We start from the raw sequence: 72,089 nt of genomic DNA on the forward strand, positions 1-72,089 counted from the left end.
ATCTTTATTTGTTAGCCGCACCATAACAAATTGTTCTCTTACCTAACAGAACTTTGGCCAAAGATCTTTAGTTTAGCATTTAACTGCATGTCAGCAACATAGAAAAATTTTACATTATGCCATACTTTTCTCCCAGGAAATATTCATTTCACTTGAACTTCTCACAAATTTTATTTAATGCCATGAACTTTTTTTAAACAGACCAAAACAAATACAAGCATATATTGTTTGTCATCCTTTGTTTTTTCCGTAGCCACAGTGACAAATGTTACGTATGCATTAACCTTTTAGCAAAGAGCACAAGGTATGCTAGTTAATATTTGGCAGCTTTACAGGGTTTATTGACTTGTAATGAAAAATTCAGCAGCAACCTCTTTTTTGTATACCTGTCCATTTCCCAGCGTTAATTACAGGTTCAGTTATAATAAAGCCTATGTTAGGAAAAGGCACATTGTCGTTGCCTTTTCCTAACAAAATCATCATTAAGATTTGCTCACAACATGAATTTTAAAAAAGGCTTATTCAGTAGCCTCTCATTTAAGGATGAACTGGACTGTTTATTAATTAGATAACACCATGCAGACAGCATTATCTTCCCTTGCAAGTAACTTTAAAAAGAAAATAGTCATGACTACCTGTCCTAACTTTACTCTAAAGCATTCATAAGAACAAGCCAAAGGGTTAATAATGGGTTAATACGGACATAAATATGTCCTTCTCTCACTTTAGAAGTCATCCAGGAATATTCCAAAATTGGCAGCATCACACAAGGCCCACATTTGGAAGGACCAAAATGCAAATGTCATCCCGAAAGCTCTGTGATTAAGTTCCAGGAACTGAAAAGGTGGAATTAACTCAACCCTTATACACAGTAATAAATCTTAGTGCATTTTTCTGAGCTTTATTTAATAAACCAGGGCATGAACAATAATTATCTTTAAGATAAGCTTTGCCTGTAGTCTGAAGCTTGTTCACCAATCAGCGTCTGCATTAGTAGTCCCTCCTACTCAAAATCCATGCCAGTTCTTCAGTAATCTTGGGGTTTTTAATTAATCTGTCAGAGATATATCATCTTGAAGCTGTAGTTAAAATATATGTAACTAGCCGACCCCGCACAGAGCACTTTGGGGACAGCTGTTTCCCTCTTCCTCCTGCCCCATCTCTCCTCTCTTCCTCTTCGCTCCAGCCCCGTGGTCTCCAGCCCTCCACCCCTCTAGTTCCTCCCCCCACCAGTGCTGTGGCGGGCTGCCAAGAAGGGCCCCGCCACCGCCATCTTTTCTCCTTCCCGTCTGCCTGCTGCAGCTTTTCTCTCCCCCCACTCCGCCCACCGCTTTTCTCTCGTCCGCCGCCACTGCCTTTCTCTCCCCCCACCCCCCCGCCCGCTGTCGCTTTTCTCTCCCCCATTCTCTGGCCACCGGCTGGCCGGCTGGCCAATGGCCACTGCCGGCACTTTCTTCTGCCTCTCCTCCTCACTCCGCTGGAACTCTCGGCACATGTCGCAAGAGTTCCGCCGCCAAATCCTGGACACGCACCGGCTAAGATAATTAATTACATATTATTTATTTATTATTTATTTATTCAATTTCTATACTCCCCTTCCAAAAATGGCTCAGGGCGATTTACACAGAGAAATAAACAAATAAGATGGAACCCTGTCCCCAAAGGGCTCACATTCTAAAAAGAAACATAAGAAAGACACCAGCAACAGTCACTGGAAGTACTGTGCTGGTGGTGGATAGGGCCAGTTACTCTCCCCCTGCTAAATAAAGAGAATCACCACATCAAAAGGTGCCTCTTTGCCAAGTTAGCAGGGGTTTGCCAAGTTTTGCCAAGTTAGCATATAGATTTTAGTGTGACAATAATAGGTATTAATTGCAAAAATTTCTATTGAAATCAGTAGAATGTCAGTTGATTTCAAAGAAACACCACACCGTAGTCTCATGCAGAGGTGTGTGGGAAATGTTTGCTCCACCCAGGTTTGAGGAAGGCATGGGGCAGTGGGTTGGGCTGTGTCTGAAGCCTAGTGGGAAGCTGTGATTTTGCACCTTCCCACTCTGCATTTGTCAGTGTCCCTCCCTCCCTTCCAGGGGTCAGAATGGGCATTGTTGGTCACTCTACTGGGGCTGAGCAGAAATTTTTTTTTTTTTGCCTTCCAACAGTTATGAGTTGGAAGTTTCTTCACTTGTTCTGCTCTGTCCTCTCTAGTCAGTTGGTCACAGTTAACAAGTTCAATGCAGGCAACAAGGAACAGTTGTTCCATATGGTTATTGCCTTGTGTCTTCTTTGGCATGGAGGCAATGGAAATGTCTGCAGTGTGTTTTGATCACACATGCACACACTCACACTCACATATCCACCAGCTCAATGTTGATCATTGAAGGGGCTTTGAGCAAATTTTGGCAAGTGTGCCAATACTTTGACAGCTGCTTAGAGCCCCCAAATGATGGATCTATTTTAAATTTCTCAGGGTGATTTAGTGGTATTTCTAACATTTACATTTTTAATGGACTTTTTAATGCTGAAGCATCATAATTTAAAGTGAGTGATGATGAATACTCCAGCAGATGAAAGAGACAAATGACCCTTGAGGTTGGCGACTTATGGATATTAACTTATCCTTCTGATGTAACACTAGTACATCTGTGGTTCTTTAACCACACATTTAATTAATGTACAAATATCAAATTTCAAAATCTGTTTTGCTCATTCAGTCAGTACGCAGATCCTGCATAAAGAGATTATTATTCACAAGTATCTTTAAAATACATTTTCCTCATCTTACACATGTGCAGACACTTACACACCAGTTGCATGCCAGTGAGCTGAATAAATATGCAAATAAAAACAACAACTTCCAAACACATTGCTGAGTAAAGAAAGTCATTTAATGGAAGACAAGAAAGACCTTTCAGAAATGTCAAGTCAGCCAAAATTTCCACACATTTTATATCTCAGCAATACTAAATGTACCCAGTCAGAAGTGCAAATATGAGGGCTCGTTGATGTGCTGGGAGACAGGGAGGAGTATGTCCTCGCTTGTCTCTGTCACCCAGCCCTCAAGGGCAATGCCGTGAGTGCCGACGACTTGCCCAGGTGGAAGGGCATCCTGGTCAAGAAGGTTAGGGAGGAGGAGGCCGCTAGGGCCCGCAGAGACCAGGGTGTTGGTAGTGGTGCGGGGGCAGCCCTCGCGGCCCAACCCGCACCCAGCAGCAGCATGGGCGGCCAGCCGGCGTCAGCTTCCCCTTCCCCTCCCTCTTCCCAGTCCAGCAGCGCGGCATCCCAGGCGGCGCCATCGCAGCAGCCATTTGCTACCGACTCGAGATCCGCCCAGTGGTTTCAGCGGTTCTGCTATGGCGCCATGCCTGGTATGCGGGAGGCTCGACCTGCCAGGCCCCCCTCCAGTGCTGAGCAATGCGTTGCGCAGTACTTGGAGGAGCCTGTGGAGGGAGACGGCGTGGACTGCGCACAGTTCTGGGCGAGCCGCCGCCAAGTCTGGCCGGACCTGGCGGTGGTGGCTGTGCGCCTCCTCTCCTGCCCCCCAACCAGTGTCCAGAGCGAGCGGGTGTTTTCACGTGCCGGGGACGTGGTGACACCCTCTCGCTCCCGCTTGGACCCTGGTCTGGTGGAGCAGCTGGTCTTCCTTAAGGTGAACCTCCCCCTGTTGGGCTACCCCAAGCTGCAGTTTGAGACGGGCGAGTGATTACCATGGGTTGCCCCATGGTTGGTCACCTGCCTGGCTCGAACTCTGTGCTTATCCCTACCCTCCCCCCTTCCACCTCTAGCTGAGCTGACGTGACAGATGCTGAGCCGTGCCAGCCAGTCGCAGCGTGTAGTGTGCCCACACAGAGATGCAGTTGTAGTAGTAGTTGTAGTGCTGCGACTGGCCAGATGTTTACAATGCCCACGCCCACCTAAAAAGAAACCCAATGCTGACCAGCACAGGCCCTTTATCTATCCACCTGTCAGCATTTGGGGACCTGGCGTGGGCACGGCACACCCCCCCAAAGTAGCACAGCCCACGGAGTACTAGACTTAGCGGCAGCGGCGGGTATACGTTCAAAAATGCAGTGTAGATATGTAAATACTGTATGTAAATAAACATGTAAATAATTTTTTCTTTAAAAACCCCATGTCAAAATCAAGCCTCAAAATTATGCAAAAGAAAGAAAAAAAGGTGACAAAGGGAGAACAAAATGATGAATGCCAAATGAATTGATTTTATTGAAAATGTCACCAGAAATCATGTGTGGGGGGCTTGGTTTACATGGAGAAAATGATTGGGTGATTTTTTGAAATGAAACGAATGAATTATTATCATCTTATGTTCATCTTGATTGTGGTCACTGTTGATGTTGGCTGATGGCAAAAAACCCAAAACCATCAGAATAGCAATGAACTGGCTGCCAACACAACATATTGATTGATAACTGTGCAGGGGGGGAATTGGGTCTGTGTGTGTGTGTGTGGTGCAGGCTCAGTCTGTCTCTTCCTGTTGTGTGTCTGTCTGTCTGTCTGTGTGAATGGATGCCTAGCACTGTCTCTGTGTGTGGATGCTTTCTGTGTGTAGTGTGGTGTGTGTCTGTCTACATGTTTTTTTTCCTCCCCCCCATGCCTCCCTCCATCCTTCCCCTCTCATCCTCTCCCCTTCCTCTTCACCACCTTCCATCCTCCCTCCCTTCCAGCCCACCACCGCCTCACCTGCCCCCAACCCCGGTCTGGCAGATGATGAGAGTCTGGTCTCTCCCACCGAAGCACACACGTGAGCACGTGTGTGCACAAATATGTGGCTGACCAACTCTGAGCCGGACCCTCCCCCCTTCAATCCCCTCTACATCCCTCTCCCCCTCCCCTTTCCTCCCCCCTGCCTCCCAGCCTCCCTCCCTGCCTCCCTCCCCCCTCCTAGCTAGCAGCGCACACATACACACACAAAACACCTGTGGTGGCAAACACCACCAGCACACATGCACTCACACTGGTGCCACCACCTCTGCCTTGGGCCTCTGTGTCCTTGAGCAGATATGTGGTGGTGGACCAGAGAAGCATTTCTTTCCAGCAAGGCAAAAGGCATGCACTCACTGCACACACACACACACACACAAAGAGGTGAAGACGAGAAGAGGCAACTTCTAGAACCAGCAGCAGCAGGTGAGTGTCGTGTAATTGTGTTGCTTCCCAAGGCCACTGCCCATGCTCAATGCTCAGTCTGCTGAAACTAAAGAACTAGCTACAATCACCCTTCCTCACATGCAGCTCAGCTCAGCTCAGCTCAGCTGCAGAGCACACTGACTAACTAGACACTACAGCTGGTGGTAGAAAAAACAGAAGTCTAGATTCTAGAAGATGTCCTGGTGGATTTTAAACTTTCAAATCTGTGCTAGGATTGCCTCGCCCGCCTCCTCCTCCTCCTCCTGCCTGTAATTGTGCCCTCTCCCCTTGCAGTTGCGCCGTCATGATGGGTTGTTGATGTGCGTACGCCGTCTACTTGTTAGCTCTCTCCTCCTCATGTTGGCTGGGCTTGCCAGGCACTGGCTGGCAGCAGCTGTTGGCTGTGTGCTAGGCTCAGGCTGTGGCGCGCGTGACTGGACTGGGAATGTTATTGTAGCGGCAACACTGGTTGTGGTGGTAGCAGTAGTAGCTGTTGTTGTTGCTGGGCTGGTGGCTGCTGGCCTGTGCTGACTCTGCGCACTTGGTCTGGTCTGGTCTGGTCATTGGGATGCAGATGTAGGGTGTGTGTGCATCATCCATGGGGAGCATCAGAGCAGAGCAGAGCAGGTTGGCTGGCTTCTGTCTGTCGGGCCTAGTCAGTGGCAGGCACTGAGTGAGGCGGTGGTTTCTTTGGGCATCACGTCACCCATCATGCAGAGCGGCAGGTCTGCTGCTCTGCTGCTCCGCCTCCTGCTTCTTCTCTGTGTGTGCTGCTCTTGTGCTTAGTGTGCTGCTCCGCTGCTGCTGCTGTGCTGGCAGGCAGCACAGCAGTGGCCTTTTTGTTAGATCAGAGAGTGGGTGTTGTCTCTCTGAGTGTCCTCCTCTTACTTGCTTGGATAGGAGTGGTGGTAGTAGGTAGGCATTAAGATGGACTGACTAGGTGTTACATGTTAGGGCGCCCAGAGAGAGGCGCCAAAAAGATGGGGTGGCAATTGTTGGGTTGCTCCTAGTATTATTGGTGAATTTCTGAAGAAAAATTTTTTTTCCATTGGCTAGAATGGGGGTTTGGGGCTGCCCCAGACCCGCCTCTGTGGGGTGGCAGCACCGCCAAAGTGGGTCCGGGGCCATGGCAAAAATGCCCTCAGTCCCTCCCAGCAATCCCCGTAGAGATAGGAGTGATGGTTCTGTTGTTTTTCTGAGGTGTTCTGAGTGAGTGTGGATTCTGTGATAGCAAATGAGAGTGGATTCATGGTGTCTCATTGGAAATCTCATAAGCTATCATAGAATCTACACTCAGAATACCTCAGAAAAACAACAGAACCATCACTCCTATCTCTACGGGGATTGCTGGGAGGGACTGAGGGCATTTTTGCCATGGCCCCGGACCCACTTTGGGGGTGCTGCCACCCCACAGAGGTGGGTCTGGGGCAGCCCCGAACCCCCATTCTAGCCAATGGGAAAAAAATTTTCTTCAGAAATTCACCAATAATACTAGGAGCCACCAATTGCCTTGGGATTTTTGGGGTGGAGGACACCCATGGGTGGCTACCACCCACCCCAGCTTTTTTGCCCCTAAGGGCTCCACATTGTGAGTTATGGGCAAAAATTTATTTTTTGAAAAAAATTTGTAAAAAATCAGAGGAAGGTCCAATCGACTTGAAATTTGGGTGGCAGGTAGAACACAATGTCCCCTTCAAAACCAGCCACTTTTTGTGATCCGAACCGGTTCGGTTCGGATCCGAACCGGTTTGAAACCGAACCGGACCGGGGGGGTGGTCTGGCAAAACCAAAACCGAACCACCCCGGTCCGGACCCGGTTCGGACCCGAACCGAACCGGGAGAACCAGTTTTATGCACATCCCTACATTGAAACCCCTCAGCTCTGCTTGTCTCACTGTGCCTGCATGGAACAGATAGCATTTCTGAGAATGCTACCATGAGGGTCCTGGACTTCAGTACGCTACCTATCAGCCTAAATTTGGCTTCCAGGACCTGCTGACTACATTTCCCCACATCGTTGGTGCCGACATGCACCACAACAGCTGTCTCCTCCCCAGCACTGTCTAACAGCCTATCTAGACGCTGCATGATGTCTGAAACTTTTGCACCAGGCAGGCAAGTCACTGTGCGGTCAACACACAAGTCACAAACCCATCTCTCTATACCTCTAATGACTGAATCACCTACTACAAGGAGGCCCCCACCCTCCGGAGGAATATCCCCTTTGCGAGAGGATATGGGCTCATCTTCCATTGAAGGGGTCCCTTCTAAAGGAGCATTTCCTTCTTCCTCAGACCAGTGTCCTCCTTGCCCGAGACCTTCATTCTCCCTGACAGCAGAGGAGCTATCAGCTCTGGAGTGTGATGCCTACCATGCCCCTGAAGGTCTCATCCACATACCTTTATGTCTCTCTGAGCTTCTCCAGATCTGCCACCTTGGTATCAAAAGAACTAATTTGTTCCCTGAGAGCCAGAAGCTCATTGCACTGAGCATTCCACATAATCCATCATCCTGTATTTATACTTTTGTTCATGTTTTTATAGATACATGCCCTGATTCAGGTAGGGATATACATGTGTGCATTTTCCAAACTTGATGACAAATTCCACATGCAAATGGGTGCAGTGTTCAGGATTCTTCTTCCTGATCCCACAGCAAGAATCCCAAAGCTGCATCCCATTAATCAGTGGCATGGGTGAAGGCGAGTAGAGTGCTGGATTCAGTCTGCCTCCTCTTGCCCACCAAATGTGCAGCTTCAGCTTCCCTTAAACATCTATGTGCATATAGCTATGGCAGGTGTTTGGGTTCTGTTTGATAGCCATAATGTGCACTTGTAACTAATGTGATTGTAACTGTGTTGATTGAATTGTTCCTTAATAGGAATAGCATCTTGATTCCAATTTTAATGAATAATATTCCATTATTTTTATCAGTGGCTGGCATCCTGAATAACTGTCAGCACTTCTAATGAGGCACTGGCACTTTGCATCAGCTGCTGCTCCCTTCCAGTCTAAGGAAGGACATGAAGTGTGGGTGGTACATTTTCACTAATCTCTCCCCAAGAAGTCTTGGGGAGAGATCAGTGAAAATGTACCCCCAAAACTTCATGTCCTTCCTGTAACCCAGAGGTAGGTACTTGATGGGTCACAGGGAGAGCTTCTGTGGGCAGGGGAGACTGGCAACAATTGTCTCCTCATATGACCAATGGAGAACTGCTAATCTGCAGCTCAGAAATGACAGCAGTCCTCACAGACTAAAGACATCCTTTAGCCAGGATGTCTGCCAGGAAAACAGGATAATAGGTAATATTAAACAATACTGCAATAGCATCCAGACTTCATCATAATAAGTTAATAGGACAAATTAATCATGACTAAGCTGATTTCAATGGTGCTTAGTCATTACTAATTAGTCTGTCCGCTTGCAGTTTGCTGTAGTGTAGCTGTGAAGTGATGGAAGTGAGGGCACTAGCTCTGGTTCCCTGATCAGAGCTGGGCTAGGGTCACCCAAAGGGCAAGACTGGGGACAACTATGGCACAAATGATTATGATACATAAGAACAGCCCTGCTGGATCAGGCCCAAGGCCCATCTAGTCCAGCATCCTTTTTCACACAGTGGCCCATCAGATGCCTCTGAGAAACCCAGAGGCAGGGGGTGAGGGCTTGCCTCCTCTCCTGCCATTGCTCTCCTGCAAGTGGTATTTAGCAGCATCATGCCTTTGAGGCTGAATGTGGCCTATAGCCACCAGACTAGTAGACATTGATAGACCTGTCCTCCGTGAATTTGTCTAAGGCCCTTTTAAAGCCTTCTAAGCTAGTAACCATCACCATATCCTGTGGCAGAGAATTCTATAAGTTAATGATGCGCTGTGTGAAAAAACCACTTCCTTTTGTCAGTCCTAAACCTCCCAACTTTCAATTTAATGGGATGACCCCTGATTCTAGTGTTGTGTGTGAGAGAGAATTTTTTATCATTGTCCACTCTCTTTACTCCATGCATAAGTTTATACACCTCTATCATGTCTCCCCGTAGTCGCCTCTTTTCCAAACTAAAGACCCCCAAGATGCTGTAGCCATGCCTCATAAGGAAGCTGCTCCAGGCCCCTGGCCATCTTTGTTGCCTCATCTGCACCTTTTCCATTTCTACAATGTCCTTCTTAAGATATGGTTACTAGAACTGAACACAGTACTCCAAGTGTGGCTGCTCCAAATTTAATAGTTAGGCACTTTGCTTATTTATTATATCCTTGGTGGAAGGACTGTTTCATGGCCATGGGTGGGGGTTACTTTGGGTCATTTTAAATTATTGTAATGTGTTAAACTTTTTATTTGTTGTTTTTATTGTATTGTTGTAAACCACCTAGGGACTTGCGTTTTGGGCAGTATACAAATATGTTAAATAAATAAAATAAAATAAAATAAAATAATGTATATTTTCCTTCTGTAAATCCCTTGCAAGCCCAGTTCAGCTCCAATACCTCTCTTATATTTTCCCATGAATGAGGAAAGAGGGGAGAAAGGTATCTCTTGCTACATTTTCATTTGCCTTTATTCCAATCAAATCATGCTGGTCACTTCATGAGTTCTAGTACTATGATGATATATAAAGTTTAATTTGTCCAACTACTATTAGAATACAGTCACTGCATTTTTAAAGCATATGAAGTATAGCAAAAATTTAGACAGAAAAATAAATTAAGTACTGTAAGCTAGGCAGTTAAACTTCTCTAATCAAGGTTGATGATAACTAACTTCTGAAGCGTTAGCATTACACATTTCTCACCTAGCAGAAGGCAATGATGGGTTCCTTAAAAAATTGTATTCTTGTTCATAGGGAAACTGAGAAAATTACTTGGCCTCAATTCAAATTGGCTAATGGCCAGCTTAACTGAGATCAAAGCACAGCAGTTTGGCAATTCAGGATGATACACCTTGTTAATGCGCTCAAGCATACTATTTTTTTCCTGTCTAAGCACCATGTAATTGATAGGCGTCAACCTGCAGAGTTTCAATTATCTATCCCCGTTAACACATACTTTACTTCCTACCTATGGCAACATGAGGCCTATCCTAGATATTATTTTTCCTACTGAAAACTACACACACCTGAACATCTCCCTATAATAAATCAGATTACAAGCTAGTTTCTATATACCGGGCATGATCCACTTGTGCCACAGGTGCAGTACCCATATGCAGAGGATTCTGATAGGGCTCCACAGAGTCCTGTTTTTCCTCTTTGCTCTCCACCCATGCATATGTGAATAGCATTACATTTTTCTTGCACAATGCCTAGCATGAGCTTAAAACAGCCCTACAATGAGCAGAAGACACACATACAGAAAGGGATCTTTGGAGCCAACTCAAAAATATCCCTCAGGCTTGGAAACACAATAGGTAAGATCTTAGGTGAACAAAAGGAACCTATTGTGTTTCATGATCATTCAAATTAAATTTGCATGCATATTTGGCAAATTTATTTATTTATTTATTTAATTCATTTATCTGATTTATATTTATTTATTAAATTTAAAGTAAATGCTGTCCCCCACCCCGCATAGAATGTCAAAAAGCACAGATAGATATTTCTTGATTCCCTCTTCTATATATCACAGGAGGTATTTTATCTTAATACCATTAAGATCAATACCCCTTTTGACCAGAAATATAATTCATTATATCATGGGCCAAACGATGAAGGGAAATATAACCTTTGGGATAGGAACAATTTGTCATTCAACACTATATACCTGCACTGATTCGCTTTGAATTTGCTTGTCATTTATTTGGGTTTTTACTGTCCTTGAGTTTTAAATTTTTATACAGGAGTTAATATAATTTTTATTGTGGCAAATGTAGCAAGGAATGTAAGTCATGGAAACTACCAATCATAGAAAATGTTTAACTCTCAGAAAACACTAAGGTCATTCTCACAACTCTTACTGGGGTGAGGATGTCAGGTAGCGAGGAAGGCAGGGATGAATTGACCTTCCCCCACAGACGATCAGTCATCCTCTGGGTGGAGCGCGGCTCACACACCCACACGATCCGGGTTGCTCTGAGCAGTGTGGATCTCTGGAGGCCTGGAAAATGAAGCCCAGCTCCAGGTATCCCTAAATGCACCGCATGAGTAGCACAGTGTATTGAGGGATTTCCCCCCCCCCCCAACAGGGAGGTTGCTCTAGGTCCCTGACTCTGTGTCTATGTGAGCTGCACACAGCCCAAGCATGCGCACAACCTCGTATCTGGGCAAAAGGGCAGGTACAAATCCCAGGCTGCCTGGGGAGGCAGTGCCAGGACTTGCTCTTGATCCCGGTGCTTCACACAAGCAAGGGCTGCCCAAGCTTCAATGTGTGGCATCCATGCACAGTTGAAAGATTAGTTCTATTGTCCTTCATATTAGCACTGCATTCTCCATGTTATGCGAGTGGGCAGATGCTCATAATTCCTTGGGAAAGTGAATACCAAATCATGCTGTGTGAGGAAGTTTCTGAATAAGACATCAAGTTTCTGGCCATCAGAGGATAATTTATTGATACTTGTCAAAAGGAAGTATCAGTCTAACAGAAATCAAGACAAAAGGAATGCCTGATGAATTTCCTTTGAAGTGCCTTTTATAAAAGTCCTTGGTAATACATATTGATGAACTCCAAATTGTCTTGCCTAAAGGGAAAAGAAAGTAGACTGCTTTACACTGTCTTATAAATATTCATCAAAAGAACAAGACTTATGTTTCCAGGCATGAGGTGAATGATTACGGTTGTATGATTGCCTTGGAAGCCAGATAATTAGTAAAACAGCATTTGACAGTTGGAGAATTTTAAACTTGGTGTCTTGCCATCACACCACTTGGATTTAAAGGCGAATTCTGAAAGGAAGCAAATTTAGGGCTTGATGGATTGATACAATTAAGCTCTCCATCAGTTTCATCCACTGTTTTGATGTTTGCTTAGCTAAAAATTAAAAGGAAGGCGGAACTGTGCATTGGTAGCCTGACTCTATAAAAAAGAAATTGCTGCAGCTTAAATAGAAGTGTCTAGGCAAGCCAATGGGATCTCCTCTGTAATTAATGCTGAAATAAAGTCAAAAGAAAACAAAAATACTGATGTGACTTCCATCCCAGTAAATGCCTTGTCTATGAGGCTGGTCAAATGTCAAGTGTCAAAGTCTATGAGGCTGGTGCTTTATTTAGGATGAATTATACTAAGAGTTCTTTTCCAGGACCAGTTGCACCTCTGGCATACACAAACAATAGCTGTTCAGACCAGTGTCCGTTTAGAACTCTTTTAATTTGGTTATGCCTATTTTTGTTGAGTTAATTGCTTGGAAGACAAATAAAGAAACTGAAGGAGTAAGTGGGGGAAACATGCTAGCTTCATTCTAACACAGAGAAAAAACTGATCAATTCCTAGGGCAGGGTGCATTTCATGGTACAGAAGGAATGAAGATTCAGGTATAAGGATGAATTATAATTGGATGTTCCAGCACTGGATCATCTTTGAAGACTACAGCACCTAAAAGTAGGGTCCTCTTTCAGCTCTTGGAATTCTGATATCTGGGGGTAAAGCCAAGCAGTGCCTAGGGTAAAAAGTAAGGTATATAACAACAACAAAAATCCCCAAAAGGAAAGGGATCAAATAAGCTGGCTCTTTTTTCCTTCCTTTTTTCTGTTCAGCTAGCAGTCCTACATAAAGTTGTAGAGCACAGATGCCCTTCTTATTCAAAAGCTTGTCTTGGGGTTTGTGGCAGATTTCAAGAGTCAGTAGAGCTCTCACAGCATGGTTATTTAAGAAAAGTAATAACAATGCCCACTGTATTAAGCAGGCTGTTTGTGTTCAACCGTTTGTGAACTTGTGATCATTTATTCAAATGACTTGTCAATTCCTATTGACCCTTATTTTAGGCAGTGAGTGAACCTCCTCCTAGGTGAACAGACAAGAGAGAAGTCATTCTCAGGAAACATTATCCTTTACAATGTTTAGCCCTCAAATGCAATTAGGCAAATATAATGTCCTCTTTGAAGGCAAAGAGTTGTTCAGTTACTTTAACGGAAACTAATTATCTCTGCCAAATGAAGGACATCTATGAGTACTTCTGTAGTGTGCTATAGCTAAAAAAATAAAATGAAAGAGGTGTCTTTATTATATTACTAGAAGGTGGAATATGTGCTTAGTTAAGTTTATATTAATTTAAATTGGTAGCTTAATAATAGTATTTTATGAAGAGTGTCAAGGAAGGGTGAAAGCAATGTCTAATGTTATGTGAGTGAGAGATACAATCTCTCTATCAAGCCATGCATAATTTTAGAAACTTCTAACATATCCCCAGCTTAGTTGTATTTTTTAGTGAACTAAAAAGGCTCGGCAGCTTTCATTTTTCCTTGTAGGAAGGTACGAACCATTCCACACTTTTGATTGACCTTTTAAAAAAACAAACAAACAAAAACTAATTCTAGCTCTGCAATATCTTTTTTTATTGTTTAAATGGGGTGAGCAGAGCTATATGCTGTGTTTCAGTCATGCACCATAGGGTTATATAAGGCACTGTGATACTGGCCATTTCATGTCCATGCCTTTCCCAGTCATTGCTAACATGGAATGTGCCCTTTTCATCACTGATGTTTACATCACTTGATCTTTTGAGTCCCAAGATTTCTTTCTAGGTTTGTCACAGCCAGTTTAGATTCTGCTATATGTAAAATTAGCATAGTAAAAATCCAGGTGGATGGCAAAGATTTCCAATTTGGATCACTTCAAACTGGGTAAATGGCAAACGACTTACCAATATGCCCAATGTGCATCATTTAACACTTTCTCATTTGCCAGTTTCCCAGTTTGGCGAAATCTTTGTGAAGCTCTTTGCAGTCAAATGCCATGTCCCCAGCCTCATGCTGAGAGAAGGAGGCAGCCTTGCTCTATCTGGTCTTTGAAGCTGGCATGACACAGTGGGTGGGATTTCAGGCAGTGGTCCCCCTATTTTTTTTCCATTTGTGTGTGGAATCAGTTTTGTTCTGGGTGGCAGTTTCAAGGCAGTGTGTGCGCACATACATTCAGTGTGGGGCCTTCCTGATTCAACGTGAGTGGGATCTAAAATTAACTGAGTGGACAATCAAAAACTTGTGAGTAGGCACACATGTGCATGCCTTAGAGGGAACAGAGGTTTCAGGTCAGGCCCAGTTTAAAGGCATGGCTTTGCAGAAGCTGCTAGCACAGGTCCCTGTTTTGTGCCTCACTTAGCACAGTCTTCAGCATCCCTCCCTCCCATCGCTGGTCACCCCACAGTGGTCTAAGCAGGATTGTTTTTGCTTCCTAAAAGATTGGCCTGGTTTGTGTGTGGGGGGTGGGGCGGGGTGCTTGCTCCATTCTGTCATTTTTTTAATCGTTATTTCATTCAAATATTGTTTAATAAAATTGTAGCCGCTTTACCCATATCTATTTGCCTGAGTGTTTGTTTTCTCATACTCCTTTAGTGTGGGAGCCATGCTTGTATAACCCACTTCAACTTAAGGGGCGGGGGGTTCAGTCTTGATTGGGCAGTGGAACTCGCATCCATGGCTGCGCCAGCCCCTCTGAATCAAACCTTCAGGGGTGCACATGGCAATATCTTCACACACACACACACACACACACACACACACCCTGTTGCCCTTGGTCACAGTCCTGTACTAGTTCAGCAATTTACAGAATAAGAACATGAGAATATAAGAACATCCCTGCTGGATCAGACCCAAGGCCCATCTAGTCCAGCATCCTGTTTCACACAGTGGTCCACCAGATGCCGCTGGAAGAATCTTTTGCAGCAGAGATTATGGAGATGCAATCTTGCTTGTAGATCCTGCAAACATATAAAGGCAGGTTTGTAAAATAAAGTCTCTGCAGGGCTTCTCTGCTTTTGGTTTGGAGCAGCTTGCTTGCTTGCTTGCTTGCTACTGAAGCAAAGCTCCCAGACATTTCCCCAAACACATATAACAAAATTCAATGAGGCTATTCCCATGATCACTGGAAAACGGGCTAAGAGAGCTTAGCCCGCTTTCCAGTGATTGGCGACTAGCCCACTTAAAACACCCTCCCCTTAAACAAAGTTAACGGAGCAGGCACTCCGTTAACCTCACTTCTCTGCTCATGTGCCACTGCGGGGCATGGCGACACAGGAGCAGACCCCCCGACTGGGAGGCTACAAGCAGCCTTCCGGTATCTGCCCCCCCCGAATGCCCCCCGCACTTGTGCGGGGCATCCTGGGACTTCCAGGGGCCAAGTGCAGCCCCCACCAGCTCTGTGATGGAGCCAGCAGTTGTATGGGCAGCCAATCCGGCTCCCCAGGGCTGCACGTTTGATCATCTGCTGGGAGAGCGGGCTAAGCCTGCTCTCCCTGCTGACCCACCAGAAGCTTGTCTCACTGATCATGAGAAGAGCTTCAATATATACAGAGAGGTCACAAGATTTTACAATATTCATTATATACAATATATTTCATACAAGGTTAAGCCCCCAAATTTCGGCTCAACGTAACTCCCAATAGAAGGGAAGGGGAATTCACTATACCTCTTATTAACCACTTCAAGATAGATATCTGTACCCTTCTCTACCATTGCTTTTGGTAAGGATGGCACTAACAGCATGGGTTATACTTGGTTTTTTAGTATCCTAAATAATTTGACATTGTCCACAACCTTGGCCACCTTATTTCTCACCCAGTTCCATAACATTTATGTAGCAAATAGCAACACTTCCAATATAGCTTCTTGGGGGTAAGCAAACTTCAACTTCCCTTCACTGCAAGACCTGTCAGTTTACTCCTACTCCCTTCCTCCCATCCTTTAACCAGTTTCAAATCCATAAGAGAACCCGTCAAAGGGAATGATTCATGAATCCCTTTCCCTGCTTTCCCTGTAGCCTGAGGAGTTTTAAACTGTAAGGTAGTCTCCTGAGTAATATGTAATTCCTGTAAAACTGAAGAATGAAATAATTGAAACATAACAGCCCCTTACAGTAAGGGATAGCAGACTTGAATACTGGGATATAGATTCCACAACTACTTCATATGTATTGACCCCTGATTTCTTGGAGGCAAACTTGATATACTAAACACTTGCCTCTCAGAAAAGGAAGGGAGATTAAACAAATCTGGCCTTCATTCATACACATGAGTTAGGTGCATTATTGAATAAGGAGTATGAATTTCTATCATCATCATCATCAATATATAAATTGCCTAAAATGTGCTAAGCACTATACAGAAATAAAAGGTCCATACCCATTGGATCCCAATAGAGAAAGAAAGAAAGAAAGAAAGAAAGAAAGAAAGAAAGAAAGAAAGAAAGAAAGAAAGAAAGAAAGAAGACAAAAGGAGACAGGAGCTGAAAGGATAGAGGAAACACTGCACAAGCTAAGAGAGGGGGGGAAAGGTAGAAAATACAATAATTTCATGTTTATTTATTTATTTACTTATTTAATATATGTACTAGCTTAACCCATGCAGAGCATCTGCGTGCTAGTAACTGATTGCTCAGCTCACCCGCTGCCATAGCCCCCCTCACCTCAGAGATCTCTCCACCCTCACCTGAACTGCACTCCTGCTCCCACTCCTCAATCCCATTGCTTCCACCCCCCTCATGCCTCTTGGTCGTGGCTGCAGCATTGTGGCACCTATTAGCCAAGCTATAGCCCCCTATCCCCAGAGACCTCCCCACCATCACCTGAGCCCTGCCCCTGCTCCTCCCTACAGGAGCAGCAACAGTTGACCAGGCCCTTCCTCACTGCTGCCACCACCATGGCTGCTCGTTCCCCTCAGGCCACTGACAGGCCTGGGCACGTCCCTTGCCTGCCTGCCTGCCTGCCTGCCTGCCTGCCTCCCTCCCTCCGCCATTGGCCTTGGTAGCCCCAAACAGAAGCAGTGGTTGATTGGGCCCTTCCTTGGTGCCGCCACCATTGCCGCTCATTCCCCTCAGGCTGCTGACAGGCTCGGGCCTGTCCCTTGCCCTTCCTTCTTTCTCTCTCTCCCTCTCTCTCTCCCTTCCTGAGTTAACAGATCTTGTTCATCTTGTTTCCTCATCTAATTCACACAACAGTAGCCTTCTTTTCCTGAAGGGGCTCTTTCCTCCCTCACAATCCCGCTCTTCGCAGACCCCTACCATCCATATATATATATATATGAGATTCCTCTTCTCTACAATCAAGATCAGTAACAGTTGCATTGCAATTGACCTTAACCTTATTACCTTATGGAACCCCACTGCCCAATCACCATGGCACCACAGGCTCTTCGTCCCTATCTGCATATGGAATCACCACTGCCCAATCACCAAGGTGCTTCTGCTTGTGAACTCTCATGAGAGCTGCCACGCATGGGATTAGCCATGGGTATGCATTAGAGAATTAAATATGTAGATACTGGATTGTTTAACATATAATTGTCCCAAGTTGACTTAAGAATAATAATAAAAAGCACAATAAGGCAAGTGGGCAAGTGTGCCAGTGTGGTGTCATGTTTAAAGTGTTGGACTAGGGCCAGAAAGACCCGAGTTCAAATCCCCATTCAGCCATAAAACTCACTGGGTGAATCTGGGCCAGTCACATATCTCTCAGCCTAACCTACCTCACAGGGTTGTTGTGAGGATAAACATAACCACGTATACTGCTCTGGGCCCCTTGGAGGAAGAGCGGGATATAAATATAATAAATAAATAAAATAAATAATAAATTCACACAATGACCATGGGGTGTGGAGGCCGGGTGTTGGGGAAGACGGGGTCCAACTCACCTTTCCCCAAGATGATTGCTGTGCTTTTCTTTGGGTGTACCGCCACTTGCCCACACAATCCACACTGCTCCTGGTAGTGCAGATCTCCAGAGGCTTGGACAATGCTTCCTAGCCTCTGAATATCCCACAATGCACCATGCTATGAGTGTGGTGCATTGGGGGATACCGCTGTGAGATGGGCGCTCTAGGCGCCCATCTCTGTGTCTGCTCAGGCTGCTTACAGCTGGAGCAAACACATGACCCCCAAGCTTTGCACCCCTAACCTTGCACACTTGCACCCCTAACCTTGGTAAAAGGCTGGGGCTAAAAGTCAGGTTAGGCACTGCGGCAGCTCTGGGAGTGGGAATGGGTGCACTCCCGGCGCTGCCTGCTAGCAGCTTAGCTCAGGCTGGGTTGCCCTAGCGTGGCCTATGCTGCCTGCGAGGATAGCCTTTAATCAATAATAAAAATCAAGAAGAAAAAGGTTAAAATCAGCATGAAAAGTCTTATTTAAGAGTTATCCTGTTCCCACCGGGGACCACAGAGCATCATTTGGCACACAGATAATCATTTTCCCACTGGGGATGCAGGGATGCAATCTAGTCCCCTAGTAAAAGAAGATGCTACAACAAGAGCTGGAGTGCCAGCCACCTTCACCACTACCTCTGACTCCCCCTGTCCTAGCATAAGTTTCTGGGAGGCCTTGAGCAGGGAAAGGGGGAGGCAGCAGCAAAGGCAGTGGAGGAGGCTTGTAGGATTGGAATCAGTACTACATTATTATAACTCTGACCCTACTCAAGAGCATTTGATAAACTACTCAGGTACTTTGGAAATGAAATAAAGAAGGGAGACATGGTATTAATTGGAGAGTGGGTGGCTATTCAAAGAAGGTTTTTTTAAAGTACTGGAGACCATATTGAAAGCAAGAAGGGACAAAAACTGAAGAGAGAACTAACGACAAGGGCATAACTCAGATTAATATGTAGGTATATCACAATTACCAGTTTCCAGAATTCCAGAAATTCCAGAAATTTAAGCATCAGATTGATGTGAAGTGGTCATGTCACCATAATCTCCTTTGGTCCTACAAATCTCAACCAAGACAACCACCTTGGACTGCTGTCTTTTTAAGGTGACCAGCTGGCAGTGTCATCTTTCCAGCTTCCCAGGCCTAAAGATAACTGTTGATGCAGAAAGAGAGCACTGGTAGTTTGCTATCTTGATTACTTTGATAGAAAGGTGGGGTGTACATTCCTAATATATAAAGCACATTTTGGAAGTTCCTGTACACAATTACACACAAGATCTCTGAGTCAGGTAAAGCAGTAGGTAGTAGCCACAAGGCAACTTTGATCTCATCTAGCTTTTAACTGGACACTCTTCTTTTGATAGGATGAACTATGTGCTCAATGAATAATAAATAATATTAAAAATGACTGCCCAAACCTCCATGGTGAAAGATAGCATACCTCTCATTACGTGATGCTAGGGAATAACAGTGGATGGATATTACTTGTGAATGTTTATGTGGTATCTATCTGGTCATTACTGGCAGTGGTAGACAAAATGATGAGTTAGGTTGATTAATGATCTGACCCAGCATGGCGATTCTTGTGTTTTCATGTATAAGGCTCTATTTGTAAGGAAAGTTATTTCATAGAGAAAAATTTTATCTCATTGAATTCCATTTATGCTTGTGAATGATTCATCCCTTGGAAATGTTTCGTAATCGGTCTCATTCACAAAGCTTTCAGAGAAAGCAGTTTGGGACCATTTAAATCTATCACAGAGAATGTCTTAAAACACACACATACAGAGCTAGAACAATACTATGAAAGAGAAACCTTTTTGTGATCCCACCCCCCTCTGAAACTATTGCCAAAGTGTTACAAAAACAGTAGGATAGCCTAATGTAAGCTATTTGAAAAAGTCTTCACACTGCCTGCCATGGTAACCTGAAATGTCGAATATTGAACTATTAACGTCTAAGTTTAAAGAACTCACACAGGACAGAAATCACAGCAGCACCAGGAATCTATCTCACTACAAAATACAAATCCTTGCATTAGATCATGCACACTACACAATAGATAAATATAATAAAGAAAGAATAAAGGAAAGGAGAATGAAAGAGACTGACCAACCAAGCATGCCTTGGGGAGAGAACATGAATGACCTTAATTAAGCAAATTACTGTCATCCCAGTCATATGTACATTTTAGTCCTGGGAATATCCGTGAAACTTACTTCCTAAAGTAATTGTACTTATGATGATAAGCCAAGGTCTATTTTAAAGCCAAAAAAATATCCATATACCCTCTGTCTTCAGGTCATAGATAATAGAGCCAGTCTGGATAATAGGCCTGGATTGGATTTGCAGGGCATATTTAAATCCTTAGTAAGAAAAACAGCAAAGGACCTTTCAATGAGGAATAGATTCTGCCCAATAAAGAGCGCTCTCTGGGTCATGCAGAGGCCAATTGCGCAGGCACGGCAGCCGGAAAAATGGCCATGGCGCTGGAGGGGGAAGCCTGAATGGGCTGAAGCGCCGGCCCAATGGCTGGTGGCAGCAATAAGGGAGGGTGGCGTGGGGACAGGGAACCTCCACGGACCCCCCTGCTGCCTCCAACAACTCCCCTGAAGGGGGTAAGTAAAAAATTATTTTTATTTTTTTAAAATCTGTGAACCCCCCAAACAGTCGGGCAGTGTTCGGTCTGGGGTTGGACTGAACAGGGGATATTTCGTTTTGACCCTGAACGGTCGAACCGAACAGCTTCGACTTTGCATTCATTCAACATCAAACCTGTTTGCACATCCCTACTTTTAGCAAGTCAACACTGCTGAACTGAACAAAAGTCATTGAGCTATTTTGAGCATGAATTTATAAGTTGCATGAATTTATATGTTTTCTACCATTTTGAAAAATATTTTAATGAACAACATAAAACATAAAAACAATCTTCTATATGGAGGCTACTATTTAGGTATGAAATCCATCTAATTAATATCCTTCCAACGTTCAGTGGCTTACATTCTGTGCAGTGAGCTGCCGCTCCGAGCAAGAGATGTGCTCGCTGCTTCCAGTCGACTATACACTCCGCCCCTGCTGCTTACAAAGACAGGGATGCTCTGTTTTGATTAAGGAGCATGTAATCACACTGCAACAGTACTCCTCTCAGGAGTGCCTTTGCAAGTGCAATGATGACTCCTTATCAGGCAAGGAGTCTTCCCCTGCCTCTGGAAACGGCACAGATAGCGTGTGCAGTGGATCAGAAGTAGCAAGCCCACCTCTCCCTTTGATCAGTGGCTCACAGCACTGAATGTAAGCCAACAACTTTTATAACTCATCTTGTTATAGAAAAAGAGTGAACAATGGGCATTTAGAAATACTAGTTTTATACCTTTTTCATTGACCAACGGTTTCAATCTCCAGCTGCTGTTAATTTCTTCCTGTGGCTATGTTCAGCTGGTGGTAAATAGTTCGCATTTACTCAAGTGACCAAAGACACATTTCTTTCATGACCTTGATTTCAGTTGCATCAAATGTATTGAGCGGGCAAGAGAATAGTGCACAATTATGTGCTGGTTTTTGTGTGCTTGCTTTTAAGATGTGGTTTATACTCCCTTCCAGAAATGTCTTTGTCCAACTGTCCTCTGTTGTCTCCAACCTCTGCAGTACTCCCACGGATATTATGCATGAGCTCAAGTTTAGATTTATTTGTTTTATACCAAAGGTTATAGCAAAGCAGAAGACATGAACAATACAAAATATAGGTTGGCAACAGAACTTAAAACCAAAACTGGAAAGCCAATAATCAGGTTGTCATGCAATATTGAATATTATATCGGGGAGGCTCCATAACAATAAAGTACATTTACAAAGCCCTTTAATATTTCTACTGCAAAGATAACCATTTTGTATGTAATATGTTTGTCTTGGTTATTCAAGCATATTTTGGCTGTATTATCTTGAAGCCTTATTCTGCAAGCAGGTCTGATAAAAGCTTTCTTTCCATAAGACAGGAAAAGAGCAGACAACACAATAAAAAACACACACACAAGGTCTTATGTATGTATCACAATTACAAAATCTCAGGCTAAACCATTGACGATATAGCAGGTAAGAAACACATGGATGCCATCGTTAACCTTGTTAACTGGACAAAGAGGCACTTTTAAAAGTAGTGATTCTCTTAGCAGAGGAAGAAAAGCTGTCCCTATTTAGTCCCAGCACAGCGTTCCTCCTGTTGCTGGTTTTCTTTTTAGATTGTGAGCCCTTTGAAGACATGAAATCATCTTCTTCCTATTCTTCCTTTTTTCTAGTAAGCTGCTTTGATAATTTTTCTGCTCAAAAGTATACTAACAACAACAACAATGGCTGACATTCTGTGCTGCCTTACGAGGGCAATGCTAGAGCTCACCAGGAGCAACTAGACTAATTGCGGGTGTGGCTTGGCTCATAGCGCATTGCAGGTGGAACGGGACTGGGGAGTAATTTTTGCTTCTCTCTCCTCTCTGAAAAGCCCTGTTTGCATCAAGGAATATGTCCATGCTGACTTTTGAGAGGAGGGAAAAGAAGCCAAACTCACTTTCCTTCTCCATTTGCTCATGCTGTGAGCCAAGCCATGCCTTCAATTAGTTTAGTGGTTTATTAAGATGATGGGAGTTTTAATTTATCCTCGTAAATGCACACAGAATGTCAGCCAGTAGTAGTAGTAGTAGTAGTAGCTATTGTTGTTGTTGTTTAGATGTTCTTTTGCCTTACAAGAAAAAAAATTGACCTTTTTGTAACCCAAGCTTGAACACACAACTTGTGGTCATAATACATAAACAAACAAACAACAGAAAATCAGGGCATATATTTTAACTGGATATGATAACCCACTCACATCCTCTCCCTCACCCATTTTTATCCTTCTGGATACACTCATGCTGTAACAAACCGTAGACCTACAGGGTTGCCAGAACCTAAGGGGTATACTTGTGGGTCAAATGGGCCATAAGGCAGAATTTGGCTTTTTTAAAAGCCAGATCTGGCCACCTAGCTGTGCAGGGGGGAAGTATTCTGAATGCTTACCAAGAAGTGTTAAGAACTATATATGCACATTACACTTAATAAACTGGTAAACTAGAGATCTCTTTTCCTTCCTGTGATATGGAAGTTTTTCTTCAACGGGGATGTGAATAAGCATTATTTATATCCATTTTCACTGCCCCACACAATTTACTTCAATCACTCAATATGCACAGACTTTCTCACAAACCTTACTAGGAAAATCTTCATCTCTTTGGATATACTGTACAAGCAGCTTTTAGGTCTCTGTAATCGACCGCCTCCCAGTGCACTTTCCTTTCTGTGCAATGAGACAGCTTTGTGTAGCAGTGCAACAATTCAGGTGCTGAAGGTGCCTGTTATCAGCATGATTGTGTGGATGTATCCTATGCTGTACTGATTACCATCTGCAGGCTTCTGGTGACACAAGCAAAAGCAACAGGTCACAGTGCTGCACCTGCAAAGCTTTTTACTATAGTGACATCAAAGACTACAAACTCAGATAGTTTTCACTTACGCTATTCAAACAAGACAGATCCAATTAATAAGTAATTGGCATTAAGTTCTCTTGATTCCTTGTTCTAAAAGGACAAAAATGAGCTACCCTAGCTGGATTGCTTTGTTTAGAAGTCTTTAGAGATAAACTAAGGCACAGAAGGGCAGTACGTTTAACATGAGCAGGAGACGAAATCCCCGAGGGAAGGTAATGCACACATATCTGGTAAAGTACAGTCTCTTTTAGCTGAGGGAGGTCAAGCTTTAACAACTCTCAGGAATCTTTTGAAGATATATCCAGGACATGGCAGATAAGTGAAATTCAGTGGATATAAAAGCCTTCATATTTTCCTCAGGAAGTACTTGGCAAACTTCCATATCCCAGATTACTGACCAGGGCACAGATACAACTGGGTGATGGATAGAAAACGGGATAAAGAGTGAGCAAGAAAGAGTAGCCCAAGTGTCAAAAAATAATTCATGAGAAAAAAATAGGAAACAGAGATCCACTGATAAGTTACAGAAAATTACTCCAGAAGCAAGTCTTCAGAATGCCCCAAAGAACTGGATGGAAACTGGATTTAAATTTAGCTTTATCTGACAAAGTGACATGTCCAAGGGTCTAAAATCTGTCACATATTTTAACTACAGTGTAGTATTTTATCTTTGCTATGATAAGCAATTTGTCAGACCTATCTTCTATGTTTTTTCTGCTGGAAGTTAAAGGACTTTGCGCTGTCTCTTGTCTCAGACAGTGGAGGACAGACTAGTGAGTCAGAGAGCTAGAGTGTCAAGACATTGGTCATCCCTTCTCCACTGCTCTGACACTATCCCTTTGGATATGTAGATTGCTAATCTCAGGGATTAACTTCCTTCCTCTCCTTCTTCCCTACCTGCCCTTCTACCTTGCAACATGGCAAGCTTCTCTCCCTGCACCATGTGTGCAGAGAAGATGCAGAATCCATCTGCATCCAGCTAGATAGATAGATTAGAGATCCTAACTCCTCACTTTCCTATCTAGAATTGAGTTCCTTAATAAATGCCTTATATATTGATTTGAAACTATGAATTGGCTCCAAGTTACTTTACTCTCAGCATACACACATGCCTAACTAAATTCCACTGTGTTGTGCCTCTGTGCACTCTGCTATAATGAGAAAGGGATTCTCTCACCACAGAGAATTTCCAACATTTTCCACAGTGTGAACAAGAGTGAATGTGGCCAACATCCAAATTTCTCCAGTTCATTCATTGTGCACATGCAGCATTCTATTGCACAGGAGGAGTTGGCCACAGCAGCAGCAGCAGATGTACCCCACCCTCCACCAATGAGCAGTAAGGAACAGAAAAGCGGCATGCATCCCACTGACTCTGTTCAACAGGTCAGTTGTGAAATACATGTGGGTGCCCGGCCATGCTGCATCCAGCATGCCCAGGACACTTGCCTGACAATGGTGGTGCCTACTGCTTGACAGAGAGTGTCCCCTGCTTCAAAGAAGTTGGAGCATGCCCCTTGCTACTGCTAGCTGAAGACATGCTAGTTCTGTCAGCAGTAGTAAGGATGCCAGGATGATGCCGCAAGATGTGTTGCCACATCGAGGTCATCCCCAGATACATGACATCCTTCCCCCTGATTACTTGTGCCTTGCAGTGGACAAAAGAAGCACAGTTTGGGGCACTTTGAATGACCTCAAAGTGCTTCCAAATATTGCTTGCACTGAAGGCAGTCGTCTTGGGTGATGGTTGGTGATCCTACTGGGGCTGCTTAGTGCCCCCACCATCCCCCGTCCACCTGGGTAGAAGAAGTGCCAGGCTGAGGCTGTGATTCAGCAGGCTCCTTCTCAGACTTAGACCCAGAGGAGGACCCAGTCCCAGAGTTGATGTTGACAGTGGGGGGTCTCACCAAGGGGTGAGATGAGTGGGGTAGGGTCACTATAGAGAAGGACTGTCTGGCTGAATTAGCAGCCATCAAGCCCGCTCCCTGCTCTCCCACCACAGAAACATCAGCTTCCCTGGGAGGGGAGGCCAGTAGATCCCGTGGGTAGTGGCACCTGAGTTGGTGCAGGGTGAGCAGGCTCCTCTGTATAGTAGATTCTGCATGCAACCTCACCAGGGCAGAAGAATGGGGACTGGGTGTCCATGGCCACGCCTCCTTGCTTCCTCCCCCTCCCCAGCCCCTACCGCCACCAGCATCAGGGCCACCCCACCCTCTAACCACCACTCAGGTCTGAGCCTTGCCCAGGACATGAGGAGTGTCAGCCATCACCCTGACCTCCCCTCTGGGGATTTAATTTTTTAAAAATAAAACTCCTAGCACCAACCACACCACACCTACACTGACCTAGCACATACCCACCTGTAAAATACACACACACACACAAAACAGCAAACACAACAGCAACCCTCCAACCAAACCAGAAAGGCCCTATTTAAAACCCAATTCTATGGGGGAAGGGGTTAAAAAAATCCACTACTTACCTTCTTGGGTGTCTGGATGTCTTCAGCTGGAGATGGAGGGCTGAGGCTAGGGGCTGCAGGCGTAGCAGAGTAGCACACCTGGCACTCACTCACAGCAGGGGTGAGGGCAGATGGGGGCCAGCGGGGACACCCACATACCCAAACAACAGAAATTCAAAAGAAAATACAATGTTTTAAAATATTTTTAAAAGCCATAGTCCCCCCCCATTATTTTCTTTTTACAAAAATGGGGGGCAATTAAAAAGAGAGAAAAATAAGACTCTCTTTGTCTCTCAGGCCTAGTGCTGTTCAAATGAATGAATGAATGCTGCAGCGGGGCCAAGGCCCAGCACAAGGGCTCAGCAGCGGGGCCCAGAGAGCCTGGCTGGCTGGTAGGCAGCAGGAGCCAGACACAGCTGTGTTTTAAGAATTTAAATTAAAAGCAGCAGCCAGCCAGGGGAAAATATAATCCATTTCTTTAAAAAATAGGCCAAAGGCACTGGCAGAACCCAAGGCCTGGCTGGCTGGCTGGCTGGGGAGCAGCAGGAGCTCTGTTTTTAAAATGATAAAAAGAAGTAGGTAACAAAAATATCCAAAAATTAAAATAAAAAATAATAATAATTCAAATAATCCAAGGAAAACCTCAGTGAAGACTAGAGACCCCACAAAGCAACCAGACAGCAGCAATCTCCCTGATCAAGCAGGCAGGCAGCTCCAAGAAGCAGTGACTTTGCAAAGCCAGGGGAAATCCTTAAAAACATTTTGAATCTCCCTCCTTTGCTGCTACACGCCCTTGCCACACACACACACACCCAGCCTAGAGTGTCACAGTTGCCACAACAACACTCCTAGTGGCACGATTAGCAAGCCAGACAGAGCACAGGACATAGCTGGCCAATCAGGGCAGTGGCAGGACAGCTGCACAGGTGGCTTCCTAAAAGGGGATTGCCATGCATGTGGGCTGTGCCAGGGAAGTGAGGGGTGGCCCTGGCTACAACACCAAGCAAGTAAGAATTTTAGACTAGTTCTCTCACTGCCCCCTCTCCCCGCTGCCCTTTAGAGGATTCCTCCACCCATTTACTTGTCTAGTAGAATCCTCACCGAATCCTCTTTTACAAGCATAGCCCCTTGAACCACCGAACCGGTTCAGTCAAATGGACCAAACTGGTCGTTTGGTTCAACTGAACCAGTATGGGGACAGCTAGTTCAGTTCTTATTCTGTCTGAATTCAAACCGTACTGCAATTTTAGGTTTGTGCAGACCCCTAATCCCCATCAACCCACCAGAAGTCAGTCTCACAGCTGAACTCTGGGAGCCAGAGATTTGGCTTTTTACATGTTGTCGAACCCAGCCAATGTGTTGTACTTCCAAAAGCAGCATCTAGTTTCTGAAATCAGCCACCTCTATCTCCTCCAAAGCACAGCTCAGGCCCTGATTATATACCAGCTTTCCAAAGATCCTGGTAGCACTATCCACAACCCTGCCTATACTTCTTTTCCATTTTCATAGTGTTTTTCCAATATTTGGAACTTTAATAATATTTTCTCTAGCAGCTCACTGGAGCATAATGTCAGATAGGATGAGAAAACTAGCTTTAAAAACTTTCCTTTACTTGTGCCTTCATTTTATAGCTCCCCACAAGGAATTATTGCCCAGCAATATTTTTATTTGGGGCATGAGCTGCAAGCCACTTCCACCTGCTTTAAACCTGTTTATTTATTTCAGGGAGTTATTTCAGGAATTATTTTTGTTTTTATTGCATATAAAGGACCGTAACTCTTTGCAGTGCTGCAAATGCAGCAAAAATGCATTTGGAATATAAATGAAAGCTTGCTAAATATTTCAAATCTTCTGTAATACTTTTGCAATCACATTTGTATAATTGTTTTAAGGTGTTCCTTCGAGGTCCATTTTGAACCCATATTTTAATTTCCAGCAGAGTTTTGAATGAGTTTAATGATGGAAGATTTCTGCATTTTAATTTTTTTAAAAAAACTGCATACCACAAATAGACTTATTTTTGACATTTTACGTGCTGTTCCCACATTTTAAAATCCTTTATTTTCCCTTTCTTTCCTATTGTAGGACTCAAGAACTACAATAATGTGAATAGGCACTATAAAGCCCCACAAAAGGTGTCTACACTGTCGAATACTGAGCAGTGGATGTGGTACCCTTTGTGTTTTCAAGCTGGTGTTCTTTATCAATTACAGACTCAATAACATTTTGTTAAAAGTCTTTTTGGTGGTGGCTTCTCAGGTATTAAATTATTTCTCTGGAAGAATCTCCATTCTCAACTCTTCCTGCTTTATATACGCTCTGAAAATGTTTCTTTGTCATGAGGCAGTTTACATTTGATTTCATTCTTGCTGACTCTTAAATCAGAAATTAGATTAAGCAGAATTTTTACTCACTGTTTCAGTTGTTAAATGTTTGCTCTTTTTAATTTTTTTAAGACTGCTTATTTTTATTTTACATCTAACTGTGCAAGCCACCTTGGAAAAATTCTATATATATATTTAAGTGGGCAAAAATGCATAAAATAAATAAATAAATAGTAATACATCATCAATACAATTACATTATCATAGCAAATATTCTTTGTATAATGATTCCTGCAAAATATATAAACATTAAACCCATTATTAAAAAGCAATCAGCAGCATCAAGGGTCCCCACCCCCCAACTCTTAGCTATTACCACAACTCTCTAAACAAGTTACAGGCAATCATAAGAAAACTTGAAAACCATTTGTGAAATAGCCATCATCACAAAAGCTCAGAACTATAATTTCTAAAACAGAAAAGCAATGTATCTTGAAAAGAATCTGTACAAAAGAATTCTGTAAAACTGGCTACATCATGCGGAGCAATGTTTTAGAGCTACCTGTTTTTGATTAATGAGTTGCTGCACACAAAAACAGACAGCTACAAACTAATGTATAAACATATGAATGAGTCACCCATCCTTACGCCCCCACAGAAGCACATTGATATTCATAGCCACACATGCATAATCTGTATAAGCATGTCTCCATACACAGGGGATACGTTTAAGCATATAGTGGCTGATTCACAATGCTAGAAGTGTGATTACAGTGTTTTCAATGACAGAGCACTGTATTTTTTGACCTAAAGATGTAGAATATGAATTCACAGTGCATTGAAATATAAAATTAAATTTGAGTATCCCAGTGGACTAGTCCAGATTAAATAAAGCTAAATACGCCTGCTCACTCGTCCAGAGAACATACCCTCATTGTCCTACAGATGCTGCAATAAAGACAGCTCTAATCTAATTATAGCATTTTAAAAATAAATTGTTTTTCTGGAGGAAAGAACTACTAAGCTTGTCGAAAATTGCAGTATTTCACTTGAAGTGGAAAAAACAACCAGGAAACCACTGAAAACAGAGAGGTCTAGGTAATGACACACAACCTACCTGTTGCCAGCCACGCACACCAGGCTGAAAGTATTGTTGTGGATCTTTGTCATAACCTCTCCTGTCCGTCCTGATTGTGTGCTTTCATACATTGCTGGTTTGGCATGTAATGCAGGTATATGGAAGTGGCACCCATGAGTTGGAGCTAAGGTTGCACATTCCCAAGGGGACCAGGGATTCTGTCCATTTAAAAGCTCTGAAATAGGGCAACATTTATTTCAGTGTCACCTTTTTTCTGATCTCTGAAACACTGAGCTAGAGAAACTGACCTTATGGACACTAAGGGATCAAAAGGGCTACTAAAAGGAAGAATTCTTCATCCTCTTTCAGATACAGCCACTTTATTCACAAGCATTTTTACATGGCTCAGCATAGTTCATATGAGCCGTATATGACATCATGAGCCCACTGAAGCAGGACAACCATCAATATGTGGATACCTAGGCCTGGGTCATATGTTACATGGAATTGCAGGTCCATTCCAAGTCTCCTCTTCCCTACCACTCTCCCATCCGCATTTGGATGTACTGGAGAGTAGTCTCTCTGCAGTAAGTGGGACTGTAGAGCATTGGGGGAGCTGGCTGTGTGGGTTTCCTTCCTGACAGAAGGACAGCCTGCACAGCCAATTGGGCCAGAGTGAGGGAGATGCTTCCTCCCTCAACTCTGGCGCTATGGGGTCCAAACTGCATTGCCAGCTTTCATACATAACGCTGGCACCGCAGATGGAGTTTGTGGTGGCAAAACTATACTCTGACTGAAGATTCTGAGAGGAGTTTGGCAAGGTCACTTTCTCCCACAAACTCTTTCCCTGGGTTCATATATTCAGGTTTGGAAACCAGAGGTGAAGGGACTTACAATTTTCCATTATGTAATAACCAAGCCCTAGAGTGGGAAGTAACCAGCTAGCTCCTTCCCTACATTCAGTGGCTTTGTCTCCCAGTTCTCCTCACATTTAGTTGTGGGGTTTTTTTGGCAGAAGTATGTACTGATGTAGGAAGAGTTTTTCTCCTGATTCCAGAAATCTGGTTGCCTAAGGTCCTAGGGCATGGCTAGCCAATGTACTCCCACCCCCACTCCATGCTTTGAAAAACATCCGCTCCATGCTCCATCCTCTATAATATCTGCATAGGGCAATGAAGCTGCCTTATTCTGAGTCAGATAAGTGGTCCATCTAGGTCAATATTGTCTGCAATTAGTGCCAGGTCTTAGACAGGGTGACTGAACATGTCATGGTTAAGGCACATCTGAACCTGCTTGGCCCAACCAGCAGTTCTTAGAGTGTACACATGAGCCCAACTTCCAGTGTCAGTATGGCTATGTTGACATTGAGTGTGTCATGCAAACTCACCAATTCTGGCATAGCCTTCCTGACACTGGAATTCTATCTTCCCAATCACAGAAGCACTCGCCATCATGAATATGGCATTTACCTATTCAGATGAACACCACTATAACCATGAGAGGCACCAGTAAGTGGGTGAGTGATGGGCTTCCGGTCCCAGCATAGACACTTGCACTCACATACAAGAGTCTTTCTCTAACATCTTAACAGGGTTAGTAAAGCGGCAGCTTGGCTGAACTGTTGGCTCCTGGAGTGTTCATGCAAGCCCAGCTTCCAGTGTTTGGAAGGCTATGCTGATATTAAGCGTATCATCTGAACCTGCCAATTTTGGCATATTCTACCCCAGGGATTCTCAAACTTGGGTCCTCAGGTGTTATTGGATTTCAACTCCCATAATCCCCAGCCTCAGTGGCCTTTGGTTGGGGATTATGGGAGTTGAAGTCCAATAACACCTGAGGACCCAAGTTTGAGAATCCCTGTTCTACCCTATTAACAGTTCCAAACCCAACATCTATAGCCTCCTTCATCTCTAGGTTACAGTTGTTGGATAACCCAGATTTTGGGAAAGGCAAGTGTCTTTTCTACAATGGCCAAATAGACCTACTGTGATGCATGAAACCACCCATAGAATCTTTCCAGTTCGACCTAGAGATGCCAGGGATTGATTTGGGGCCATCTTCATGCAAAGTATGTGTTTGATTAATGACCACTTCTTTAGGATAAGTCAGTCCTTTAGGATGAGAGTTGAATGCATTCAGTGTACCTACAACCTTCATACAACTGTTATTTTATTTATCATATTTTTATACCACCTGATATGGACATCTCTACACAATTTAAAACAATATAAAAAGTCAATTTAAAACAATATAAAAAGTGTACACAATTTAAAACAATATAAAAAGTCAATTTAAAACAATATAAAAAGTGTACACAATTTAAAACAATATAAAAAGTCAAGGATTAAAATCCAAGAAACAATTAAAAAATCACATAAAACAGTTATGAAAACAAATTATTAAAATTAATTCTAATTAAAAACCTGCAAAAATGGGTGAGTCTTGATGGTCTTCCTGAAAATAAACAGAGAAGGAGATGCTCTTATTTCAGCAGGGAGCATACTGCAAAACCCATGGGGAGCCACATAAAAAGCCCGGTCCCAGGTTGTTACCATACGAGCAGGAGGCAACCATAACCTACTTCTCCTAGAAGATCGTAACAGGTGGTAGGGTTCATGACAAAGAAGGTGCTCTCTTAAAAACCTGGACCCAAGCCATTAAGGGCTTTATAGGTAATAACCAACACTTTGTATTTTGCCCAGAAACATATCAGCAGTCATTGCAGTTCTTTTAAAATCAGTGTTATGTGGTTGCTTTGTGTTCTCCCAGAGACCAATCTGGCTGCCACATTCTGTACCAATTGTAGTTTCCAGACTACGCACAAAGGCAGCCTCATGTAGAGTGCAATACAGTAGTCAAACCTGGAGGTTACCAGCATATGTACCACTAATTTAAGGTCATTTACCTACAGAAATGGACATAATTGATGTATCAGCTGAGGCTGATAAAAAGCACTCCTGGCCACTGCCTCACCCTGACAATCCAGGGAAAGCTTTGGGTCAGGAGCACTCCCAAGCTATGTACCTGATCTTTCTGGGGGAGTGTAACTCCAACCAGAGCAGGCAGATCTAAATAATCTCTTGGGTAGCAACCCCCCACAGTCAGTACCTCCACCTTATTTGGATTCAACTTCAGTTTGTTATCCCTCATCCCGTCCATTACCATTTCCAGACAGGCATTTAGGGAAGATATGCCATTTCTTAATATGGTCAACATGGAGATGTAGATATGGGTGTCATCAGCATACTGATAGCACCCAGCACCAGTTCTCCTGATGATCTCTCCCAGCAGTTTCACGGAAACGTTAAAAAGCACTGGAGACAGTATGGAACATTGTGTTAACTCCACACTTTAGTTCTTGAGTCACAGAACAACAGTCTCCAAGCAACACCTTCTGGAATCTACCAGAGAGGTAGGAATGGAACCACTGTAAAACTGCCACCCAATTCCATAGTCACAGAGAGATCCCAAAGGATCAGCAGAGTCACACTCCCTCTGTTGATAGCCAATTGGAGATCATCCATCATCAGGCTGACCAAGGCAATCTCAATCCCATAGCCCACATGAAAACCAGTTTGAAATGGTTCTAGATAATTTGCATCACCCAAAACTTCCTGGAGCTACCAACCACTCAACCACCTTGCCCAACCATGGAAGATTAGCCAAACCATTGAAGATTAGAAACAGGTCTGTGGAGTCCAATGCAGGTTTCTTAAAAAGTGGACTAATAATAGTGTCCTTGACAAGGAGGCACACTGCCCTCCTTCAGAGAAGCATTTATAATATTTACCAGACCCTCTCTGATAATATGATTACCAGATAAGATAAGCCACCTTGAGCAAGGGTCAAGAGAACCGGTTGTAGGACGCACAGTCCGAAGCAGTTTGTCCACTTCCTCAGGAGTTACAAACTGAAAATGATCCAATCTAACCCTATAATTGGAGTTGCTTGACACCTCCACAGTAGACTCTGTAGTAACTGTGGAATCCAGCTTGGCCCGGATATGAGAGATTTTATCCACAAAAAAGTCGTTAAAAATGTCACAGAGAGTGACCAATGGTTCCAAGTTTAAATTCAAGGGGGAGGGGATACATACTAGCCTCCTCACAACCCTAGACAACTCAGCTGCACGTTAATTTGCAGAAGCAATGTGAGCTGAAAAGAACCACTTCTTTGCCACCCCCACTTCCAGAGCATAGATATTCAAATGTGCTCTGTGTTGTACTGGATCAGATCCTGCCGAGTCTTCTTCCACTTGCGCTCTAGTCATCTACTTCTCTGCTTCAGCTCCCACTTTATCCCTTATAAGTATAGGGCACTGCATATTGTAGTCAAATAAAGAATTGCTATATAGCATTAGTTGTTAATCTTTCCTTGCACTAAGCAGAGAATGCTTAAGGACTCATCTAAAGAATTGGTAAGTATTCACCCACCCAAGAGCTAGAAGTACCGGAGTATCTGCAGCTTTATGAAAGAATGAAGGGATATGCTTTCATCTTCAGGAGGGCATAGCTCAGAGATACAGCATCTGCTTTGCATGCAGAACATACCAGATACAGTCCCTGGCATGTCCAGGTTGGTCTGAGAAAAGACCCTGCCTGATACCCTAGAGAGTCACTGGCAGTCAGTGTAGACTAGACTCAGTATAAGTTAGCTAGCTCGCTATCAGGAATGAGTGCTATTTAGGAAAAAGAGATATAGAGCTGACTTTTAGACCCAGAGAGAGCTTGAGACCTCATTGGGAAACCTGAAGACTTTTCACTCACAGTGATGAGATGATGTTTTTATTATGGATTTCAGAACTTTACCCACTCCTGTATTTACACCATGAAATTATTAAATCCAATAGATTCTCTTTGTGAATATTTGTAAGATGTGGATTTGGTCTGGCCAGATGAAGCAATGTGTTTATCTTCCAAAATATAGCGTGTTATTCCTTGATATTTGTTGGAACTCTGAGAGTTTTGCACAGTGGATTTCAACTGAAAGCCAGATTTTGTGTTGTCACAGAACTGAAACACTGCACCATTGTTGCAAATGTATTGTGCAGACAGAGTGAACTGAATAAGTTTAATCATATGGAACTCATCAGGAACTCATGCAAATAATGGAGAGTTGATTTGTTTTTCTTGTAGCATTTTTAAAAATGTAGAATGTTAATTATACTGGCTCACAGTTTTACTTTCCTGAAATTCAGATATAAAACCATCTTGCTTTTATAGCAACTAAGTTTCCTCAGTAATCAATGATAATGAACTGTATGTTTCAGTGAATTCCCTGATATTATTTGAGCTTTGAATTTTGGAATAAAGCGCCTTGAATTTCTAAAGCGCCTATATGGACTCCAATACCTCGGTAAAATTGTCTCAAAAACAACTCTGAGATTCTCATCCTCTGTAGTCACCAGATACTTAGCAATTGTTTATAGCGTTACTTTCACAGAAGATGCTTTCATTCTTCCTCTTTTTGGCTATTGTTCACAAAAACAAGTAGAAGGTTTGCTACTGATTTCAGTGCAATGTACTCTGAAGTCACTTCCACTTTTTCAAAGAAACATTATTCCCAGTTTTGTCTATTGGATAAAGGAATTTTATTTTGGTAACTTAATAAAGTTGGTAAAGTAGTTTAAATTTGGTAAAATACGAATTTTATTTTGGTAACTTAATCATGACACAATTCTTTTCTCTTCTTAGCTTGGGTGTTCACTTAATAATACATGTGACTTATTACATTAAGTAACAGTCAGAAGAGACAGTCAGAGGAAGGGTGTACAAAACAATTCCTGCGAATACACATGGCATAAGGGGAACAAATCAAAACAGTTGTGTCCTCATTGGAGGAAAAGCAATGTTACCTTCATACCATTCAGAACTCTACTATTCTTGAATGAATTATTCTCATTCAATGGTCTCACATCTATTTAGAATCTGAGATTACGATAACAAGACTAGAACAGCCCACAGAAAAGACCAGTACATCTCACACCGAGCATATCTAAAAGAAGAAAAGTGTAACTGCCCTGTGAAATAACTCAGGTAAGATAGAAGCCTTTTCAAAGACAAGCTATAGGGCTGCGATTACTAGACTGATACATCAATGGACACAAAGACAGATGCTCTCTAGCATTGTCTAAGTGACTCAAGCAAGAACAAAACAGCAGAAGGTACAACAAATAAGATTACCTAGGTGAGCTGCTTATACAAATAAACATGTTGGGTATGATCTAAGGCTTACAGGAATGTTGCACCAGCTCCTTCAAGCAGATTTGTTTAAAGCCAAAACCGAAAAGCTCCCTGATGCCATATGTGGCTCTTCTCAGCACAGGAATCCTTGAGACCTCCACGCTTGTACACTTCCAATGCAATGGAGCATGGCGGCACACGAAAGCTTATTCCTGAATGTGAATGGAGCGCTGGGGTAGCAGCCCTCTGCGGAAATGAAAGAAAGGTCCTAGTCTGGCTTGGGCTACCTTCAATGTCAACTGAAAGTGACATAAGAGGATTTGCCAATTCCATGTTCAGCTCCAATGCTGATCTCCAGAGATGTCGCCGCAGTAATCAGCTGCCTTAAACGTCTGTGAGAGATACACGCATAAGTTCGCGAACAACCTTCCTATATGCTGAATCTAACTCCGCCCTAACCAGTCTGTGGCAGACATACAAGTGACAGCATTATACCTATTAACCCTGTGAAATGCTGGACTAAATCACAGGATTTTATTCAGGAAGCATTTTTTTGTGCTGACATCCTGAGAAAAACTAAAAAAGCTGAGTTGCCTACAGGCTTGTCACAGTTCGCAGATCAAAGAATCAAGGTGCCAGTGCTTTTCCTTAATGTAGACATCACTTCTTCTTCTATGCTACCCATGTATTTTCCCATCACCCTTGGATGTTTGTCTGACTCAGAGCTGATAAACCGGCTTATGCAGTGACCTGTTTTCCTTTTCATTGCTGCATGGACTGTTCATCAAAGGGAAACGACAAAGCAAAATTATGTTCCTTCTCCTGAGGTCCCATACATTTGATTTTGGAAAAAGACAGTAAGAAAATAGGATCGAGAATGCCCAAACACGAATGTTATATAGTATAATTCTATGTGTGTTTACTCAGAAATAAGCCCCACTGAGTTCTATGGGACTTATTTCCAAATAAATGTACTTGGTGTTGCAGCTGTTGCAGCCTTGAGAAAAGTATGCATTTAAGGAAAGGTTCAATTGCATTGCATTATATGATATTCAGCAGTTTTGCATTGTCTCTCTCTCTAGAGAGAAGCTTGTTTGGAGAGGGGATAGGGCGAAAGCTTCCTATTCAGTAACATGTCCAACAAATTAATTCATTTCCTTTAATATCCTCCACCACTTGGTTAAAAGCGAAGCATATTCAGGAAATTTCCTCAGACGACTCTGTCTCTCCACTGACACAATGCCTGTGCCAGTAATTTACAAGTAATGGGCTACAGCTGTGAACTCTGGCTCCTGAGTTGTTTTGGTAGCTTGAGTAATTACAACAGTTTCATTAACATTTAAAGGGAATATTCTGCTCAATGCCAGTTAAAAGGCTTTTATGCTGTGTGGATCCATTTTATATTTGCATTTGACATTTGATAATCTCTACACAGAAGCTCTGAGTCATGAAAATGAGGTGACTTGAGAACAAAAATTAACCCAAGCAACAGCTCCGTCTTCATCGAGGAAGCTTTAGAGTTCAAGTGCACAGGACAGGTGGTGTGGCATATGGGAAGCTACTTTGGGGGCACAGAGATTCAATTAAGCCTTCCAGTACCTTTTTGCCCTCATACCTGTGAGTTGCACTCACCGCATCATTCACTTCTGAAGAGATTCAGAGCAAGAAAAATTCGGATCACAAAATAGGTAATGTGGTCACAAATGCAAGCAAGGAATTGTGTCTTGAGGACTTTTAAGTCATGCTGCAGCATTTTTAAAATTATTTTTGCTCGTTAATGCTTAAAGTATTTGTATTTTGTCCTATTTTATTGTCCTATTTTTAAATAAAATATTTTAAATTTAAATTTAAATAAAAGATTTAAATTTAAATAAAATATTAAATAAAATATTTTTATTTGTCCTATTTTTTGTCCTATTTTATGGATTTTTATTTATTGCAATATTGCTCTATAAACAGATGCCTCATAAATGAACGTATATATGAGTTTGCTTCACTGAATTAGTGAAGTGCTGATATTTAGTGCTGACATACTATGCAACCTTCCGCATGTGTGTCGTGCCTCATAGCAGCTGCTGCGTCTAATGGCAATTGTGAAAGCACACACTTGCAGATATGCTGAAGTTATGCAAAGGAGTTGCACGATTGCACAGCCAAACTTTCCAATGGTCATGTGATTGATAGGAAGATAGGAAGCTACCTTGTACCAAGTCGGACCATTGATCCATCTAGCTCAGGATTGTCTATACTGACTAGCAACAGCTCTCCAAGGTTTCAGTCTTTTCCAGCCCTACCTGGAGATGCCAGGGATTGAACCTGGCCCCTTCTGCATGCAAAGCAGATGCTCTACCACTGAGCTGTGGCCCCATCCTCATCGTCCAACTCCCTTGTGCAATTCCAGCATTTGCCCAATTGTGTGCTTTCACAATTGCCATTCGGAAAATGCAACAGTACACTAAACCCAGGTGGGAGGCTGCACGCTAAGTCAGCCATTGTTGCTATAGTACTCAAAGTACTTTTTCATACGCTTAGCAGCCCCTCCAGCTAGGATGATTTCCACAAGATTCAGTACAGTCCCTCCTTCCCTCAGTCACCTTCCTTCCTTAGAGCTTGTGTAAGGCTAGGTCTATATTTACAATGGAATGAGGTTGTAGAATCTGCGTATTTGTTGTTAGTTGTTAATATAGGGGAGCATTCAGCAATGTGATCCTTCCACACACAGTGTTTAGTCAATTTTATTATCTCCATATGCTACCACCCCAATATGCTACATATCTACACCAGGACTAATCTGCATTGTAAAGAGAGGGACAACTGTCTAAGGATATGAGAGCATACACAGACTGCTGTTCCTTGCCATGACCTGCCATGCTCTTGTGCTGGGTTGGAAGCACCAGAAACATGGTTCTCTTGAATTCTGTGCAGATCACATTATCTGTGGGTATCTGCCTGCTCTTTTTTGGAAAGTCTTTAGAAACCCTAAAGACATTACAGAAACCCCACATGCTGCTTCTTTGGGGTTGTTTCAGAAAGTTACAGCCAAAATAGGAATATAGGAAGCTGCCTTATACTGAATCAGACCATTGGTCAGTCTAGCTCATGGCAGTGGCTCTCCAGAGTTTCAGGCAGGAGTCTCTCCCAGCCCTACTTGGAGATGCCAAAGAGTGGCTTCTGCATACAAGAGACGCTCTCCCACTGAGCGACAGCCCCATTCCCAAAGGACAATATCTTACGGCAGATGTGTTCACATGTAGTCACCCGTACAAAGGCAAACTAGGGGACACCCTGCTTAACAAAGGGGACAATTCATGTTCTATCTATCTATCTATCTATCTATCTATCTATCTATCTATCTATCTATCTATCTATCTATCATATTTCTGATATAGACCAGCTCCCCTCCCCAAGAATGGCTACCCCTGCTGTATGGTGAAATTTCTGTTACCTTCTAAAACTGCTGAGGAACTAAAAAATGTTTAATATATATTTATTCTTAGCTGTGTTAATGTACATTAATTATTACAGAGTGTAGATGAACAAAAGCAAAATAGCAATACTCTTCCATTGCCGGAAATAATATTCCAGGGACTAAACAATAAGAATGTGCCTGAAACATTTCGGAGGCCATTATAGAGGCCTCCAAAATGTTTCAGCCACAGGGGCCGTTTCAGCTTTCGGAGGCAGCGGGGGTGTTCCCTTAAGGGTGGGGGAGAGTGCACTTTCCCCTCCCGCCGCATTTCCCCTGCCAGTGCTCTGTTGTATCAAAGCCCGGTACTTGCGGCCACTTCCGGCAGAGGATGGCAACGGGGAGGCAGCGAGGTATGCTGCCGCCCCGAGGGGCTTTGATACAATGGAGCGTTGGCAGGGGAAATGCGGCGGCAGGGGTAAGTGCACCCTCCCCCACTCTTAAGGGACCACCCCCACCGCCTCCAGAATGGTTCCGGGCACATCCCTACTAAACAATAATCTACAAAATGATTCCAGTATATAACATAGTTTACATTTTCTTTTGAGAGTGTCTATTAATGTTCTAGTCTTAAATAAAATAATTTTTGTCAAATGTGTTACTGACTAAATTTGCAGCAGTAGATTCTTTTAGCTATTAGGTGGTCTCTCTGTGTTTCTGTTCAAGCAATAGTTAGGAGATACAAAAACATTTCCACATATCTCTCTTCAGTCAAAATCCTATTCAGGCATAGGCCGCATTTGGGTTCTGTGCCCCCTCCCTTTGTTTTCCTGTCCGAATTCAGAAGTTCAGGAGAGATGCCTCTCTGCAGTCAGGAGGACTGCAGAGAGGTGGGGGAGCTAGGTGTGTGGGCTTCCTTCTTTCCTGAAGGACAGTCTGCACAGCCAATCTGGATAGAGTTGAGGGAGCTAAGGGAGCTTACTCCCTCAACTCCAGTTCCAAGGCCAGCAGCCTGTGGTTCCAAATTTGGATGTATTGCAGGTTGCTGGGAACCTCAGACTGAGGTGATGAAACTTTATTCAACCTTGAACCCTCAATTTCGTCACTGCACCCAACTGCAGCTCCCCACATTTGGATGTAACATCAATGGAACCGCAGGCCTATTCCACTGAGGTTCCACATTGCATGCAAATGTGGCCATAGACTCCCATCTTAACTGAACATGTGGAGTGGGGAGCAAGAGTCAATCACACCCCATATTGAGACACCCAATGACCATGCCCTTCTACATCCTTGGAATGTTCTTCATGCTTTTCAGAAACACTGAACATGTAGAAAACAAAGAACTGTGACCAGCATGAGTGCATGGCTAGCTGGTACCCTTCTCCGCCTTCTCCATAAGTTCAATGAACATAGGAGGATAATATTCAAATATTTGTTTACATATTCTGACAACATAGCCATAACATTCGTTGGAAATAAGTAGCCATTGGCTGGTCATATGCTATAATTTAATGCACTTTTCCCTCATAAAGACTAAATTTTATAACATGATAACCCGTGCTGAAAATAATTAATATTTTGCCTCATATTTACAACATTTAATAATAGTATGTGATCCTTCCATACTATGCATGGTTAAATGTTGTCTGAATAATAGCTTATTAAAAACATCTTTCATATTTACAGCAATTATTACACCAGGGCTATGATTTCAGATAACTGCCCATTGAGATACTGTTATTTGGTTACTTAACCTTGGGCCCGTTTCTCCTTGAGATTAATTAATGCATTTTTGATCATTCTTTCCAGTAACGAATACATTTTACTTAGGACCGCTTTTGATGTTTGATAACCATAGCAGATCTTCTTGAATGAAGTTTAATTCTCTTATGACTCTTGCTTGCCTATTTAGATTGTTAAGCAATGCTTCATTTGCAAAAATTGATGGAATGACCTGAGATTCATGTTAGCACAGATATCATTATAGGATATAAGATGCATAAAAATCTATGGCCTGACCTCATTCAGATGATACATTGTCTGACCAACTCACCCTATAGGCATTATTACAACAAGCTCATAAACATATGGACTACCTGTAGAGGAGCAGATTGGACAAACCATCTTCCAGTTAAGGAATGGTATGCTGTGTGCAAGGTAGGGAGAAAAGACAGTTATGCTTTCATTGCGCACACTGAGAGAGGTAATTTCCCCTGTCGCTGTTGGCAATGCTGATCCTGCTGCCTGGCCCTTCTCATGAGTGGGGTGGGCCAGTCGGGCAAAGCATTGTCTGAGTTGGTGCTCTGACTTGAATCCAACATCCAGAAATGCTAATATATTTACATGCAGGGAAATTGCCAATGCACATCCCCCATCTGCAGAGAGGAACACACACACACACACAACATGTGCATCCTGTAGGGCTGCGAATCATATTGGACTGATCATCGGACCTGATGTGATGCAAGATCTATTGGACAAATTTTGGATACAATCTGATTTTAAAGATTGATCAATTGATACAATTCAATAGTACTGGACTGTATTGGTGGGGCAGAGGGCTTATAAGAAACACAGCAGTGGGCTCCGTATAATGTCTAACTGGAAATCAGCCGCCTTCTGGGCAACTGCAGTGGTGGCTCTTTATAATGTTGCTTTTGCCCTCCAGCAGTTGCCCCACAATTCCTCACGGAAGGAAGCAACGTGATGATGCTGTGTCCCTTCCCTGCTGAACTACTGAGAATAAAAGGCTACTCCCTGTGACTAGAGCAGGACAATCATTTCCCCCCACTAATGTAGTGGACAAAAAATGCAGTGTTTGTTGTTTCCTGGGGACATTGTCAAGCTATTGCCGGGTGGGGGGGGGAGGTGGCATTTTAAAGTACTACTGTTGCAGCTCACCAGAAAGCAACTGATTTTCAGTTAGGACAGAAGGAGGCCTGATGCTCACCTATCAGGTAAGACCTGCCCAGCTCCAACCAATGCATTGAACTGATATGATTTATTTGGTCAATTCAATATCTCCAATCCCATGTGTCAGGTTGATAACACACATAATCAGGAAGCTGGATCTGATTCAGTTCAGGAATAGGCTGGATCTGATTCAAGCCTTCTCGCTCACTGCCCTGAGATTGTGGAATGCGCTCCCTGCTGAGATACGATCCTCTCCATCTCTGACCATTTTCGAAAAACACCTGAAAACCCTTCTTTTCACCCAAGCTTTCTCAGCTTCCTAAATCGCGGGGGTTTTAATTTCTGGTTTATTTTAAAATTCAAAACCCGATTTCAGGGTTTTTAATCACTGTAATTGTTTACTTGTTGTTTTAAAATGTTTTTAAATTGTTAATTGTTATATTGTTTTTAATTTGTTTTAGCTCTTTACTGTTTTAGTGGTTTGTTTTAATTGTAAACAGCCCTGAGCCATTTTGGAAGGGCGGTATACAAATTAAATAAATAAATAAATAAATAAATAAATAAATAAATAAATAAATAAATTTCTGTTGTTGATTCAGTGTCCTAAAATCCTGTGCCATAAAGTGAAAAGTCATGCATTTTCAGGCAGTGGAATCTTTGGGCCCAGCCATGCCTTTCTGAAGTAAAAATCACAAAAAATGTCCCTTTATATTGCAACTCAGAATTAAAAATCACATTAGTCAATGGGAATGCAAACTGAGTGAAAGGAGAGCAGATGCATCTTTGCAGACAAATCCACAATCTCTCCAAAGCAATTATTTCATGTGTGTTTTTAATTTAACTTGTTTTTCACATTACAGCAAAGTCTACCTTTGAAGAGTTTTTATACAGGGGCACATCTGTATGAGGTTCATATTGCAATGACAAATAAACCACTAGGACTGTTGATAGTGTTGCTACTTGATTTGACATCTTTCTTCTTCCATTGAAAATAAGTCCCAGATATATTCCTATCACTCCTCTTCAGGGTACATTTCCATTTGAAGCTGAACTAATTTTTGCAGCAGTGAGTAATATAATGATCAACTTATGTGCATGCTTAAATCAATAAAAGCAATGACTATTTAGTGATCTTATTCAAAATGATTGATACTGAATCCTCAAGGGGTAATTATGCCAATATTACTTTCAGGTTCTTTAACACCATTAGTGGCGGGTGGGGTGGGTGGGTTCCTAAGCTCTGAGAATATACTGCAAGGAGACAGACACCCAGACTGGCTCCAACAGAGTGTTTTTCTTATCTCCACCATTGGAAGGGTCAGGAGTTCAGTGGCAGAGCACATGCTTTGCATGTAGATCATTGGCCTTCAATAGCATCTCCAGGTAGGAAAGACTCCAGTCTGAAATGCTGAACAGTCGCCGCCAGTAAGTGTAGATAATACTGAGTTAGATGGACAGTTGTCTGACTCACTATTAAGATGGCTTCCTCTGCTTTACAAGGGCAAAGAGCCACAGATTTTAATGGGTTTTTTTAAAAAAATATTGTGTGTATCTTTAAAGCAACTAATCTGGGAGCAGAAGAAGAATGTATTACATTAGAACCTCTCAGTGTGCTGTCATGACCAGAGGATTGAAGCAGTAACAGTTTGGGCTCAGTTCCGGTTCAGGTTTATCAGAAATTACTCTCTGCTTCAGCTCCAGTTCAGACACTGGGCAGCATCCAGACTAATTCCCAATGGCTGACATCCACAGCAGCCAAATCAGGAGATTGTGAGCTGAGGTTGCTCTGAGCTCAGAAGAACACAGGGACATTGGAAGCTGTCTACTGAGTAAGACCAGTATTGTGCCAGTATTGGCTCAATATTGTCTTCTCTCACTGTCTGTCAGGGACTCTTCAAGGCTTCGAGCAGAACATTTCCTCAATCTTACCTGGAGATGTTGGGGATTGAACCTGGGAGTTTCTGCATGCTAAGCAGATGCTCTGCCATTGAAATATGGACCTCTATGGCCCATTAAACCCGAACCCTCTCCCTACCAATGAGCCATGACCTCATCCATCCTAAGCCCCATTAATTCCAGAGCAGCCAAATGGAGACCTAGAGCTGTGTCCAGTGCAGAGATGCTGCTTTGAACTCAGCTGAAGTGCTGCTGAACAGTGTTCCCTGTATCAGAGATTCCCAGATTTTGTGAATGGAATGACAATTTTGATAATCCCCGGCCAAAGGCCATTGCAGCTGGGGATGACGGGAGTTGTAGCCAACAACATCTTGGAATCCCTGTTACAGGGAACCCTGCTGCTGAACCATGTTTTGCACACGCGGTGCGGGGGGCGGGGGGGGAGAGGAATTTTCACTGCTGTCCCCTCTCCCCTCAAGTATTCCTTGCCTTCAAAAATATGGCCCTGAGGGTGCTGGGTCCATGAGGGTGTAGGGTTATTATTGAAATAATAATTTCAATGGGACTTTTTAAGTAACTTTAGTCAATTAAGGAGGAGGTAAGGTTCAATTTACTTATTGATCAGAACCAATTTGTATTGCCAGCTACAAGTAACTGTAAAAACAGAACAGGAAAAAACAGCACAAGGAAGCCTAATTCAGTTTGTGTCTTTTCTCAGACCACTATGCAGAGGTAAAATCTATTTACCATATATATGATTGCTCTTTTAGGTGCTCTTTTAGGAATTAATTGGTTTTATGCTAAAACCAAAACTTTAAAAAATATTTTAAAACACATTATATGTGAAGAACATTTCATCACACTAGTCTCTGAGGAAATGGAAACGGAGAGAGGAAGTCGCTTATTACAGATGAGAAGAGGAATCTTCAACACTGGCATAAGGCAATCTTCCAAAGCAAGATGCCCTCAGTTCCTTCTTTTTTTTCCCCTGCAGCAGCTCAGAACGATGCTTTGGCATCTCCATCACCAACCTAAGAAGTACTTTTACTGCCTGAAATTTCTGATGGAGCTTATTTATTTCTTCTTATCTCATTGCCTTTGTGTCGCTGATTTGCTATTCACATGCAGTCTTTTTAGGGTGATAAGAAGAAAGGGCCTGTGTTTGTCTTATGTTACAAGGGCAATTGAGCTTCAATCTCATCCAAGTAATTTGAGCTGAGCCTCTGAAATACTCTCTTGAATATGTGTTGCAGGTACATTAAAGTGCAGCAGTGTTCACAATTTTCATGCATTTTAAGCAGACTACACATCTCAGTTTTCAATGGCTGCATTCCTCAAGCCCCTTATTCCTGAGTTGTTTTGTTCAGGCTAGTAGGCGTACTCTGAAGTAACCAGTAGCTTGGGGATTACAATCTTGGATACAAATACAAATACAGATAGTAAAATATACAATCACTCATTTGGACTGATTACACCTGGACCCACACTCCATTGGTAGAATTCTTGCTGCATTACAAAAACTCTTAGATTCCCTCTGAATATGTAGCCCCAAACACACAATTTACCTCATCATTTTGCTTTAAGGGGATGTTTGGAGGCTAGTCAATACTTTATTTTACAGAATTAATTACTTTAGGAAAACCCATTACTTGCCTGAATTCCTGTGTATATAGTCAGCTACCCTTGAGCAGCGATTTTTGTTGAATTCCTAAACACTAAGAAAGAGCCAGTTTGCAAGAGACAGCTATCAGTTTGGAAGCGACAGCTATTCATTCAGAAAGGGATGCACCAAGAGCACACCGATCAGGACATCTGTTCCGTTCTTTCTAGTTATCGTTTTGTCTGTTTGTCCCAGTGGGAATCCTGTAGAGAGTGTGGGGGCCAGAGCCAGAAAGAAGGAGGGAAAGAAGCAGGAGAAAAAATGGAGTTGCTTCTGAACAAAGTCTTAGTTAAACCAGCATAATATTTCTTTGTGTTTACAAGAGAAGCAGTTATAAAACATTTGGTGATGAGATTTTGAACCAGCTATGTGTGTGAACCCGCAAAGCTTGTGAAGGTTCCTGCATCTTCATTGCATTGCACTGTTGGGCCTACATTCCTGAGCTGCTCCATTCTACTATTGCTGCTTCTGATTGCTTCTCCAGCTTCTGGACCTGAACAACCCCTGAAGATATTTTTTTACTTATAAATCCTGGGCTCTGTTGTTCCCTGGAATCTCACTGCAGCATGGCTCAAATTCCTCCCCTACCTTTTTTCCTGTCCACCTCAGGAGAACCTGCTCTTCCTTGGAAACAATGGAGGTCCTAGGTCTGCAATTACCTCCACAGGCCCCTGATTTTACACCAGCAAAGGCTATATTGCTTCACTGCCTGGGCCCTGAAGGCCAAAGAATATATACTCATTTACTGGTGGAGAGGAGAGCTGGTCTTGTGGTAGCAAGCATGACTTGTCCCCTTAGCTAAGCAGGGTCTGCCCTGTTTGCATCTGAATGGGAGACTTGATGTGTGAGCACTGCAAGATATTCCCCTCAAGGGATGGAGCCGCTCTGGGGAGAGCAGAAGGTTTCAAGTTCCCTCCCGGGCTTCTCCAAGATAGGGCTGAGAGAGATTCCTGCCTGCAACCTTGGAGAAGCCGCTGCCAGTCGGTAAAGACAATATTGAGCTAGATAGACCAATGGTCTGACTCAGTATATGGCAGTTTCCTATGTTCCTATGTTCCTACCAACTTGGAAGGGGCTGCCAACTATTATGAAGCTGCTCTTCAAGCCTTAGATAATCATTTCAGCCCTACTTAAATATCCCCAGGTGTTGTAGCCTTGCGTACACGATTTGAGATCTTCCAGCATGCACACGATGAGACAAGAAGGCAAGGAGTCTGATCTCAAGAGAGGAATTGGAGAAGAATTTGATCTTGCTTCCAGTTTTGATCTCACAGATAAAATGATGGACCATCCTCAGTACCAGAAGTGATGGACAATCCTCAGTACCAGAAGAAAAACCAAAAACAGCTAATATGCCGGAGCACCCAAGGCTTAGAAGAAGTGTGGGTGACAGGAGACCACCTAAAAGACTTCAAGGCTTTATTAATAAATTTTAAATTAATTCAATGTTGGTAGTTATAAAGGGGAGGGATGTGTTGTAGACTATCTAGTTATCTTTTGTATTTTGTTGTTTGGATGTTTGTCTCAGACAGTGGGGAACCTGTAGAGCAGGCTTCCCCAAACTGCGGCACTCCAGGTGTTGCTGAACTACAACTCCCAGCATACCCAGCCACAATAAATTGAGGCTAGGGATGCTGGGAGTTGTAGTTCATCAACATCTGGAGGGCCACAGTTTGGGGAAGCCTGCTGTAGAGAGTGTTGGAGGTGTAGTCAGAAAAAAACATCATCAGGAGAAGGCATAACCTCCACAAATGCTTGCCTGGAAGCAGTGATGGGCTGGATGAGGAATAAGAAACTGTGACTGGATGAGGAATAACAAACTGAAACCTCCAAATACATTGGAGGTACTTATTGTGTAGTGTCAGAACTCAGAAGGCAGTTTTTATCTGCCAGTTCTAGATGTGGTCATACTTCCCCAGAAGGAACAAGTGCACAGCCTGGGAATGCTTTTGGACCCAAACCTCTCATTGGTGTCTCCGGCTGACGTAGTGGCCAGAGGTGCTTTCTATCAGCTTTGGCCGATACACCAGCTGTGTCCATTTCTTGGGATAAACAACCTCAGGACAGTAGTACTATGTGGGGCTGTTTTTTTAAGTAGTCCAGAAACTGCACTTGGTACAGAATGGGGCAGCCAGGTTGATCTCAGGATCATCTTTAAGAGACCATATTACTCCTAAGCTAAAAGAACTACACTGGCTACAAATAGGTTTCCCGGAAAAATACAAGGTGCTGATTACAACCGATAATGTACTAAACAGCTTAGGCCTAAGGTATCTAAGAGAATATCTTCTATACTGCTAACTGAGCAAAGAGGTACCTTTTAAATGTGGTGATTCTCTTTATTGAGCAGGGGGTAGAGCAATTGGCCCTATCCATCCCCAGCTCATCATCCTTCCAGGGGCTGTTGCTGGTGTCTGTCTTATGTTTCTTTTTTAGATTGTGAGCCCTTTGGGTACAGGGAGCCATTTTATTTATTTATATCTATGTAAACTGCTCTGGGAACTTTTGCTGAAGAGTGGTGTATAAATATTTGCGTCATCGTCGTACACTAAGAAGCCCATTTCCCATTGAAATCATCTGGAGGGGTTCGTTTTGTTGATGGAACTGCCTTGGGGATGATTGGTCAATACCCCCAGTTTGGACGAATTGAGCTCAAAAGGGGAGACAGTGCCAATCAGCCTTAATTTGTACAAGCGTATGAACTCAAGAAAATCAACTTGAGAAAGAAGTTCTGAGGCTATTCCCATGATCGCCCAAAAGGGAGCCCAGCCCACTTTTGGGCGATCGTGTGCTGCAATGGGAGCCATGCGGTTCCCGGCAGCTAACCTCATTAAATCCCCCTCCCCTTAAATAATGTTAACAAAGCAATCACTCCATTAACCTTGGTTTTTTGCTCATGTGTCACTGTGGCATGTGGCGACACATGAGTAGACCCTCAACCGGGAGGCTGCAAGCAGCCTCCCAGGCTCGGGGGTCTCTCCAGGATGCCTCGCACGCTCTCACCCCCCTCTCTGGGGGCTGCACAGCCCCTGATCCCTGCAGACCCCATGATGGAGCTGGCAGCCATGTGGGTGACCGATTCAGCCACCCAGCTACGAGCAGCTGCTCGTCTGTGAGGAGAGTGGGCTAAGCTCTCCTCTGTGTCATGTGAAGCGCCTCTCTAATTAACAAAAGGAGTTTATTGTAAGAAAAACAAATAAAAGCAATAAGACTAGGCAGTCCTAGCATAAAAGTGGTACAAATATGTTTAAAAAGAAACTATTGTAAGGCACGTTCAGTTTAAAGTTCAAAATTATGTGTATGTATGAATGGCTTCTCGGTGGACGCAGCTTCCTGTGCCTGCTAGGTAGTGATTTTAGCTCTGGTGGCCTCAATAGAGAGGGGCACACCAAAGTGGTCTGCTGGAGTTCTTGTTGCAGTGGAGTCCCAAGTGTATAATACACGAGGAAGCACACTGAGTCATGGGGTTAGGGATACTTGTATCTCAGAACGTGCCTTGGGGGCACTTTGCTCTGTCATGCTCTGCTGAAAAGGGGAGTCCAGAGAGACTTTTTTGGAATTCATTGTGTTTGATTGTCCTTCATGGGTGGGAAGGTGTGTGAATCGCCTATTCTATTCAAGGCTGATTGTGAGGACGATTGAAGTGTGCAGGTGCATCCAAGAGTATCTTGTGCTGGGAAGGGCTTCCCAATAGTTCTATCAAAAGTTTCAATGTGCAGCTTTTCAAAGTTACATCACTGACCCATCCCTATTGTGAGGGAGTCTGCTGCTGCACTCTTCTTTATCTGCTTTCCTTTCCTGGCCTAATTGCTTAATTTGCAAGAGGTGTTATCTCTCTTGCGCGAGGATGAAGGGAGTTTTAGAGTTCATCCTAAGCCCAAAATGACCTCGGATGCCAGATAACCCACAATAGCTAGTTCTGGAGTCTGTTTAGCTGGGCCCCCACATAGGGAGAGGGTGTGTGAAGCTAATCCCCTTTGCAATTTGTGTTACTTGCAGCCCAAATCTAGGGGTGACCAGTCCACTGCCAGCTAAGCAACTTGTCCCCATGTATAACATAAACTGGGAACTCACATTGAAGTGCAGCTCCTGAGCATAGCAAAAGTGCAATCTCCAAGCCTGGAGATGTAGTTGCAACCAGGGAGGCTACTGGGAGCAGGCAGAATAAGATCAGCTGTTAACAGTCTGCAGTTGCCACTAGCTCATCTGGTGGCAACACAGGGACGGGCATTCTCTATTGCTGCCTTGAGACTAGGGAATACACTCCCTGATGAAAAAAGAGCCTCCCCATCTCTGTCAACTTTAAAAAAAAGTCTTTAAAGACACATTTATTCATCCAAGCTTTTTGACTAGACTTGTGATTTAAAATTGTTTTACTGTTTTAATTTCTATTTTAAATTGTTTTATGTTGCTATAAACTGTCGAGAGACAGAAGGCTGGGGTGGTGTACAAATATGACAAACAAACAAATAAAGAGGAGGGAAAGAAGCAGGAGGAAAACAATTGAGTTGCTTCTGTTAAACCAGCATAATATTTATTGGTGTTGATAAGGGAAGCAGTCATAAAACAACATCCTCCAAGATCATCCTAATACCCTCCTGGCTTGTCCCTTTATTGTGTGTGGCTGGGTATTTGAAGCATGTCTATAGGAGCCATTTGGATTATCAGGTTCCATATTCAACAAAGGGATGCTGGGAGGGCATCAGAATAGCTGATCTTGGTGTATCTTTTTCCTGATTGCTTTTGCTGGTGGCTGTCTCATCTGAACTGTGCCCCAAGGAGATTAACTGAAGGATCAAAGAAGGGGAACCATTTTCTAGTGGTCCAAATGGGTAAGAGTGCAAACATCTTAGGAACCCAAGCAAGCACATGTTACTAATCTCTAGACTGAACAGCAGTTCTCTGGAAACCAAATCATGTTCCTTGTTTGCAGCCATTCCACCTTCCATCTGCCACCTCAAATGCTTTGCTCAATGCTGGCAAAGTGAGATAAAGAAAGCTATTTGAAAATTCAGAATCTTTAAGATGAAGGAATATGGACACTGGATGGAAGTTTCTGAAACTAGGTTTAGCTCCTGTTTTGAGAATGTCTAGTCAAATAGGTAGAATATTCCGATGCATGTATGGTCTGAAGTTCATTTAGAAGCTGTCAAGTAGAGACAGATCACTCGTTACATCATTATAGCAACTGTACCTCATATCAGTGCACTACTTAAGAAATATTAATGAGCTGTGCACACATTCTTTCATCTAGCTGGCAGCTTATTGTATAGGGGGAAATCATCATTAATTTCTGAACGTTTCATAATTTCATGAGTTATTTAGAAAAAACCCTTCTGCAAGTATTCTTTGCCGTTAAGATGCACCAGAAGCCCAGACTAAAAGTAATGATCACTGGAAAGCTACATCAGCTTTCAGCTTATGCTTATATTAGAAATTATTTGCAGCAGAATCAGTGCTTAAATGAGGTTAAGGGAGTGAGTGCTCCCTTGACCTCATTTTTTAAAATTGTGTGTCTGCCGCGGCTGCTTGCCGCTGTGGTGGGCACACTCAGGGAGGGAGGGAGGGGGATCCCAGTAATGCACCATGCATTTGCGCAGTGCATTATTTGGGCTCCAGGGGTTGGCTCACTGTGCAGAGGCACTTCCCTCCACCCGACCCCTGGAACTGCCAGGCGAACCATGGGCGGGCTGCAGGAGAGCTGCTGCTCATCTGGGTGGCCGATCTGCCCGCCCAGTGAAAGGTGAGGGATTGTCCGTGGGGTGGTCGGGCAAACTCACTCTCCCCACAGACCTCGGAGGTGAGAAGAGATTACTGATCATGAGAAGAGCTCCAATAATTTACTTCATTGTTTGGTAGCCACATTTACCACACATTAAAAAACTTTAACACTGAATATTTCTTTCGTACAATGATAGACTATATTCATAGACTATCAATCTATACAATAGACTGAATTATTGGGCGGTTGCACTTTAGATTATAACCAAAGAAAATCCTGTGCCCATTGTTTTTAGTACTTAAGATTCACACGTATTACCTGAAAAATTATAAGTTTTTCAGGTTTTTCTCATACTATGAAACAAACCTTTTCAGTTTCCCCAAACAATTTCAAAGGTGTAATATCTCAAAAATACAGGAACCTTTGCCTAGAATTCTAGCTCTTGGCCTCATATTCCTTCTTCTGGAAAGAAACTATACACACTTAAGAGAGTTTATAGTTAAAAAGGTGAATTGAAATGGAAGATCTGCCTGGCTAAGTACAGAATTAATTATAACAATGGCAAAATACTGTAACATTTAGCAAAACTTTGTTCCACCAATGGTTCCTTTCCCTTCAGCTTCAAACCACATATGATTATTTCTCAAGAACCTATACATCTGCTTATTATGAAGTATAAAAAGTGACTACAAGCCATATAGTACTTTGGGACTATTTAATATAGCCACAGCATTCCTTGCCTTGAAATCTTCTCTTCTCTACCCGAGAAATCATTTACTGAAATCTTAAACTCTATTCATATGTCATGTTCAACATTTGTACAGTCTATGTACAGTATGCACAGGTACAGATCTGTATGCATTACCAGTTATTCCCATGTTATCTTCAGTGGATGCACTGAAGTACACTTCCCTTCTCTCTCCTGAATTTCAGGGGGCCTGTACCCAGGTTTACTTTTGAAGCACCTTTAAAGTTTACAGAGACTTTTGCAGTGCCCTAGATGGATAAAAATGGCAAAGGTACAACATTCTTACGTTACAAAATAAAACACAATAGACCAGTTGTAAGAATCTGAAAAGCACTACAATAAAGAAATCTGATACACGCTACCTAACCCGCGATTCCCTGGCTAAACACTTTTCCGAAGCCAAGCCCTAGCTTCTTCCCTGAACTCACCAAAACCATGGTAGAGACTTCAGGCCCCTACAGAGTTCCTGGTTGCAGCCATGGCTTGGCCAGCCAACCTGTTGCTTCCCCTGCCTGGCTCCCTCCAAATGTGCCAACAGAGGACCCCTTCACTTCCTGCCTCAAGGCCTCCTAGGTCCCGGTCACCGTGTGCTAAGTGGCTGATCCCTAGAGGTCACTGCCTGACAGACAGGACAGGGTTCCCTTCCAGTTCACTCTTTAGGGGAAAATGAAAAGCTGTTCTTGACTAATCACAACGCAGGTAGAGCATAATGTCTAAAGTGAGCTATGGATGCTGTTCTTATGTAGGAAGCTGCGGGATGTGATTCACCATGCAGATCAGGAAGTTTTCTGCACATCACATCTGTTGCTGTTTCTTGTAAAGCATGACAATTTCCCATACTGCGTGAGCTTTTCCACAGGTGAGGACTGGTAGCTATAATGTATACAAATATGAACACAACAAATATTTATATAACAGTTTTCAACAAAAGTTCCCAAAGCATTTTACATAGATATAAATAAATAAATAAAATGGATCACTGTCCCCAAAGGGCTCCCCATCTTAAAAAGAAATAGCATGTTCTTACAAGCAACAGCCAATGGAGGGATGTTGTGCCATTTGCTCTCCCCCTGCCAAATAAAGAGAATCACCACCTTTAAAAGTTGCTTCTTTGCTCAGATAGCAGGGGACACCTGCTAACTGTATACACTGGTCCTAAACCAGGAATAATCACATGAATCTCACCAGAATGCAAAGACAGAGAGGCGGGTCTCACGATCTGTGAGACCTGCTTTTTTAGAAACTGCGGGCAGGGAGCCCTGGGTGGCCAAATCGGCCGCCCACACGGTTGCCGGCTCCGTGACTGAGCCAGTGGGGCAGCAGGGGCCGTGCGGCCCCCGCAAGCCCCAGTATGCCCTGCGCGAGTGTGCAGGGCATTCTGGGGAGACCCCCGGAGCCCGGAGGCAGCTTTTCGCCTCCCTGCCGGGGGTCTACTCATGAGTAGGCATGATGCGAAGGCACGCCACGGCTACTCATGATTGTAAAAAGCAGGTTTGCGGAGCGCTCGCTCTGCAAACCTGCTTTTTACCAGGGGTTCCAGAGCGAGTTAGCCGTTCCAGAACCACCAGGCTCGGCTGCGAGCCCGGTGGTTCTGACGATCAGCAAAAATCGGGCCAGCGGAGGCTAGCCCGATTTTTGCTGATCGTCAGAATAGCCCCAGAGTGTAGGTTCCAGACTGTATTAATCATGACGAACTCCCACTGTAATAAATTTGACTTAAGTGATTCATGACTATTCATTCATTCATTCATTGCTTATTTAACATATTTTTATACCGCCCAAAACTCAAGTCTCTGGGTGTTTTACAACAAGCAAACATTAAAGCATTAGTTTAACAAATGACAACAAAAACTTAAAACAGTAGTTAAAACAAAATAAATGTTATCGTGAAAGTTAAAACATTACAACTGAAATTCTAAAACATTTTAAAATGATGCTAAAACTGTTAAAACAATATTTAATGAAAAGCCTGGGTGAATAGGTGTGTCTTTAAAGACTTTTAAAAAGTTGTCAGAGATGGGGAAGCTCTTATTTCAGCTGGGAGCGCATTCCAAAGCTTTAGGGCAGCAGCAGAGAAGACCCACCCCCGAGTAGGCACCAAATGAGCTGGTGGCAACTGCAGACGGACCTCTCCTGATGATCTCAATGGGCAGTGGGGTTCATGATGAAGAAGTTCTCTTAAATACCCTGGGCCCAAGACTAGCTTCTCTCATTAATTTCAGTGATGCTTACTCATGACTAGCAGTCTGGATTTTGCCCAGAGATTAACTTTTGATGTGGTAATACCTGTTGGCCACATTCTCTCAGCCTACTTCTCCTGAACAAGTCACTTTCTTTCCATTTCAGGTTGCCGTCTGTGAAATTTTATTTACCTTCTCACTGAGCTATTGTAAGAATGTACTAGATATTCAGATAAAAGTATTGTTTCCATTAACAAGTACTATATGAATTAATAATAAAAACAATACATATGTTGAATTAAATTAGAGCAGTCTATGTACCTTAACACCATATTGGATATACAAGAATCTGTTCTAGATAGTGCAATAAATGGTCACATTTTAGAATAACCTGTAATTACAGACAGAAACAATTGCCTTTAATAGACCTGCCATTATTCTTGGTAAGAAAGCAGTACCATATGTTTTAATAATAAACATTGCAATTCCACTGACAAGGAACATTGGGAATAAAAACTATTGAAGAGAAGAACAAAGTATCTGAATTTTCAGTGGACATTCAAAGTATATGTAAGTGAATGGGAGAAACAGAAATAGTTCCAGTAGTGTTTTCTGCCACAGGAATTGTATCCAACTAATTACTGAAAAATCTATAGGAGACAGAAATAGATCAAAATATAATCAGTGCAGCGCAAGAAGCAGTACGATTCCTAAGCTACCATCTTGCCAGGATTTGTTTTAATTAACAGTGTTTGGCTTGGCAATGAAGACTCTGCTTATATCAAAAGCACCAATACTGAGTGATAATAAACAAGTTACGTAATATTCAGAGCTTGTGTCTGCCATATGTGTACATGTCACGTGAACTGCTGCACTGGTAGGAGAAAAATGAAAGAGAGGAGGAAGTGTAGGACAAAAGTGTGGGCTGGGGAGTCTTCAACATTCCTTTGCCTCTTTCCCATGACCAGCAGTGAGAAAAACCAAAGAATGGGGTGCTCGCTCGACCAGCATGTTGTTTGTGGAGAGAGCCATGCCATGTAAGAGAATGGATCCCACCATTTGGTAGGCTCATTATTATTAGTGGCTAACATGTTGCAAGTTCTGAAACAATCATACTTCTGTGCACTTCTCAAGCAATGCCCACAGTGTTCTGGAACAGGGCTTGTCCACTACCCCTTAAAATTGCACAATTGCACTTCGGCAGTGCTACATTCATTATTTCCAATAGTGGATGAGCCCAGTTCTGTAGCACCGTAGGTCTTGCTTAGATGCCTGCAGTTGTATGGGCAGTTCAGAATAAGCCTTTGTTGCACCATCTTCACCATCATTTCTTGTTTGCACAGTCAAACAGGTGTTATTGACTGGTTTGTTTTATCCAGATATTGAGTCCTTCCCAAGGACCTGCGATGCCAGAATTTTGTTATCGATATTGTTGTTGTTATAGGTGTCACCGCAAAATGTAGGCTGTTCTCAGTAAAGTTGTTTTTTGTAGTTGGCTGATGGTGATTTCTGTCGCCCCTATGGTGCTGATGTGCTCTTCAAGATGTTTTGGAATTGCTCCTAGGGAGCCAATTACTACTGGGATTATTTTGGTCTTTTTCTGCCACAGCCTTTCAATTTCAATTTGTAGATCTTTGTATTTGGTGATTTTTCCTGTTTCTTTTTCTTCTGTTCTGCTGTCACCTGGTATTGCTATGTCGATTATTTTGACTTGTATTTCTTTCTTCTCGACTACAGATATATCTGGTGTATTGTGTGGCAGAAGTTTGTCTGTTTGTAGTCAAAAGTCCCATTATATTTTTACATCTTCATTTTCTACAACTTTTTCAATTTTGTGGTCCCACCAATTTTTGGCTAAAGGTAGTTTGTATTTTTTTTATAGTTTGTCCCAGTGTATCATCCCTGCTACCTTGTCATGCCTTTGTTTGTAGTCAGTCTGTGCGATCTTTTTACAACAGCTGATTAGGTGGTCCACTGTTGCATCTGCTTCTTTACAGAGGAGGCACTTGCTGTTTGTGGTTGATTTTTCTACTTTTGCTCTTATTGCATTTGTTCTTAGTGCCTGTTCTTGTGCAGCCAGTATTAAACCCTCTGTTTCTTTCTTCAAGTTGCTATTCTTAAGCCATTGCCAGGCCTTGGTGATGTCTGATTTTCCACTTATATTGTGCAAATATTGACTATGCCATGGCTTATTTTTCCATTTTTCTGCTTGGTTCTTGACTTCTTTCTCGTAGGCCTGCTTTGTTTCCTTGGTGTTGAATAGTTTCTCGTTATTGACCATTTTAAGTGCATCTTCTTCACTGTCCTTGATCTATTCTTCAAGGCCTCTTTTCTCCTCCTCTACTGTTTGATGGACTTGCAGCATTCCTCTTCCACCTGAGCTGCGAGGGAGGTATAGCCTATCTACATCACTGCGGGGGTGCAGAGTATGACTGATGGTCTTAGTTTCCTGTTCTTACAATCTAGCATCTCTAGCTCTGCCTGGGTGCAGTCTAATATTCCTGCAGTGTATCTAATGATGGGTATAGGCCAGGTGATTATGGCTTGTATGGTGTTCCCACCAATGAGTTTGGACTTTAGAATTTTTCTAACTCTCCTGAAGTGTTCACTTCCTATTTTTCTTTTAACTTCAGTGTGTTTGATGTTATCAGCCTGAAGAATGCCCACGTATTTGTAATGTTCTTTCTCTTCCAAGTTCTTGATGTTGTTTCCATTGAGCCTATTCCTTCTGTTTTTGTTATTTTTCCTCTGTTCATTATTAATACAGCACACCTATCTAGTCCAAACTCCATTGCTATATCGCTACTGAATATGCGGACAATGTTTAGCAGTGATTCGATTTCTGATCGGGACTTTCCATACAACTTCAAATTGTCCATGTAGAACAGATGGTTTATTTTACTTCATGTTTTAGATGTTTGGTATCCGAAGCCTGTTTTGTTTAGTATTTGTGAAAGTGGAGTTGTGGAAATTACAAACAACAGAGGGGATAGTGAGTCCCTTGGAAAATACTTCTTCTGATGCTAACCTGTCCAAGTGTCTTGCCATTGATTCTTTACTGTGTATTCCACATGCTCATTGCTTTTTTTTTTTTTAAAAAAATCTGAATGTTTTTGCTGACACCAGTTGTTTCTAAACATTTTAGTATCCATATATGAGGCAATGAGTCGAAGGCCTTCTTATAGTCAATCCACGCAACACTTAGATGATGATGGTGATGATGATGATCACCATCATAATTATCATTAATTTATTTATCAATAGCAACAAGAAGATGAATTGAGCAGTGAATTGATTGATCTTTCATCCTTCCAAACAGGTTATAGATGTTGTCAACCTGTACTTAACAGGTTTTTGCAGACTGATGCACAGATCCATTCCCAGCCAGGAGAATCATGGTTATGGGATCAAAGTTTATATTCTTTTGCCTATACAGGTCTCATGCAGCATGGGTCTTTTCATGAAAAAGTCCACTTCTGCAGGTGTATCACCATTGCTGCACTGAGATACAAGCTAGCTTTCCTGCAAAACAGAAGTTAAGAATCTAGCTGTTTGCCATGGCTCATTTGCCTCTTCTAGTGGAGCATGAGGCATGGGGTCTGAATGGCTACCGGCACTGGGAGACCATGGGAGACATACTGGTGCTTAGGTGACCATTGCAGCTTCCACCTTCCTGCCAGGCAGTCTGAGCTGGAAAGCGACCCCCTCCCACCCATCACTGAGTATAGTGAGGGCTCTGCTTGTCATGTCCCCTAGCTCTGACAGCGAGGAAGAAAGGGAAGCTGTCGGCATTTCAGCCGAGTCTGGAATGTCTGAAGGGCAGAGCCCGACTGCAGTGGAATTAGCTGACGGTTCAGAACAGACTCAACAGCCTGAACCAGCAGAAAATGTCAGCGACCAATCGGGGGATGATTTAGGCATTGGAGCTCCACCGACGCCACGGCAACGCGTGTTTCAAACGCAGGTCACAACTGGAGGCGGTGCGGAGGAGCAAGCGCCTGTTATCGAAGGCTGACAAGCCGTAAATCCTGACACCTGGGAGCTTTCGACTGGCTCCATAAATTGGAGCCTCTGACTCCCACTCATTGCTGAGTTTCAACAATTGTCATTCACCCACAGCAAGCAGCCGAGCCGTGTACTTCGCTGGCCTTGGGCCAGACCTTGACACTGCTGATCATCCTATTGAGGGCCAGGTAAGAATTGGTGAGGTGGGGGGATCCTCACCTGATTGGCTTTGGTGTAGGCCTTTTTTCACCTGCTTCATATTATACTCTTAGTTAGGCTGTTCCCTGGTCATATTATACTCTTAGGCTGTTCCCTGGTCACAATGGCAGGTACAGTGTGAGTTGCATAAAGTTTGGTGAGCACCTTAGGGCACCTGCTTGGCATGAAGAAGAGGCCAGGCCAGGCTCAGTGAGCTATGGCTCAGGCTTATTCTAGACTGCTGGGGCATCATCTACTTGAAAGGCTTTGTGGCTTTGGAGGGGCAGGTGTGATGCCTGTTGCAGATACCTGACATTAGGTCAGCTACGAAGGGCAGCTTCAGCCATTGGGCAATGAGACTACCTGGAGTCAAGGTGTGTCATCTGTGGTGTTTTGGCTAGGGCTTGCTCCGTTGGGGGTGAGCTTCTAGTTACACTGTGGTGGGTGGAGAGCCAATCCCTATCTGTTCCAATTATTATTCATTAATAAAGTTGTACCCTTCACTACCAGTTCATGACTATGAGTTGGTGCCTTAGTAAAGTAAAACTTGTTGTATGAATACAAAGCAAAAGTAACATCTATACAAAGTTAGCGCTATTTTTTTTATTGCAATGCTTAATTTTACCAGATTGTAACAGTTCTGCACATTAAGTGGACCACTTTGCATTACAACTGTCAGGTAGATAGAAAATTCATAATCACATTGAACATATGAAAAAGATGTGTTGTTCCTGAGCAATTAGCTTATTCATTACTTTCACTGATGAGTTTATCCTTACTAGCTTTATTATCATTATCCAGAATAGAATAAAACTGTGTTTGTGTGATGAGGAATCATCAATTGTGAACAAAAATGAACAGTATTCTAGTACAGTACTTCCAATATTGATACCCCCCACCCCGCCAGAAATTTTGTCATCAGATTTCAGCCATGTACTTGTAAAGAATAAATTCTCTCTTTCCTTTGCTATCTCTCCCCTGTTCCATATATTGTTCCCTAAAGGTGTCTCCTCTCAGCTGTCTGCTTTAGTGATGAGTGGCTCAGACACCCAGTGTTATCAAGCAATGCTCTGAGTGTCTCTGCAGTCCTCGATCTGACAGCTTGATACAGGGGAACCACAACAAAGAAGCTGACACCAAAGGGAAAAGAAATACGAGATTTCCACATATTTATATGATGTCTGGGAAAGCAGAGGAGGAGCAGGGCAGCAAAGGAGTGGTGAGTGTCAAATTGGAAGCAGGTGAAAAGAAATCTATACTAATAAATAAAACTCCTGAAATGTCCAACAACTTCATATTAGGAGGAACATATATAAGATAGGGACAGATGCAATGAGACATGATTTTTATATTAATTCGATGGCTAGAAGTTTAGATAATCCAGACTTTCACACACCTAAAATGACAGGAAATAACATTCCCATACTATTTTGTACAGATGATTTGGTAGTCATTTCCCGAACCCCAGCTGGACTTAAAAGAGCATTGAGATCTATAACTCAATATTGTAAAGAGAACAGGCTGGCCATTAACTTCAAAATTCAAAAGTGATGGTATTTGCGAAAATTGCAAAAGTGGATAATTGAGGGGGAAAGAATAGAACAGGTTCATAAATTTAAATATGGAGTAGTATTCCATGGGGATTCCTATTCGATGAGGATTTGAAAGCCCCACATTGAGCATGTTATGCAAATGGCAACAAAATCTTTGCTGAGCATTAAAAAATATATTTGCACGAAAAGAGGAAAAATTATTCCAGCGGCTCTAAAGCTCTTTGAGGCTGACACCCTGGCCCAAATTTTATATGGGGCACAGGTGGGACTTTATATCAATTGGGATGTCATGAAGACAATTCAAACTAAAATTTTAAGGACCATCTTCTCTGCCTCTAAATGCCTAATGTAGTTCAGTACTTCGATTAGAGACTGGGATGCCTAAACCTGACGTGAGAGCTTGGAGATCCATAATTAGTTATGTTAGGCTCAGTTTGAGGCTCAGTTTTCCCTCCCCCCTGCACAACTAGTTCAGTTAGTTTTGATAGATGAGCACTTTTCTGGTTGGAAGTCTGAAATTGCAAAAAAGTTATCTTCCTATAGGCTCTCAATAGCATTTCTCATTTCTTTAAGTTATGATCAGGCTAAACAAATATTTCTTCAGAAGTTGAATTATATGGAATATCAAAACAAAATTAATTATCATATCGCAGAATATGAAAGTTTGGCCTGTAAATTTTTCTTGGGAACTTGCCAATTATTTAACAACACTCACTTTCCCCAGGTTGTGAAAAGAGTTTTTTAGGGCTACGCAGTGGCCACCTTCAGAAATGAAAGCAAACTGCGAATCTAACAGATCCACAGTTTGCCTCCATTTCCCCGGCACACTTCCAGATGATCTTTCTTTGCAGTGTGGGAGACTGCAAAGAGGATTAACTGGCTGCTTGCGTTTCCTTGAAAACAATGAGGACAGCCATGGTAGCCAATTGCTAATGAGAGGGGGAGGAGCTTACTCCCCTTATCACCTGTTTGTGCAAGCTGCACGAACCAGATGATACACTGGAGGTAATGGATCCTCAGTTGGGTGAGTGAATTCTGGCTGAGTATTCATTCCCAGGTTTGGGGGAAGAATTGGAACCAAGGTTGGGTCTGGGAACCATGGTTCCAATCATTCGGATGTCACGAGGGCTGAACCTGAGGTGAGTTTGCCTCAGATTCCCCACAACATTCAAAGGCGGCCACTAGGGGTGTGCACGGATCAGTTTTGGTGGTTCAGTCCAAATTTGGTTCAAATTTGGACTGAACTGTGGGTCCCTGAGCTGGTTCAGTCTAACCCACTGGTTGTGCCAGTCAGGTCAATGAACTGGCTTGAATCGGTTTGCTGCAGTTCACATTTGAACTGCGCAAACTGAGTTGGTTCATGGTAGACCAGGTGGACTGGTCCTTGCTCACCCCACAATGTTTAAACAGCCACAATGTTCTCACTTCTGCTTTGTTGCAGGGTAGATTCTCTGAAACTCAGTTTGCTGATATAATCTGCCTGTGTAGGTTGGGGATCAAAACGATTCAGCGTGTTTTATTATATTGCCCTTTTGATAAGCATACTCATAATATTACCCCCTTATTGTTGAGATACTCGGGCAACTCCGATAGTTTCTGTACCATGCTTCTTCTTTCTGATACATACCAATTTATAACCTCTGTGGTAGCTATGTTTTATTTGGCAGCGGTGAAAAATTGACATCAATGATTCAGTAATGAAACAGTTTGGGTTTTTTTGGTAAAATTGTAAAGTGCTGTAGCTGATCTTTGAGCGTAAATAAAGTCGTGGTAGGAAATACACATGGACCCTATGTTGACTCTCATTTTGAGGGCTTACATACCTCTCATCTATACACTATGTTTTCTCCTCTGATTACATTTAAAAAAACACACATTCAGAGCATTTCCACAAATAATGGACTGGATTTTGTGCAAACTACAGATAGGCACAAAACTAGTTTTGCCAGCGCAGCTCGAATCTGAACCAGATTCGAGCTGACCCAACCTGGTGCCGACTCAAACTGGGCCCGGTTTGAGTTTGAACCGAGCTGGTTCGAAATGGCTCAGAGCCCTACTGGTAAAGAAGAATCTGGTGAGGATTCCTCTTTCCGGGGGGTGGTGCAGGGGGGCTTCCCTAAAGGTAGAGTGGGTGGGAGGTAAGCAACTACTTACAAGTGCTGTCGCTGCCAGCTGTGGTGGCATCCGTGAGAGGGAGGCGGCAGCATCTCCTCTACACCCCTGCCGACCTCCCCCAGAGTAGGCAGGTCACACAAATGTATTTATTTATTTATTTATTTATTTATTTATTTAAACAACAATAATAATAATTAAAGGGCAAATGCCTGGTGAAACAGTGGGTCTTAAGAAGTGCCTTAAAAGCAGCCAGGGAGGGGGCTGAATCAATCTGGGAGAAAAGATTGTTCTAAAGAAGAGGGGTGGACACAGATAAGGCCCTCCTACAGGCCCAGGCACCATGCACTACACTACATCCTGGTATACTAAGGAGGGCCAGCTGAGAAGACCTCACAGGACGGGATACAACTGGCCAAGAGAGGTGATCCCGGAGATATACAGGTGATAAGCCCATAAGGGTTTTGTAGGTAAAAACCAGCACTTTGAATTAGACTCAGAAGTGAACAGGCAACCAACCAGTGCAGCGACCGTAAAATAGGTGTGACACTATCAAATCTACGGCCACCCATAATGAGGTGGGCTGCTGCATTCCTGACTAATTGAAGCTTTGAATCATTAAAACAGCCTCCACATGTGCGCAGAGGCCCAAACCAGGCTGAAGAAGGCCCAGACTGGGTCACCACAGGATCTACCTACTCCAAGTTTGGCTGGTAGGGGTGAGGTGGAGCCTCCACCCACCCACCCCCACTCCCACATGGCCTCTGATGCCACACTCACTGGCTGTGCCACTTGTCAGTAGTTGCTTAGCCCTTCCCACCTGCTCTATCTTTAGGGAAGCCCCTCTGCCCCCCCTTTATTGATAAAGGGGAATCCTCACCGAACCAGTTTGAACCAGGTCCAGTTCGGTTCTCACTCAGACCAACCAAGGCCAGTCTGGTTCGACCCTAAACCTGTCGAGCTGAGCTGGCTCGTCACTGAGCCCAGCTTGAACTGAGCCAGCTCGCACCCCCCAGCGCAAACATCTGTGCATATTTATACATTATGGAGAAGGACATGTGTATACCACAGGAATCGGAGATCCATCATTCCCCTTTTTTTGAATTTCTGGTTTAAAATGGAAGCCTGTTTCAAGACATTCTGAAGTGACCTTTTCAAGAGCAGTATATGAGATTATTATTTTATTACCACATTCCCAAAAGCTTTGGGTGATGTAACTGAGATGGCAAAGAAGGTACTTAAACGTGAATCCTTCATGTCCAATCCTTCACATCCAATCTATTTTTCTCTACTTTTGTTTAATTTTTGTTTAATTTTTATTTCCATAACTTTTCTCTGCTTTGTTTCATTTTTCTCAGACTTCTACTTTGCAGAAGTATTTCAACTTTGTAAAAAAAAAAAAAAAAAAAGCCTTTTTCCCTTTTATAGCTTTCTTGAGTCTTCCTCTTAACTGAACTGGTGTCCTCTTCAACTTGTTCACCCCTTTCATAATCTGAGGTATACATTTTACTAGAGATTCTCTAATAGAGATTTTATGAGGATTTGACCCTTCATACTGTTCCCTGAAACTGTCTTAACTAATATCCTCATTTCTAAGGCTCCTGCTTTTGAAATGAAAATTTAACTTGTTGGATTTTTTAGGCAATTTCTCTACTTATGGGTTGAATTGATAACACTGTTGTCACTGTTCATGAACAATTGAACTGAACAGTAGTTTGATCTCACATCAGATCTTGGATATCAGTGCATAATAGTCAAGGATCACAATATATTTTTATTTCTAAAAGGTTTGTCGCTTTTTCCCAACCTTTAAAGTAAAGTGTGCCATCGATTTCGACTCCTGGCGCCCACAGAGACTTGTGTTTGTGTTTGGTGGAATACAGGAGGGGTTTAGCACTGCCTCCTCCCGTGCAGTATGAGATGATGCCTTTCAGCATCTTCCTATATCACTGTTGCCCAATATAGGTGTTTCCCATAGTCTGGGAAACATGCCAGCAGGAATTTGAACCAACAACCTTTTGCTTGTTAGTCAAGCATTTCCCCGCTGCGCATCTGTACATTTACCTGTATGCTATTACAATATTTTTTCCTTTTGCTGCCTCCCCGATTTCTTTCCCCATCTTAAGATCAGTGACCCTTCTTGGCTTGGCTCTCACTGGCCCAACTCAGTTCACCCTCACCCATATCTTTGGCTCAGATATGGGTAGGAGTTTGCTTTCACTCTTTTTGAATACCAAGCCCAAATTTTGGCTTTGAGATTTTTGGCATTGATGTAGAAATATGCCTGTATTGCATCCATCTCCAAATGTCTGTTTGGTGTGTTATTCTTCCTGTGACTCTTAAAATAGCTGCTATATTTTATGCATACTTCTTGATTGGTCCTACTTTATCTCCAGTTTGAGAAGTTGAAACATTTAGACCATCTTTTCTTAGGGATGAGTCTTTCCAAATCATATGGCTTCCAGCTTGTATCAGCTTTCCTCCAGGAGTCATTTTAAAGGCTGGTCTGAAAGCTTTCTGTGGTTCACTAGCAATCTCTTCCCATTGGCTTTCGAGTCCCTCTCTTTTGTACAACCTTGGCTTTTCCGAACATGTTTTACAGTGCCTCAAATCCAAATTCTTTTTTCAAACACTGTGCCTCATCCACACACTGGGACATTGCAGCTCTGTCTGTGTAGATGGTTCTGCATGTGGAACAGGAAATATTTCTGGAAAGTGACACCTTGGAGATCCTAAATTCAATCTAAATTTGGCTTCCAGTATTCATCACTATTTCCCCAATTATAGTATTGATATGTTCCATAGCTCATCCAGTATCTGCTTATCTAGGGATGTGCAATCTGGTTAGAATTCGAACTGGTCGAATTGGAACTGAACCAGCCATCAGGTTTGAGCTGCAGGTTCGAATTTGAACCAAATGGGGGTGATGGTTTAAGAACCTCCAAATGTGGTTTAGGTGGTATCTTGCACCCATGGATACCTACCACCCAAACCCCAAAGCAATCGGACACTCGTATGATTTTTTATGATTTTTTGAAATTTATTTATATTTTTCTCATAGGGTATAATGGGACATGAACCAGCCCATTATCCCATATTATGAAGCACCTAGTGGCACAAAAGTGGGGTGGGTGGCAGGCACCCAGGGGTGCCTACCACCCACAAAACCCCAAGGCAATCAGACACTCCTCCGATTATTGGTGAATTTTTAAAGTATTGTTTGAATTCCTCATAGGGAATAATGAGGATTGCAGCAAATGTATAGCTTCACGTCGGGGGGAAAGCGGTGGATGAGAGCGGAGTGTGGTGGGTGGTAGTTCCCAAGTGGGGCAAGGAAGCTATTAGAATTATTTGAAAGGAATTGGGCAAAGGGCTGCTTTTTAAGTGATTTTTGAAGTTGACGTGTCTTTAAGGTTTTTCTCCATAAAGAAGCATGGAGGTGTCAGCAAATGTATAGCTTCATGTCGGGGGCAAAGGGGTGGCCTAGATAAGAGTGTGGTGGGTGGTAGTGCCCAAGGAGTGCAAGGAAGCTACCAGAATTATTTTTAAGGAATTGGGCAAAGAGCTGGTTTTAAAGTGATTTTTGAAGTTTATGTGTCTTTAAGGTTTTTCTCCATAGGGAAGAATGGAGGTTTCGGAAGCCCCATAACTGAACTTGGGGGTGGGGTTGCTGGGGTGGCCCAGAGCAAGTGGTGGTGTAGTGCACAGAGGGTGCCAACCACCCCCATGGCTTGCTAAAACCATGGGTACTGGTTTTTGTTGTTTCTGAGGTGTTCTGAGTGTAGATTCTCTGGTAGCATATGAGATTTTCAATGACAAACCATGAATCCACTCTCATTTGCTACCAGAGAACCTCCCTCTCCTGGTTTGAACCCAGTTCAAATTCAAACTGAACTGGGCAAACCGGTTTTGTGCACATCTCTATGCTTATCTAGACAGTGTTTGATATTCTCATCTTTTGTACTTATAATAAAGTTTTGGTCAAAAACAATCCCATTTCTCTATGTTCCTTATTATTGAGTCTTCTGCTATCATCCCCACTTCCAGGAAGACTCCTCAGTACAAGAGGATTAGAGTTATGCAATAAATGATTTTCATTTTGTTATTCCATTCATTACAAATTTTGTTTTGTTATTTTGTTCATTCATTTAGTTATTAATTCACTAAAATCATTTTTTGAAGTATTATTTCAGTGGTGTTCTTGTGTTTGTTTTCGTCTTCTTTTGCTTTCAGTGAGAGACATAGCTGCTCTTCCTCTGTCTGTAACATATGTGTTTTCCATCCAATTGACATAAAATGTTCAGACATTGATTCACTCCAATGAATCAGACCAGTCAAATTGCAAGAAAAAAGAAAGAAAGAAGCTATTTTCTTTCATACATTTAAATCTGCTGGGATCATTGAAGATATTGGGCAACATCTAGACTAATGTTGCCCTCGTGTACAATTTTGCTTTCTTAGTATAACATCATCCAACCTGCAAATTCTCATTCTGCATAACAGCAGGGGAGCTGTTGGTGTGCCTGTGGGACCTCCCTACGTTGTTTTGACTATGTAATGATGATAATATCCTGCTGGATTGTGCCTGTTTGGTTCTGTTTGTTTGATTAAGGCCACGTTGTCATGACCACAGTTAGAGTGGTTAAATAATTAACCATGAGTGTCAAGCCCTATGCACTCCCACAGAATGCTGTGAGAACCCAGAATTTACAGACAATCCCTGTCAAATCAGGGGCATAGACACTATTGGTCCAGAGGAGACAAATCTTCCTGGGCCACCGGGGACTGGGGAGTGGGGAGTGCCACAGCATCCTTCCCCACTCTCCTAGGGTGCACTCTTGTCTCCTCCCACACTCAGCTGGCAAACAAAGCACTCACTGTCTGGGAGTGAAATGCACATGCGCTCCCAACCAGCAATTTATTCGCCAGCTCACTCTAAGTGAGGGTGGGAAATAAAGCATCCAGTGAGCTGATGAATGAAGTCCTAGATGGGAGTGAGTGAGGCCATGCCCCCCGCATCAGAGTGCGTGTGTGACATTGGTAAAAGGGGAATGGCTGGCACATACCTGTGGGCAGGCAGTGGAGGGCTGCCAGCAGCAGTCTGTCCCTGGGCCACCAGCACGCTCCCTATGTAGTGGTCAAAGCACTGTGATTAATTGCACTTAACTGGAGTAGATAACTAGGTTCAAACCCTGGATATCTGTCTGGGTTAAATGTGGTTTAACTGCAGTGATTTGACCAGGATTGTGTGGGAATTCCTGTTTCTTCTGTCATGCTCCATGGGAACATTCAGGACTCGGCAGTCGCTTTTAGCTCTTTACCCATGTTTGCCATGGTCATGAGAATGCAGCCTAAGTAGGAGAGACTTGGACAAGAGATCTTGTCATTAAGAATATTACTTTAATATACAATTTCTTCATATTTGGTTCAGAAGAGCAACTGAAAATAGAAAAATTCATTCAGAAAACAAACAAAAATCATTTCAAATGCAATAAGCAAAGCAAACAGTTGTTATTTTAATAAGTGCATGAGTTTAAGTGATATTAATTAAAATTCAGCAAATAACTTTCCAGGAGGAAAATGTCAACACTTGTATTTTTCTCTCTGGCTCTATCACACTCTGATCGATCTAGCTTCCACATAAAGATGTCAGAATCACATGATAGAAATGTATAAATATTGGCAGTTGTTGGGCTTTCTTTCCACTTTGCTTTCACGAAGGTGAGTGCTAGTGAATTCATTTCTTTTTTTTTTTCCTAGAGGGGCTGACTCATCTTGGATGAACAGTTCAATGAAGCTCTGGTGTTTACAAAATGTGTCAGATGGATAATGTTCACTAATGAAGGGGTATATTAAAGAATGGCAATTCTTCCCAGTTTTATGATGTTTTAATGGTACTGGTAATAAGGGAACTGAAGATGGATACCAACAATAAATAAGTATCCAGTTCTGAATTAGTAAACAGTTTGGTGTGCTACAATATTATCACTGTATATAATGAACTAATTTAAAAAGAAACATACCTATATCTGGAGTCATTGTACGCTAAATATTCCCGTGCCATTCTGTAAGGTAATCTCTTTTATGAAGAACTGCAATAAGCTCAGCAAAAGCAGAGGTGCACATGTGCACAGAGGGAGAAGATGGGAGAGAGTGGAAGCCTGGCACCTTAATTCTGTGGAACAGCTTAGCCTGCAGTGCCAAAAGCAGGCCATGCACCTCTGCAGATAAAGTCTAGTTCAGTGGGTGGAAATGGAGCTAAGCAAGCAGGAAATATTTATCACCAGTAATGTTCAGCATAGTTCATCAGTTTCTCTGGAACTGAGTGAAAGGAAAACACCAAGGAATGCCTTGCAAGAACACGGGGCAATACCTGTGCTGCAGCAGTGAAGACAGCTGCTACCGTGTTGGATGAGTCAGGTTCCAGAACAGAAGCCAAGGTAATCTCTGACCTCTGATTTTATAAATGGTACGTCTGAATGTGGGCAACCACAGTTTCATCGAAAAATGGTCTCGTGGTTTCCCTCCCCAAAGTGTGTTTTGTATCGTCTGCTTCTTGAATGCAGAAGGTTCCACGTTCCCTCCCTGGCATCTCCAAGATAGGACTGAGAGAGGTTCCTGCCTGCAACCTTGGAGAAGCTGCTGCCAGTCTGTGTAGACAATACTGAGCTAGATGGATCTCGGCAAGCGTGGCACTTTCCTCAGAGCCAAGCATGGGGGGGCGGTCAGGTGGGGCTAGGGTTTTCATGTCCAGGTGGTGAAACAAGTCATTGAGGCACTTCATACAATTGCTGTGAAGTGCCTCAATGTGGTCTGCGGGGAGAGCGGGCTTAGCCTGCTCGTAGCTGGGCAGCCGGATTGGCCACGCACATGGCTGCTGGCTCTGTCACGGAGCCAGCGGGGGCTGCGGCGATTGGGGGCCGTGTGGCCCCTGAAGTTCCAGGATGCCCCATGCAAGTGCGCAGGGCATCCTGGAGAGACCCCCGAGCCGGGGAGGTGATCCACAGCTTAAGTCATTTTGGAGCCCATTTGCAAGAAATGCCCTTTGGGGACATCAAGATGGAGTTATAGATAACGCATCTTGCTGTGGTCAGTTTGGTTGGGTTTTGGTTTTTTTACAAAATTATAACTGGTAGTTTTGGGAAATGCAGATATAATACTTGTTTCATTATATTTTCTGAGGAACTGTTTACCGGTGTTACCAAATGTGGCTTTTCTGTCTGCTTAAACTTTATTGTTTTTTTTAAAAGATTGTATAGCAGTGAGGCCAAACATGGCGAATAACATTATCTGTGAGTTACCTCCCTTCCAAAAGATGTTCTTAATGAAATAAAAAGAAGGTTTTTAATTTCTATTTCATTTTGCAAACAATTGCTCTCCCTATGCTGTGAGCTGCAAAATCATATAATTTTGCAAAGTGTTGCTACACAGTGCTGATACAGCTATCCCATGTTCCCCACAGTTGGAAGACTGACAGGCCCTTCCAATGTAACCTACTACCATTATGCACCACCCACAGGTCCATAATGGTAGAACCTACTGAAGAAATGAAAGCAACTAGATGAACCCGCGCAGATCATCTGTGCGCTAGGACTTTGTTGTTTTCCTTGCCCCACTCTCTTCTCTATCTGCATATGGAATCCCTGCTGCCCAATCACCACGATGCTTCTGTTCTGTTACCTCTGATTGGTAAATCACTGTGTGGGCGGGGCTTGCCATGTGCAACCTTAGTTTATCATCTATCTATCTATCTATCTATCTATCTATCTATCTATCTATCTATCTATCTATCTATCTATCCCTGGATATAATTACTCATAAATCTAATAGATATGTAAGACAGTGAATCACCATTTTGACAGAAGTGAGCATTTGGCATATGACATTTTTAATGGCCGCAGAAAAGAGCTGGCACAGGGGCATAGTCACATCGGGTGACCAGGTTCAAAGAACCTGGGTTGCTGCCCCTCAGGGGCTGTGCCTCGTGGCCTTGACATGCCCCCCCATCTGACATCAGACACAGGGGGTGCTGGTTTAGATCCCGAGCAGGGCCTAATTGGCACACTGTCAAATTGGCACACTGTCAAATTTAAAGTTGATTGTTTCAGGATTCATCTTCTTAGACTATTTGTCACAGTGAGGTATGTGAACAGGCTTTTGTAAACTGGAGCATTGAAGGATTTGAAAGACTGATATCATTCTAAACAGTAACCTGTAAAATCATCTTAACCTATTCCAAAATAAGAAGTCTCATTCAAGTGTTGAGATGTTAATATTGCAAGTCCACTGCATGCTGTCTTGCTACTTCTAAAGGTTTGAAGAAGACAGTTTCACATGTTCGGCCAAGCAGCCAGTTTCCCAAGTGTGCACTTGAGCTGACTTCCAGTGTTGGGAAGGTTATGCCTATTGGGTGTGTCATCCAAACCCGCCCACACTGGCAAATTGTACCCTAGTTATGTTCCAAAATTCAACATCTGTACCCGAGATCTGAAGTTAAAAACAGATGTTGAGTTCTGGACCTTAAGTAGGACAGAATATGCCAACACGGGGGCGGGTTTGGTGATATGCCCAGTGTTGGAATAGTCTTTACAGGAGCGGACATTGGACTTCTGTATGAACTACCGGTTCACCATGGTGTGTAAAGCCATGCAGTGTAAGCCAAGGCGTGTCTGTAGTTATTGCTGATATAAATCTGGATATGACTCATACATAATAAAAATGTCTGAATTGATTTTGAGAGGCTAACTTGATCTTAGTGGTATATGGAAAAAAGAGACAGATCACTGAACATTTTTGGAAACAGGAGATAGATATTTATAATAAATAAATAAATAAAGGACATAATCCAGTCAAAATAAAGCATTAGTTCTATCGACTGCAGCACAAGAGTTAACCATCATGCACATGCCATAGAAACTAACAGAATGTAAGAGTGTTTAATTTTGACTGCATTGTGTCCTAAGTAAAAATAAATAAACTTTAATGCATTTAAATTTATGTAATGGTCAACCATCCAGTTTATTTGAGAAATTTACAGTAAGGAATAATGAAAAAACCAGTGTCACAAGGACATTCTTTTTGAGTTATCTCCTCAACCAGCCCATACTTAATAATAATTAAGTTTGATGTTTAGTACAATCCAGGGTGGTGAGGAGGGAAGGGCAGGAAGGAGAAAGCAATTTTGGCATGTAATAGAAGAAGCCAGAAAGCACTTGACAAAATGGGTTAGAGTAGCAACTTAGAGATGATGTGTTCTCTCTGAGTCCTTTCATTGAATATTAGTATGCTCACAGCAGGGACAGCCAAGGGTATTTTATAGTGAGTCTTATTGATTCACATAGGAATAACAAACAATTCCTGAGGCTGCACTTCTTCCAAAATATTGTCGCTACCATAGGGGAATAAAAGAGAATCTTATTGTTAGCTCTGATTTGGGCTACAATTTCTCTAGTTTGCTGAATGCTATGGTGGGGCTTTTTTAAAAAAAGAAAAAGAAAGAAAGAGGTCTTTATTGACCAAACTCAACGCGATGAAGAACACTCCTCCTGGTAATAAAATCAGTTGGGGAAAATCTGAGATTTTACAGCCCATTAAGCTGCTATTAAAGACCAATGGTGGGGATTTCTTTCAGAAATGAACTTGTACCATGCAAGAATTCAACAGTGACACCAGCAGGGAAGAGAAGAGGAGGGGGAAATACCCAACATGATTCTTATCAAAGTCCACGCTATTAAAGAAATGAAATTGGAGCTATACAAAGCTGAAGACACCAATTATGGGTAATGGTGCAGAACCAGGTTACATCAGCATTGAGTTTCAGGCTGTTCGCATTCTATTTTACCTGCCTTTGCAGAAAGTTGAGCCAGTGTCAACTTCCACTTAGAATGCAGTTGATCACAGAGTTATAGAGAGTCAAGCTGACACATAAGAGGAAGGGAAAGGTTCTGGGTCATGTCCCTGCTGGATTTTAATTCTTTCTCATTAGGCATAGCAATAAAGCCAAGTGCCTGTTTGATTTTTGAGACCTAAATTCATGAATATGTATAGGATGCAGCTAAATCACCATGTGTTTGAGAGAGTGGGGCAAAAGGACACAGGACATAATGGAGAATAAAATACTTTTGATTCGTTTTAGTAAAAAGCACCTGACAGTTCGTGTGACCTAATCCAGTTTTAGGTAATGTCCTCTCCTGGCTATGCCTCATGCATGCAGAATAATGA

At 42.9% G+C, this 72,089-nt stretch overlaps 2 long non-coding RNA genes across 2 annotated transcripts; one reads left to right on the forward strand and one right to left on the reverse strand.

Moving 5' to 3' along the window:
• Positions 1–9,676: 9,676 nt before the first annotated feature.
• Positions 9,677–35,856, reverse strand: LOC128341266 (uncharacterized). The gene is made up of 2 exons (XR_008314293.1): positions 35,473–35,856; positions 9,677–14,979 (listed from the first exon to the last, which is right to left on the reverse strand). It is a non-coding gene; the product is annotated as an uncharacterized LOC128341266 (long non-coding RNA).
• A 16,631-nt stretch (positions 35,857–52,487) lies between these two features.
• LOC128340323 (uncharacterized) lies at positions 52,488–67,768 on the forward strand. Its single transcript, XR_008313599.1, has 3 exons — positions 52,488–52,679; positions 59,207–59,422; positions 67,629–67,768. It is a non-coding gene; the product is annotated as an uncharacterized LOC128340323 (long non-coding RNA).
• The last annotated feature ends 4,321 nt before the right edge of the window (positions 67,769–72,089 follow it).

Source organism: Hemicordylus capensis, chromosome 1 (genome assembly GCF_027244095.1).
Source record: "Hemicordylus capensis ecotype Gifberg chromosome 1, rHemCap1.1.pri, whole genome shotgun sequence".
NCBI lineage: Eukaryota > Metazoa > Chordata > Lepidosauria > Squamata > Cordylidae > Hemicordylus > Hemicordylus capensis.